General features: G+C 38.7%; 1 protein-coding gene, 1 non-coding gene and 1 pseudogene across 3 annotated transcripts; 1 reads left to right on the top strand and 2 right to left on the bottom strand.

The window, feature by feature from the left end:
- Nucleotides 1–19,213: 19,213 nt before the first annotated feature.
- On the bottom strand, nt 19,214–19,316 carry LOC136140488 (U6 spliceosomal RNA). Its single transcript, XR_010657622.1, has one exon. It is a non-coding gene; the product is annotated as a U6 spliceosomal RNA (small nuclear RNA).
- A 7,178-nt stretch (nt 19,317–26,494) lies between these two features.
- Nucleotides 26,495–27,367, top strand: LOC136133059 (polyadenylate-binding protein 2 pseudogene; annotated as a pseudogene).
- Nucleotides 27,368–31,008: 3,641 nt separating this feature from the next.
- Nucleotides 31,009–67,178, bottom strand: CD53 (CD53 molecule). 2 transcript variants are annotated; one of them, XM_065877151.1, is made up of 8 exons: nt 66,977–67,178; nt 49,190–49,269; nt 48,110–48,298; nt 45,959–46,033; nt 45,289–45,384; nt 33,848–33,928; nt 32,732–32,815; nt 31,009–31,874 (listed from the first exon to the last, which is right to left on the bottom strand). In XM_065877151.1, exons 2-8 carry the CDS (start codon nt 49,250–49,252, stop codon nt 31,803–31,805), a joined length of 660 nt encoding a protein of 219 aa, XP_065733223.1. In that variant the 5' UTR covers nt 49,253–49,269; nt 66,977–67,178; the 3' UTR covers nt 31,009–31,802. The 2 variants fall into 2 exon arrangements, with proteins under 2 accessions (XP_065733223.1, XP_065733231.1); XM_065877159.1 differs by lacking the exons at nt 33,848–33,928; nt 45,289–45,384; nt 66,977–67,178 and having other exon boundaries at nt 31,803–31,874; nt 49,190–49,252.
- Between the last annotated feature and the right edge of the window lie 4,911 nt (nt 67,179–72,089).

The raw sequence follows: 72,089 nt of genomic DNA, 5'->3' as shown, positions 1-72,089 counted from the left end.
GCAAGAGGGTTCCCTTTACTCCACACCCTCCCCAGCATTGATTGTAGATTTTTGATGATGACCATTCTGTCTGGTCTGGGTGATAGCTCATTGTAGTTTTGATTTGCATTTCTCTAATGATTAGTGGTGTTGAGCATTCTTTCATGTGTTTATTGGCTATCTGTATATCGTCTATGGAGAAATGTCTGTTTAGGTTTTCTGCCCATTTTTGGATTGGGTTGTTTGTTTGTTTGTTTTATGATATTGACCTGCATGTGCTACTTGTAAATTTTGGAGATTAATCCTTTGTCAGTTGCTTCATGAGCAAATATTTTCTCCCATTTTGAGGATTGTTTATTCATCTTGTTCATGGTTTCCTTTGCTGTGCAAAAGCTTTTAAGTTTCATTAGGTCCCATTTGTTTATTTTTGTTTTCATTTCCATTACTCTAGGAAGTGGGTCAAAAAAGATCTTTCTGTAATTTATGTCATAGAGTGTTCTGCCTATGTTTTCCTCTAAAAGTTTGATAGTGTCTGGCCTTACATTTACGTCTTTAATCCATTTTAAGTTTATTTTTGTGTATGGTGTTAGGGACTGTTCTATTTTATTCATGTAGCTGTCCAGTTTTCTCAGCACCACTTATCGAAGAGGCTGTCTTTTCTCCATTGTATATTCTAGTCTCCTTTATCAAAAATAAGGTGAGCATATGTGCATGGGTTTATCTCTGGGCTTTCTATCCTGTTCTATTGACCTATATTTCTGTTTTTGTGCCAGTACCATACTGTCATGATTACTGTAGCTTTGTAGTATAGTCTGAAGTCAGGAGCCTGATTCCTCCAGCTCCGTTTTTCTTTCTCAAGTTTCCTTTGGCTGTTCAGGATCTTTTGTGTTTCCATACATATTATGAAATTTTTTGTTCTAGTTCTGTGAAAAATTCCATTGGTAGTTTGATAGGGATTGCATTGAATCTGTAGACTGCTTTGGGTAGTATAGTCAATTTCACAATGTTGATTCTTCCAATCCAGGAACATGGTATATCTCTCCATCTCTTTGTATCATCTTTAATTTCTTTCATCAGTGTCTTATAGATTTCTGCATACAGATCTTTTGTCTCCTTAAGTAGGTTTATTCCTAGGTATTTTATTCTTTTTGTTGCAGTGGTAAATGGGAAGGTTTCCTTAATTTCTCTTTCAGATTTTTCATTATTAGTGTATAGGAGTACAAGTGATTTCTGTGCATTAATTTTGTATCCTGCTACTTTACCAAATTCATTGATTAGCTCTAATAGTTTTCTGGTAGCATCTTTAGAATTCTTTATGTAGAGTATCATGTCATTTGCAAACAGTGACAGCTTTACTTCATCTTTTCTGATTTTGATTCCTTTTATTTCTTTTTCTTCTCTGATTTCTGTGGCTAAAACTTCCAAAACACTGTTGAATAATAGTGGTGAGAGTGGACAACCTTGTCTTCATCCTGATCTTAGTGGAAATGGTTTCAGCTTTTCACCATTAGGAATGATGTTGGCTGTGGGTTTGTCATATATGGCCTTTATTATTTTAGGGTACATTCCATCTACTCCTACTTTCTGGAGGATTTTTATCATAAATCGGTGTTAAATTTTGTGAAAAGCTTTTTCTGCATCTATTGAGATTATCATACGGTTTTTATCCTTCAGTTTGTTAATATGGTGTATCACATTGATTGACTTGCATATAGTGAAGAATCCTTGCATTCCTGGGATAAAACGCACTTGATCATGGAGTATGATCCTTTTAATGTACTGTTGGATTCTGTTTGCTAGTATTTTCTTGAGGATTTTTGCATCTATGTTCATCAGTGTTATTGGCCTGTAGTTTTCTTTCTTTGTGACATCTTTGACTGGTTATGATATCAGGGTGATGGTGGCCTTGTAGAATGAGTTTGGGAGTGTTCCTCCCTCTGCTATATTTTGGAAGAGTTTGAGAAGAATAGGTGTTAGCTCTTCCCTAATTTTTTGATAGAATTTGGCTGTTGAAGCCATCTAGTCCTGGACTTTTTTTTGTTGGAAGATTTTTTTTTTCTTTTTTGCAGTACGCGGGCCTCTCACCATTGTGGCCTCTCCCTTTGTGGAGCACAGGCTCCGGACACACAGGCTCAGTGGCCATGGCTCACGGGCCCAGCTGCTCCACGGCATGTGGGATCTTCCTGGACCAGGGCACGAACCCGTGTCCCCTGCATCGGCAGGCGGACTCTCAACCACAGCGTCACCAGGGAAACCCTGTTGGAAGATTTTAAATCACAGTTTCAATTTCAGTGCTTGTGATTGGTCTGTTTACATTTTCTATTTCTTCCTGCTTCAGTCTCAGAAGGTTGTGCTTTTCTAAGAATTTGTCCATTTCCTCCAGGTTGTCCACTTTATTGGCACATACCTGCTTGTAGTAATCCCTCATGATCCTTTGTATTTCTGCAGTTTCAGTTGTTACTTCTCCCTTTTCATTTCTAAATCTACTGATTTGAGTCTTCTCCCTTTTTTTTTTTTTTTTTGATGAGTCTGGCTAATGGTTTATCAATTTTGTTTATCTTCTAAAAGAACCAGCTTTTAGTTTTATTGATCTTTACTATTGTTTCCTTCATTTCTTTTTCACTTATTTCTGATCTGATCTTTATGATTTCTTTCCTTCTGCTAACTTTGGGGGTTTTGTTGTTCTTCTTTTTCTATTTGCTTTAAGTGTAAGGTTAGGTTGTTTATTTGAGATATTTCTTCTTTCTTGAGGTAGGATTGTATTGCTATAAACTTCCCTCTAGAACTGCTTTTGCTGCCTCCCATAAGTTGGGTCATTGTGTTTTCATTGTCATTTGTTTCTAGGTATTTGTTTCTAGGATGTCCTCTTTGATTTCTTCAGTGATCTCTTGGTTATTAAGTAGTGTATTGTTTAGCCTCCATGTATTTGTAATTTTTACAGATTTTTCCCTCTAATTGATATCTAGTCTCATAGTGTTATGGTCAGGAGAGGTACTTGATACTATTTCAATTTTCTTAAATTTACCAAGGCTTGATTTGTGACCTAAGATATGTTCTATTCTGGAGAGTGTTCCATGAGCACTTGAGAAGAAAGTGTATTCTGTTGTTTTGGGATGGAATGGCCTATAAATATCAATTAAGTCTATTTTGTTTAATGTATCATTTAAAGCTAGTGTTTCCTTATTTATTTTCATTTTGGATGATCTGTCCATGGGTGTAATTGGGGTGTTAGGGTCCCCTACTATGATTGTGTTACTTTCAATTTCCCCTTTTATGGCTGTTAGTATTTGCTTTATGTATTGAGGTGCTCCTATGTTGGGTGCATAAATATTTACAATTGTTATATCTTCTTCTTGGATTGATCACTTGATCATTAGGTAGTATCCTTCTTTGTCTCTTATAATAGTCTTTATTTTAAAGTCTATTTTGTCTAATATGAGAATTATTACTCCAGCTTTCTTTTGATTTCCGTTTGCATGGAATATCTTTTTCCATCCGCTCACTTTCAGTTCTGTATGTGTCCCTAGGTCTAAAGTGGGTCTCTTGTAGACAGCATATATCTGGGTCTTATATTTGTATCCATTCAGCCAGTCTATGTCTTTTGGTTAGAGCATTTAATCCACTTACATTTAAGGTAGTTATTGATATGTATGTTCCTATTACCATTTCCTTAATTGTTTTGGGTTTGTTATTGTAGGTCTTTTCCTTCTTTTGTGTTTCTTGCCAGAGAAGTTCCTTTAGCATTTGTTGTAAAGCTGGTTTTCTGATGCTGAATTCTCTTCACTTTTGTTTCTCTATAAAGATTTTAATTTCTCCATCAAATCTGAATGAGGTCCTTACTGGGTAGAGTAATCTTAGTTGTAGGCTTTTCCCTTTCATCACTTTAGATATGTCCTGCCACTCCCTCCTGGTTTGCAGAGCTTCTGCTGAAGGATCAGTTTTTAGCCTTATGGGAATTCCCTTGTTCGTTATTTGTTGGTTTTCCCTTGCTACTTTTAATATTTTTTCTTTGTATTTAATTTTTGATAGTTTGATTAATATGTGTCTTCAGGTTTTGTCCTTGGATTTATCCTGTTTGGGACTCTCTGTGTTTCCTGGAATTTATTATCTATTTCCTTTCCCATATTAGGGAAGTTTTCAACTATAATCTCTTCAAATATTTTCTCAGTCCCTTTCTTTTCTCTTCTTCTTCTGGGACCCATATAATTCGGATCTTGATGCATTTAATCTTGTCCCAGAAGTCTCTGAGACTGTCCTCAAGTCTTTTTATTCTTTTTTCTTTATTTGCTCTGCAGTAGTTATTTCCACTATTTTATCTTCCAGGTCACTTATCCATTCTTCTGCCTCAGTTGTTCTGCTATTGATTCCTTCTAGAGAAGTTTTAATTAATTTCATTTATTGTGTTGTTCATCATTGTTTGTTTGCTCTTTAGTTCTTCTAAGTTCTTGTTAAATGTTTCTTGTATTTTCTCCATTCTATTTCCAATATTTTGGATCATCTTTACCATCAATACTCTGAATTCTTTTTCAGGTAGACTTCCTATTGTCTCTTCATTTGTTTCCTCTGGTGGGTTTTTACCTTGCTCCTTCATCTGCTGTGTATTTCTCTGTCTTCTCATTTTGCTTCACTTACTGTGGGTTCTCCTTTTTGCAGTCTGCAGGCTTGTAGTTCCTGTTGTTTTTGGTGTGTGCCCCCAGTGGCTAAGGTTGGTTCAGTGGCTTTTGTAGGCTTCCTGGTGGAGGAGACTAGTGCCTGTGCTCTGGAGGATGAGGCTGGATCTTGTCTTTCTTGTGGGCAGGACCACGTCTGGTGGTGTGTTTGGGGATGTCTGTGTACTTATTATGATTTTAGGCAGTCTCTCTGCTAATGGTTGGGGTTGTGTTCCTCTCTTGCTAGTTGTTTGGCATGGGGTGTCCAGCACTGTGGCTTACTGGTTGTTGAGTGGAGCTGGTCCTTAGTGTTGAGATGGAAATCTCTGGGATATCTTTTGCTCTTTTATTTGTTGTTGTTTGTTTTTGTTCTTGTTTTTTTGTGGTACACGGGCCTCTCACTGTTGTGGCCTCTCCCGTTGTGGAGCACAGGCTCCAGATGTGGAGGCTCAGCGGCCATGGGTCACAGGCCTAGCTGCTCTGCGGCATGTGGGATCCTCCCGGACTGGGGCATGAACCCGTGTCCCCTGCATTGGCAGGCGGACTCTCAACCACTGCGCCACCAGGGAAACCCAGCTTTTGCTGTTTGATATTACATGGAGCCGTGAGTTCTCTGGTGGACAATGTCCTGAACTCAGCTCTCCAACCTCAAAGGCACAGGCCTTACAGCCGGCTGGAGTACCAAGTCCCTGTTAGCCACAAGGCTCAGAAGAAAAGGGCGAAAAAAAGAAAGCAAGAACTAAATAAAATAAAATAATGTTATTAAAATAAAATTTTAAAATAATTATTAAAAATAAGAAAATTTAAAAGTAATAAAAAAGAGAAAAAAAAAAAGAAAGAAGAGAGCAATGAAACCAAAAAACAAATCCACCAATGACAACAAGCGCTAAAAATGATACTATAAAAACAAAAACAAACGGACAGACAGAACCCTAGGACAAATGGTAAAAGCAAAGCTTTACAGACAAAATCACACAAAGAAATATACACATACATACTCACAAAATGAGAAGAAGGAAAAAATATATATATTGTGGCTCCCAAAGTCCACCACCTCAATTTTTGGATGATTCATTATTTATTCAGGTATTTCAGTGAAGCAGGGTACATCAAGTTGATGGTGGAGACTTAATCTGGTGCTCCTCAGGCTGCTGGGAGAGATCTCCCTTTCTCTTCTTTGTTTGCTCAGTTCCTGGGGTTCAGCTTTGGATTTGGCCTGCCTCTGCATGTAGGTCACCTGAGGGTGTCTCTTCTTCGCTCAGAGAGAACAGGATTAAAGTACAAGCTGATTAGGGGGCTCTGGCTCACTCAGGCAGTGGAGGGGAAGGGATACGGAATGTGGGGCAAGCCTGCAGAGGCAGAGGCTGGTGTGATGTTGCAACAGCCTGAGGCACCATGTGTTCTCCCGGGGAAGTTGTCCCTACATCATGGGACCCTGGCAGTGGCGGGCTGCACGGGCTTCTGGGAGGGGAGGTGTGGATAGTGACCTGTACTTGCACACAGGCTTCTTGGTGGCTGCAGCAGCCGCCTTAGTGTTTCATACCCATCTCTGGTGTCCACACTGATAGCCGCAGCTCGTGCCTGTCTCTGGAGCTCATTTAGGCAGTGCTCTGAATCCCCTCTCCTCTTGCACCCCGAAACAATAGTCTCTTACCTCTTAGGCAGGTCCAGACATTTTCCTGGACTCCCTCCCGGCTAGCTGTGGTACACTTGCCCCCTTCAGGCTGTGTTCACGCAGCCAACCCCAGTCCTCTTCCTGGGACCCGACCTCAGAAACCCGAGCCTCAGCTCCCAGCCCCCACCTGCCCCAGCGGGTGAGCAGACAAGCCTCTCAGGATAGTGAGTGCTGGTCGGCACTGATCCTCTGTGCAAGAATCTCTCCACTTTGCCCCGTGTACCACTGTTGCTGCACTCTCTTCCGTGGCTCCGAAGTTTCCCCCTCACCACCACCGCCCCCCGACCCCCCCACCGCACCCTAGTCTCCACTAGTGAAGGGGCTTCCTCATGTGTGGAAACTTTTCCTCCTTCACAGCTCCCTCCCTGTGGGGCAGGTCCTGTCCCTATTCTTTTCTCTCTGTTTTTCCTTTTTTATTTTGCTCTACCCAGGTACGTGGGGGGTTTCTTGCCTTTTGGGAAGTCTGCGGTCTTCTGCCAGTGTTCAGTAGATGTTCTGTAGAAGTTGTTCCACATGTAGATGTATTTCTGAGGTATTGTGGGGAGGAAGTGATCTCCACGTCTCACTCCTCTGCCATCTTGAAGGTCTCTCTCGATCATTGTGGTTTTGATTAGAATTTCCCTGATGATCACTGATGTTAAACACTTTTTTCATGTACCTGTTGTATTTGTATTTCTTCTTGGGAAAAAAATGTCTGTTCAGGTCCTTTGCCCCCTCTTTATTTTTTTTTCTGAGTTTTATGAGTTCCTTGCATATTTTAGAGATGAGCTTATTTTCTGATATGTGGTTTACAAATATTTTCTCCCATTCCATAGGTTGCCTTTCTCTTTTTTGATGGTTTCCCTTGCTGAGAAGAAGCTTTTTAGTTTGATGTAGTACTACTTGTTTATTTTTGCTTTTGTTTGTTCTTTTTGTGTCAAATCCAAAAAGAATAATTATCAAAGCCAATGTCAAGGAGCTTACAGTCTCTTTTCATCTAAGAGTTTTACGGTTTCAGATCTTATGTTCAACTCTTTAATCCATTTTTAGTTCAATTTTTGTATGGGGTAAGCCAGGGGTCAAGTTCTTCTCTTTTTCATGTAGCTAACCAGTTTTCTCAACACAATTTATTGAAGAGACTGTTGTTTCTCCTTTGTATATTTTTGGCTCCATTGTTGTACGTTAATGGACCACATATCCATAGGTTTATTTCTGGGCTCTCTATTCTGGTCCATTGGTCTACATGTATTTTTTATGCCAAAATTATTCTGTTTTGATGACCGTACTTTGTAAAATAGGTTTTTAAAAAAATATTTATTTATTTTTATTTTGGCTGCACTTGGTTTTAGTTGTGACATGTGGGATATTTGTTGCGGCATGTGGACCCCTTAGTTGCAGCATGCAAACTCTTATCTGCATGTGGGTTCTAGTTCCCCAACCAGGGATTGAACCAGGGCCTGCTGCATTGGGAGTGTGGAGTCTTACCCACTGGAACACCAGGGAAGTCCCTGTAAAATAGTTTGAAATCAGGAAATGTGATGCCTCCAGCTTTGTTCTTCTTTCTCAAGATTGCTTTGGCTATTTGGGGTATTTTGTGGTTCCATATAAATTTTAGGGTTGTTTTTCCTATTTATGAGAAAAATGTCGTTAGAATTTATAGGAACTATGTTGAATCTGTAGATTTCTTTGGGCAATATGGACGTTTTCTTTCTTTTTTTTTTTGGCTACGTTGGGTCTTTGTTTCTGTGCGTGGGCTTTCTCTAGTTGTGGTGAGTGGGGGCTACTCTTCGTTGTGGTGTGTGGGCTTCTCGTTGTGGTGGCTTCTCTTGTTGTTAAGCACAGACTCTAAGGTGTGCAGGCTTCAGTAGTTGTGGCACATGGGCTCAGCAGTTGTGGCACACGGGCTCTACAGAGCAGACTCAGTAGTTGTTGTGCATGGACTTAGTTGTTCCACAGCATGTGAGATCTTCCAGACCAGGGCTCGAACCCCTGTCCCCTTCATTAGCAGGTGGATTCTTAACCACTGTACCACCAGGGAAGTCCCCAGTATGGACATTTAATGATATTCTTCCAATCCATGTACAAGAACATCTTTCCATTACTTTGGGTTTTCTTCAGTTTCTTTTAGTTTTCAGTATATAGAACTTAGAACTCCTTGGTTAAATATATTTCTAAGTATTTTATTCTTTCTGATGCTATGGTAAATAGGATTGTTCTCAGTTTCTCTTTCTGATAGTTCAATATTGGTGTATAGAAACAATTTACATTTTTATATTAATTTTTATCCCGCAACTTTACTGAACTCGTTTGTTAGTTCTAACAGTGTTTTTGGTGGGGTTTTCAGAGTTTTCTATACATAATATTATGTCATCCGCAGATAGAAATAATTTTATGTGTTCCTTTCTTATTTGGATGTTTTTTATTTCTTTTTATTGCCTGATTGCTCTGGCTAGGAATTTCACTACTATGTTGAGTAAAAGTAGCAAGAGTGGGCATCCTCATCTTGTTCCTGATCTTAGAGGAAATGAATTCAACATTTTACTGTTGAGTATGATGTTAGCTGTGGGCTTGTAATTTATGGACTTTATTACTTTGTGATACATTCCCCTATAGTCAATTCATTAAGAGTTTTATCATGAAATGTTGTTAAATTTTGTCAAATGATTTTTATGCATCTGTTAAGATGATCATATAATTTTTATTTCTCAGTTTGTTAATGTGGTATATCACATTGATTTATTTGCAGATGTTAAATCATCCTTGTTTCCCTGGAGTAAATCCCACTTGGTTATGGTGTATGGTCTTTTTAATGTAGTGTTGAATTTGATTCGCTAATATTTTGTTGAGGATATTTACATCGATGTTTGTCAGGGATTTTGGACTATAATTCTCTTTTCTTGTAGTGTCCTTGCCTAGCTTAGGTATCAGGGTAATGATGACCTCATAAAACGAGTTTGGAAGTGCCCCCCCTCTTTTATTTTTTGGAAAAGTTTGAGAAGGATGTATAGCAGTTCTTCAAATGTTTGGTAGAGTTTATCAGTGAAGTCTTCTGATTATAAACTTTTCTTTCTTGGGAGGTTTTTGATTACTGACTCAAGCTCTTTACTAGTAATTGGACTGCTCGTATTCTTCATGATTCAATCTTGGAAGGTTTTATGTTTCTAGGAATTTATTGCTTTCTTCTAGATTGTTCAATAAACAAGAATATACTTGTTTTTAAGATTCTTTGTATTTCTGTGGCATCAGTTGTAATGACTCTTCTTCCATTTCCAATTTTATTTATTTGAATCCTTTCTCTTTTTTTCTTGGTAAATATAACTAAATGTTTGTATATTTTCTTTTTCTTTTAAAAGAACAGCTCTTGGTTTCATTGATGTTTTTTTCTATTTTCTTTTTAGTCTCTATTTATTTCCACTCTGATCTTTATTATTTCCTTCCTTCTACTAACTTGGGGTTTAGTTTCTTCTTATTATTCTAGTTCCTTGAGGTTTACAGTTAGTTTATGTCAGATCATCCTTTTTTCTTAATGTAGGCATTTATTGCTCTAAACTTTCCCCTTAGAACTGCTTTTGCTCCATCCCATGGTTTTGGTATGTTGTGTTACCACTTTTATTTGTTTCAAGTTTTTTTTTTTTTAATTTCGATTTCTTCTTTGACCCTTGGTTGTTCAGGAACATGTTTATTCTCCACATGTTTGTGAATTTTCTAGTTTTCTTTTTGTATTTGATTTCTAATTTCATACCATTGTGGTAGGAACAGATGCTGGATATAATATCAATATTCTTAAATTTATTAATACTTTTGTGGCCTAAATTATGATCTGGCTTGGAGAATGCTTCATGTGAGCTTGAGAAAAATGTGTATTGTACTACTGTTGGATGGAATGTTAAGTGTCTGATATGACCATCTGATCTAATGTGTAGTTAAAATTGAATATTTCTATATGGATTTTCTTTCAGGATGATCTATCCATTATTGAATTGTGGCATTTAAGTTCTCTACTATTATTGTATTGCTGTCAATTTCTCTCTTCAGATCTGTTAATATTTTCTTTATATATTTATGTGCTTCTGGTTCAGAAATATTTACTACTTTTATATACACTTTGGTGAATTGATCCCTTTTTCATTATAGAAAAACCTTCTGTGTCTCTTGTAACAGTCATTAGCTTAAAGTGTATTTTGTCTGATATAAGTATAGCTACCCCTGATTTCTTTTGATTTCTATTTGCATTGAATATCTTTGTTCCATCCCTTCACTTTCAGTTATGTGTGTCCTTAAAGCTGAGGTACATCTCTGGTACACAGCATATAGTTGGGTCTTGGTTTTTGTTTTCTGAGTTTTTTGAATCCATGTAGTCACTCTGTGTGTTTTGATTGGAAAATTTAGTCCATTTACATTTAAAGTAATTATTGATAGACGTGGACTTACTATTGCCATTTTTTTGTAGTGGTATTGTTTGATTCCTTTCTCTTTATCTTCTGTGTATCTACTATAAATTTTAACTTTGTGGTTATTTTGAGACATATAAAATATATTTATAGCAGTCTCTTTTAAGCTGATCACTTGTCTTTGAATGCATACAAATGCTCTACATTTTTACACTTGCTCTCTCCACACTTGGTTTTGATATCACTAATTTATATCTTTTTACAATGTGTATCCATTAACAAATTGATGTAATTATAGCTGTTTTTTAATACTGTTGTTTTATACTTTCATATATTTTTCTGTTATTAATTAGAGCCCTTTTGTTTCAACTTGGAGATGTTCTTTAACATTTCTTGTTAGGTTATTCTATTGGTAATTAATTTCATAAGCTTTTGCTTGTCTGGAAAACTCTTTATCCTTCCTTCAGTTCTAAAGGCACACCTTGCCAGGTAGTGTATTCTTGGTTGGCAGATTTTTGTTCAACACTTTGAATACATCTTCCTGTCTGCAAAGTTTCTGCTTAAATATCTGCTGAAAGTTTATGGGAGTTCCCTTGTAAATTATAAGTTGCTTTCCTCTGGCTATTTAAGATTTTCTCCTTGTTTTTAACTTTTGGCAAGTTAATTATAATGTGTCTTGGTATGGTTCTTTGGGTTTATTTATTTGGGTCTCTCTCTCGGATTCCTGAACCTGGATATCTTTATCTTTCTCCAGATTAGGGCAGTTTTCAACCATTATTTTTTAAAAATAAGCTTTCTGCCCCCTTTCTCTCTTTTGTCTCCTTGTGGGACCTCTATAATGCATATATTGGTTGGCTTGATGATGTCTTCTATCATCATCAGGCTATATTCACTTTTTTCATTCTTTTTTATTTACTCATCTGATTGAATGAACTCCACTGCCTTGGAATTCTTTCTTCTACTTGGTCTAGTCTGCTATTGAATGCTTCTAGTGAAATTTTCAGTTTAGTTATATTTTTCATCTCTATGATTTCTTTTTGATACTGTTTAATATTTTCTATCTCTTCATTAAAATTCTCCCTTTGTTCTTGCATTACCCTTCTGATATCAGTGAGCATCTTTATGACTATTATTTTGAACTCTCTATCAGGTAATTCACTTATCTCTAATTCATTAAGATCTGTTTCTGGAGATTTATCTTGCTTTTTTGTTTGGTACTTACTCCTCTGTTTCTTCATCTTCTTTGACTGTGTTTGTTTCTGTGCATTAGATAAAATAGCCACCTCTCCCCATCTTGATAGAGTGGTCTTTTATAGGAGATTGAACCTCATTGATGGTTTGGCCTGAGCTCCTAGCTGTCTTTCAATCTTCTGTGACTGTCCAAGCCTCCTTCTTCATTTTCAGTGACTCCCAGTAGTTTAGGGTATGTCAAGACATCTCAGTGTCCCAAAAGGGAGGATTTCAATCAGCACCTAGATGCAGGTTGATTAGAACCTGGATCCTCAGGTAGCAGCTGGGAAAGTATGCATTTAACCTCCTCCAAGGGAGAAACTGGGAGATGGCCATTTTGCCTGTTCCATCTGTACTGATCCTTGATGTACAGCCACAGAGAAGGGGATGCCCCTACACCTGTTAAGATAGTGTTTCTATATTTGTTACAGTCCTGTGGGACTCATGAATGCAAGCAACACTGGCTATAGAGCCAAGTGATCCAGAGACCCATCCCTCATATGGGACCTGCAAATCCTGGGGCACTATATGTGTGTACAAGCTCCTTTCAGGAAGACACTGTCAACTTAATCTTGTTATTGGATCAGGGTGTACATAAGCTTTCTTGGCCTCTGGGGAAGATGGCAGCCAGTCCCTAGTGCCTGCTAAATTAGAAGTCTGACCTTCAGACAATAATTTTTAAAGTATGCAAATAAACCTCTTTCAGGGAAAGATTTGGAGATGTATGATTTTGCCTGCTCCCTTTGCACTAAGCCTTGGAGGATAGCCTGTTAAGAATTGTTTCTTTATATGCTGTATGAGTCCTGTGGGACTTTTGAAGGAAGTCTCTTTGGTTATCAGAGCCATGCAATCTGGGGACATTCCCCTTTTGTGGAAGCTCTAAAAACTGGGTTGCACACATGTGTACAATCTCCTTCCAGTCAGATACTAATAATTTGGAATGGGCTGAAGGGAGAAGGTGGAACGGGTGTCTGCCATCTTCCCTGGTCTTTGGGGAGAATTGAAGCCAGTCCCTAGTACCTGCAAAACTGGAAGGCTGGCCCTCAGATAGTAGAGTTCAAAGTATTCTGATAAGCTTCTTTCAAGGAAATACTAGGAGATGCGTGATTTTACCTGCTTCATCTGTGCTGAGCCCTGGAGGGAGAGGCATGGTGAGTTCTCACGTGCCCATTAGGAATTGCTTTTTTGTGTTTTCCATTGTATTGTGGGTCTCTTGACACAAGCCCCACTGGGTTTCAGAGCTAGGTGTTTTGGGAACCTGTCCCTCTGATGGGGTCTCAAAAGTTGGGGTCCAACCTTTTGTGGGGTCCAAACTCTTCACTCTTTGAGAAGAATCTGGGAGTTGGGTGTTCCCTCCCAACTGTATTGTACTGTGCTAAAGGTGGGATTTATGGTGTAAGAGAGTGTCTCAGTCTTTCCTACCCATCTCAGTGTCAGTATTTTCTCATTAGTCTGTTGTGTAGAAATCACTCAGCTAGTTTCTCGATCTCTTTCAGAGGGAATTTCTGTGTGTGTAACTGTACATTCATTTCATCCTTGGGAGGAGGGAAACTCAGGATCCTCCTATGTCACCATCTTGTTGACTCCCAATCTAGAATTTCTTTTAATGAGGTTTTTCTGGTGATAATTGTCTGTATTATTTTTGCCTCAAATTGTCTTTGCTTCACTTTCATTTTTTAGATTGCAAACTTTATTTTTTAGAGCAGTTTTAGATTCACAGAAAAATTTAGCAGAAAGTACAGAGTTTCCATATACCTCATGTCCCCATACATGCACATCCTCCCCCCACTGTTGGCATCCTTCTCCACAGTTGTACATTTGTTAAACTTTATGCACCTACATTGACAAATCATGATCATCCAAAGCCCATAATTTACATAAGTGTTCACTTTGGTGAACATTCTATTGGTTTTGGCAAATGTATAATGACATGTATCAACCATTATAGTATCATACATAATGGTTTCACTGCCCTAAAAATACTATTTGCTCTGCCTATTCATCTTCCTTCTCCCCAAGCCCTGCTGATCACTAATCATTTTTACTGTCTTCATAGATTTTCCTTCTCCAGAATGTCATATAGTTGGAATCATACAACATGTAACTTTCAGATTGGCTTCTTTCACTTTGTAATATGCATTTAAGATTCCTCCATGTCTTTTCATGACTTGATAGCTAATTTCTTTTTAGCACTGAATAATATTCTATTGCCTGGATTTACCACAATGTGTTTATCCATTCACCTACTGAAGGACATCTTGCTTGCTTCCAAACTTTTGCAATTATGAATAAAATTGCTATAAACCTGTGCACAGGTTTTTTTGTGGGCATAAATTTCAACTCCATTAGCTAGGGTGTCTGAGTGACTTCAGTGAGAAGTGGCCCTCTCCCAATAATAAATATGTAACACAAGCAAGAAATAAATCTGTGTTGTTTTCTGCTACTGTAGAATTATCTAGTTTATTCTAATAGGTGGTGCTCTTATTATCTGTTTAATGTCATTGCAGCATCTGTAATGATGTCCCCTTTTCCATTCCTGTTATTTGCCTTTTCTCTCTGGCTTTCTCTCTCTCTCTCCCCCTCTCTTTCTCCTTTCTCCCCACCCCACCCTAAGTCTCACCACCAGAAGTTTGTCTTTTCAAAGAGCATACTTTGGACTTTGTTTATGCTTGTTTTTTATTTTTTAACTTCTGTTCCTTTGTTTAATTTTCTTCCTTCTGCTTTAAAAAAATGTTTACGTTTAATTATTTTGCTTCTCTTTTTCTAACTTCTTGAGATGTTAGCTCATTAATTCTCATCTTTTGTTTTTTTCTAATATATGCATTTAAGGCTGTAAATTCTCTCCAAATTGCAGTGCCTTCCTATAGATCATGATATATAGTATTAGTGTTATCATTCAGTTCAAAATATATTCTAATTTATATTTTAAAATTTATATGTAATTTATGTTTCTTCTCTGTTCCATGGGTTTCTAGGAAGTGTACTTCTTTTTTTTTTTTTTTTTTTTATGCGTTACGTGGGCCTCTCACTGTTGTGGCCTCTCCCGTTGCGGAGGACAGGCTCCGGACGCACAGGCTCAGCGGCCATGGCTCACGGGCCCAGCCGCTCCGCGGCATGTGGGATCTTCCCAGACCGGGGCACGAACCCGTGTCCCCTGCATCGGCAGGCGGACTCTCAACCACTGCGCCACCAGGGAAGCCCTAGGAAGTGTACTTCTTAAATTCTAAACGAATGGAAGTGCTTTTTTGTCTTTCTTTAGTAGATTTCCAGTCTAAATGGATTATGAGCAAAGGACATATCCTATATATTTTCATTCCTCTGAAATTTTAGATATTTCTCTTGTAAACAATATATAGTTTAACGTTAAAAAAATTCAGTATGATAATTTGTCCTTTGACTAGTTAATATCATTCATTTACATTCAATTTAATTACTTATAAATTAGAGTTCCTTTCTACCCTCTTATTTTGTTCTTTACATTTATCATATATGTTCACTTTTTTTTCTTGACTTTGCTTTAATTGACTAAATATTATTTTATCAGTATTATATTCTCTTGGAAGTTTTAAAATGTTATTTCTCCTCTTATGGTGCCTACCCTAGAAATTATAACATGTACACTTTACTTTTCAAAGTCTGAATTTAAAAAATATTTATCTACCTCCTAGATATACAATGAACATTTTAACTCCATTTATCCTCTTCTTGACTTCTTGTTGTCTAGAGTTTTAAATCTACCTCTTTTTCCACTGCAACAATACATTATTATAATTATTTTATATAGAATCAATAGTCATTTACATTTACCCACATATTTACTACTATTTTTTTTCTCCTTGATTCTATTTGTATTTCAGACCTTCCATCTAGGATCACTTTCTTTATGCCTGAAATTTATCCTGTATAATTTTCTTTAATGAACATCTGCTGATGACAAATTCTCTTGACTTATTTCTCTAAGAACATTCTTATTTCAAACTCAGCACTTTGAAGTCCACTGTCCTTGGAGAGACTTACTACTGATCAATGATCAATCTGTCATTTCTTCAGAAATAATCTTTCTTTGGCTTCTGTCAAGATTTTTCTGTCTTTGGTTTTCTTCAGTTTTCATATGATAGTCATGACTGTGGATTTATTTTTACTTATCCTTGAAATTAAATGGACCTTTTCAATCTATACATTGGAGCCTTTCATCTATTCTTAGATATATTCTCTTCAAATATTTCCTTTGGCTCATTTCTCTCTATTCCTTCCAGGACTAAAATCAGATGAACTCAAACTGTATTTTATGTATCTCTTGTCCTCTGTACATTTTCTATATTTATATATATCTATGCTGCATTCTCAATATATTTTTCTCTTCTATCTTCCTGGTCACATATTTTGTCTTTTGTTTGTAGTCAATCTGTTACCACATACATCTGTTGAGGTTTTTAATTTCAGTTATTGCTTTTTTCATTTCTAGATGTTATTTGGTTCTTTTTAAAGTCTGTGTTTTTTTTATAGTTTCCTATTTCTGGTAGAAATTTTAACATTTGTGACTTACTTTTATAACATGGTCAACACAATTGATTTAAAACATGTGTCTGAAAAGTTCAACATCTGAACTCTGTCTCTGCTGACTCTGGTTTATGTTGGTTCTTGCTCATGTTATATTGTTGCTTTCTTTTTTGGCTCAGAAACTTTGATTACTTGCTAGCCATTGCCCTTGAAAAATTATTTTGGGACACTTCCTGAGGCATAAGATGGATTTTCCCTCCTCAATATAGGTTTTTGATTTACCTCTCTTATTTCTCTGAGCATGTTTATTTGGGACAACTTCAAACCAAATTTAAGTTCTGTGAGTCATTAGTCCACCTAGACCTTGCTTACCTAGTGTGCAACAACATGGGAGACTTGGTCTGCTGTTATAACCACACAAGTATGTTTCTTTTTGCTTTTCCTGTTCTTTTTCCTTTCCTACTTGGTTCAAAACCACAGCAGTCCATTCCACAATTAATCAGAGTTTGAAGGAAATATAGTGGGTCAACCTCTCTTTTGTTATGACTGAGGATGTGGTTCAATATAAAGGTCTCCCATAAGACTTTTTCCCCACCCCCAAAATATCAAAATGCAAGTACTTGTAGCATTAGTTCATACCTTTGGGCATAGGCAACTTTGGTGTTCTAATATTATACTTCTGTTTGCCCATTACTAGAACCACAACTTCTATGGTTGTTTTAAAATTCTTTTCTTTATTTTTACTGGGCGTCATCATGCTATGTCTAGGCGTGAGTTTCTATTTTCCCTCATGAAAATAATTCATTGGACTTCTTATTTATTAATTATATTTTCATCATTTCTGGAATACTCTCAGCTGTTATCACTTCAAGTATTGTGTCTACCATGCTTTGTATCTCCTCTCTCTGGAACTCCAGTTACATTTACGTTAGACTCTCTAATTCAGTCCTCATCATTTCTTAACTTCACTTTAATATTTTTCACTCTTTCTGTGTGATACTGTGTTCATTTGCTAGAGCTGCTGGAACAAATTACCGTAAATTTGGTGCCTTCAAACCACAGAAATTTATTCCCTCATGGTTCTGAAGGCTAGAAGTCCAAAATCAAGGTGTCTTCAGGGTTTGCTCCTTCTGGATGCTCTGGGGAAGAATCTGTTCCATGTCACTCTCTTACTTCTTGTGGTTGTTGGCAATTCTTGGTGTTCCTTGGCTTGTAGACCCATCACTCCATTCCCTGCCTCTGACTTTACATGGTCTTTCCTTATGGGTCTTCTCATCTGTATCTGTGTTTCAAATCTTCCTCTCTTTTCTCTTATAGAGACAACAGACATTAGATTTGGAGCCCACCCTAAATTTAGGATGAACTCATCTCAAGATTATTAACTTAATCACATCTGCAAAAACCCTATTTCTCAATAAGTTCATATTCATAGGTGCCAAAGATTTTTTTAAAGATTTATTTATTATTTATTTATTCATTAATTTATTTATTTTTGGTTGCGTTGGGTCTTAGTTGCAGTGCACGGGATCTTCACTGAGGCATGCAGGATCTTTCATTGCAGCACATTGTCTTCTCTCTAGTTGTGGTGTGTGGGTTTTCTCTTCTCTAGTTGTGGTGCGCAGGCTCCAGGGTGCGTGGGCTCTGTAGTGGTGCACGGGTTCCAGAGCATGTGGGCTCTGTAGTTTGTGGCACATAGGCTCTCTAGTTGAGGTGTGCAAGCTCAGAGGTCGTGGCACGTGGGCTTAGTTGCCTCGTGGAATGTGTGATCTTAGTTCCCTGACCAGGGATTGAATCCATGTCCCCTGCATTTTAAGGCATATTCTTTACCACTGAGCCACCAGGGAAGTCCCAGTGCCAAGGATTTGAACATATCTTTTTTGGGGACACAATTTAACACACTGCAGCTACATTCTGATTAATCTACTCGTATAAATCTTCCTGTTTATTAATCTATCTTTAGCTGAATCAAATCTGCTGTTAAATGTATTCATTTATGTTTTAAATTTTCAATTATTAAATTTTCATTATTCAAAATGCTTAGTCTTTTAGATTCTTCTCTGCACATTTTGAAAACCAGTCCTTAATTTTTGTAAATATATAAAAACATGACTATATATTTTGTGTCAAGTTACTGCAATATCTGGACTTTCATGCATCCTTTCCTATTTTGTTGTTTCTCTTGGTTAAGAGTGACTTGTTTTCTCATGTGTTTAGTGAATTTTGTCTGAGTAGGTCAATTTCATTGAAAATTTGCTTTTAAAAGTTCATGGAGACCTGGTATTATGTGGGTTCCTTCAGAAAGTGTGTGCATTTTGTTTCTGCCAGAGCTAAGGATAACATCTTATTTGGAACTACATTAAAATTTTAGTTTGAGAGTTTAAGAATGATTCAGACACTATAAATTTGCACCTTAAGTGCAAATTTAATCTCACACCTTAAGCCAGATTATGAATTCAGTTTTTTAGGGCTGTTGCTTTCCTCTGCTAAACTGCCAAGTTTCAGACAGATTTTCATGTAATCTTTGGTGAAAGTGAGCAGTATTTCTAGTTCTCTCTTACACTAAGGTGAAACACTTTGGGGTCTTTGACTTAAAGGGGGAAAGATCTCTTCTTATACTCCCCATTTTGAATAGATCACAAAATTTTCCTCCTGTACTCCATGTGCCATGAGACTACGAAAACTGATACCCAAGTTCACCTAGTTTAGCAAAGGCCATCAAATTCCTTTTACCTATCTGGTTCACACCATCACTATATCCCTGGATTGAGAATTTCTTACTTTCTTTGCTGCTCAAAAGTGCTTTTTTTTTTTTTAATATGGAATGCTTCACAAATTTGTGTATTATCCTTGTGCAGGGGCCAGACTAATCTTCTCTGTATCATTCCAATTTTAGCATGTGTGCTGCCAAAGCAAGCATTCAACAGTGCTCTTAATAAAACATTTTAAAGTTTTTATCTAGCATCTTAGTTATTTAAAATAAGAAGTTTAGTCTAGTAATATTGTCTGTTGTCTTATCAGAAACAGAAATCCTCTTTTTCTTTTTTAATCAATTTGGATGATTTCTATTATTTTAGAAAATTATCTCTACCACCTACATTTAAAACATTGATTGACCTAATTTTTTTTTACCATATTCTCTCAAGGGCTGTAAAATTTTAACTATATCTGTGGTTATGGACCAATTTTTATTTATAGTTAATTTTTACATTTCCCCTCTCTTTTTCTAATGTGATCAGGCCAATATAATTAATATAGATAAATCGTTGATAAAAAAATGTGATAAGAACTATGGAATTTCTATGAGTGTGTTATGGAGGTAAACACAAGAGACATTTTGTCAAGATTTAAATAGGAATATGTATATAAAGTTCTTAGCACACTGTCTCATACTTGATAAAACCTCAATAGATATTGATGCTGAAAGCTCAGCCTCTGTGCACCAGTGCCAAATCGAATCTTGGAGACAGAGTTTTGGTTGAAGTAGAAAAGAATAGCTTTATTGCTTTGCCAGGCAAATGTGGACACAGTGAGCTCCTGCCCCAACAAATATGTGTCCCAACAGGGGAGGATTTGATGAGGAGTTTTATAGCAATGGTTCAAGGGTGAGGTTGCTGATAAGATTAGTGTGTATGCAGGGCCTCTACTCCTCTAATCTGATCTCAGGTAATCTTCTTGATGAGTTTCTCTGGTTCCTTTAATGTAGCCTCAGGAGGTCTTTCTCTGGTATGAAGAATAATGGCATGCTAAAGAGCTTAAAGACATTGTTATGTGCATCCCTTGAGGTGGAACCAGGACCATGCCTTAAGGCTGCACTATTGTTTCCTGGCTGCCCCTCCCTTGTCTTTGCATCCCTTCCTTTCCCAGGTTAGCAACTGTTGGAATCTGCCCTTTGGAACTCAGGGAAGGTCATGGAGGCAGAGTCAAGAAACAGGAGACAGAAAGACTTTTGTGCCCAGGAGCCCCTCAGGGTTCTGCTCAATTTCAATATTAAACTTTACAGTATTAAGGAAAGCTTTCTTAGAGAAAGCAGAGGGTAAGAATTGTCCAGACAAAGGGTATCAGTGGATGAGTGGGAAAAGTTTAGTACTGATAAAGCTTAGAGCAACTAAATAAATTTTAACACAACTAAAGCATAAAATAAAAGAATGGTAATGGCAGAGGTTGAGGTTGAAGACCTAAGAGTAAAGCATATCATGTAGAGCCTTGGTAGGCATAATAAGGAATCTGGACTTTATTCTAAGAGAAACATAGTCATTGAAGGGTTTCAAGCAGGAAAGTCTCCTGATTTTTTTAAAGTATTTTTTTAATTGTGGTAAAAGTCACATAATATAAAACACATGATTTTAACCATATTTAACTGTACTGTTCAGTGACACTAAGTACATTCACATTGTTGTGCAAATCTCACCATCATTCATCTCCAGAATTTTTCAACATCCTAAACTGAAACTTTGTCCTCATTAAACACTAAATCCCCATTCCCCCTCCCCAACCCACCCCTCACCCCTTGGCCCCTGACATCTTTCAATGTACTTTCTGACTCTATGAATTTGACTAGTAGAGGTACCTCGTATAAGTGGAATCAAACAGTATTTGTCTACACCTAGTGTATATTAGAATGCATTTTTAAGGTTACCTTAAAATATGTCTAACAAACAGATTGTATCTTCTTTTTCTTTTCCCCTGTGCTATATGGGAGGTTCTCATTAGTTATCTATTTTATACATAGTAATGTATATTTATCAATCCCAATCTCCAAATTTATCACACCCCCCCACCCTTTCCTCCCTTGGTGTCCATAGGTTTGTTCTTTATGTCTCTGTCTCTATTTCTGCTTTGCAAATAGGTTCATCTTTAGTATTTTTCTAAATTCCACATATATGTGTTAATACGATATTTGTTTTTCTCTTGCTGACTTACTTCACCCTATATGACAGTATCGAGGTCCATCCATGTCTCTGCATATGGCACAATTTTATTCCTTTTTATGGCTGAATAATATTCCATGGTATATATGTACCACAACTTCTTTATCCATTCCACTGTTGATGGATATTTAGGTTGCTTCTATATCCTGGCAATTGTAAATAGAGCTGCAATGAATATTGGGGTGCATGCATCTTTTGGAATTATGGTTTTCTCTGGGTATACACCCAGGAGTGGGATTGCTGGGTCATATGGCAGTTCTATTTTTAGATTTTTAAGGAACCTCCATAGTGGCTGTATCAGTTTGCATTCCCACCAACAGTGTAAGAGGCTTCCCTTTCTCCACATCCTCTCCAGCACTTATTGTTTGTAGAATGTTTGATGATGGCCATTTTGACCGGTGTGAGGTGATACTTCATGGTAGTTGTGATTTGCATTTCTCTAATAATTAGTGATGTTGAGAATCTTTTCATGTGCCTCTTGGCCATCTGTATGTCTTCTTTGGAAAAATGTCTATTTAGCACTTCCACACATTTTTTGATTGGGCTGTTTGTTTATTTGATATTGAGCTGCATGTGTTATTTGTATATTTTGGACATTAATCCCTTCACAGCTGCTTCGTTTGCATACACTTTCTCCCATTCTGAGGGTTGTTTTTTCATCTCATTTATGGTTTCCTTTGCTGTGCAAAAGATTTTAAGTTTCATTAGGTCCCATTTGTTTATTACTGTTTTTATTTTCATTATTCTAGGAGGTGGTCAAAAAGATCTTGTAATTTATGTCAAAGAATGTTCTGCCTATGTTTTCCTCTAAGAGTTCTGTAGTGTCTGGTCTTACCTTTATGTCTTTAATCCATTTTGGGTTTATTTTTGTGTATGGTGTTAGAGAGTGTCCTAATTTCATTCTTTTACATGTAGCTGTCCAGTTTTCCCAGCATCACTTATTGTAGAGGCTGTCTTTTCTCCACTGTATATTCCTGCCTCCTTTATCAAAGATAAGGTAACCATATGTGCGTTGGTTTCTCTCTGGGCTTTCTATCCTGTTCCATTGATCTATATTTCTGTTTTTGTGCCAGTACCATACTGTCTTGATTACTGTAGCTTTGTATTATTGTCTTAAGTCGAGGAGTCTGATTCCTTCACCGCCATGTTTGTTTGTTTGTTTTGTCCTGTTTTGTGTTTTTCTCAAGATTGCTTTGGCTATTTGGGGTCTTTTGTGTTTCCATACAAATTGTAAAATTTTTTGTTCTGGTTCTGTGAAAAATACCATTGGTAATTTGATAGGGATTGCATTGAATCTGTAGACTGCTTTGGGTAATATAATCATTTTGACAAACTTGTTTCTTCCAATCTAAGAACATCGTATATCTCTCCATCTGTTTGTGTCATTTTTGATTTCTTTCAGCAGTATCTTATAGTTTTCTGCATACAGGTCTTTTGCCTCCTTAGGTAATTTTATTCCTAGCTATTTTACTCTTTTTGTTGCAATGGTAAATGAGATTGTTTCCTTGATTTATATTTCTGCTAATTCATTGCTAGTGTATAAGAATGCAAGAGATTTTTGTGCATTAATTTTGTATCCTGCAACTTAACCAAATTCATTGACTAGCATCAGTAGTTTTCAGTGGCATCATTAGGATTTTCTATGTATAGTATCATGTCATCTGCAAACAGTGACATTTTACTTCTTTTCCAATTTGTATTCCTTTAATTTCTTTTTCTTCTCTGTTTGCCATGGCTAGGATTTCCAAAACTATGTTGAATAACAGTGTCGAGTGGACATCCTTGTCTTGTTCCTGATCTTAGAGGAAATGCTTTCAATTTTTCACCATTGAGAATGATGTTTGCTGTGGGTTTGTTGTATATGGCCTTTATTATGTTGAGGTAGGTTCCCACTATGCCCACTTTCTGGTGAGTTTTTATCATAAATGGGTGTTGAATTTTGTCAAAAGTTTTTCTGCATCTATTGAGATTATCATATGGTTTTTATCCTTCAATTTGTTAATATGGTGTATACGTTGTTTGATTTGCATATAGTGAAGAATCCTTGCATTCCTGGGATAAACCCTACTTGATCATGGTGTATGATCCTTTTAATGTGCTGTTGGATTCTGTTTGCTAGTATTTTGTTGAGGATTTTTGCATCTATATTCATCAGTGATATTGGTCTGTAATTTTCTTTTTTTGTAGTATCTTTGTCTGGTTTTGGTATCAGGGTGACAGTGGCCTCGTAGTTTGAGTTTGGGAGTGTTCCTCCCTCTGCTATATTTTGGAAGAGTTTGAGAAGGATAGGTGCTAGGTCTTCTCTAAATGTTTGATAGAATTCTCCTGTGAAGCCATCTGTTCCTGGGCTTTTGTTTGCTGGAAGATTTTTAATCACAGTCTCAATTTCAGTGCTTGTGATTGGTCTGTTTATATTTTCTATTTCTTCCTGGTTCAGTCTTGGAAGTTTGTGTTTTTCTGTGAATTTGTCTATTTCTTCCAGGTTGTCCATTTTATTGGCATATAGTTGCTTGTAGTAATCTCTCATGATCCTTTGTATTTCTGCAGTGTCAATTGTTACTTCTTTTTCATTTCTAATTCTATTTTTCTGAGTCTTCTCCCTTTTTTTTCTTGATGAGTCTTGTTAAAGGTTTATAAATTTTGTTTATCTTCTCAAAGAACCAGCTTTTAGTTTCATTGATCTTTGCTACTGCTTCCTTTGTTTCTATGTCATTTATTTCTCCCCTAATCTTTATGATTTCTTTCCTTCTACTAACTTTGGGTTTTGTTTTTTCTTCTTTCTCTAGTCCCTTTAGGTGTAAGGTTAGATTGCTTATTTGAGATTTTTCTCATATCTTGAGGTAGCATTGTATTGCTATAGAGTTCCCTTTTAGGACTGCTTTTGCTGCATCCCAGAGGTTTTGGATGGTTGTGGTTTTTTTGTCATTTGTCTCTAGGTATTTTTTGATTCCTCTTTGATTTCTTCAGTGATCTCTTGGTTAGTTAGTAACGTATTGTTTAGCCTCCAAGTGTTTGTGGTTTTTAAGCGTTTTATCCTCCCTGTAATTGATTTCTAATCTCATAGCATTGTGGTCAGTAAAGATGCTTGATAAGATTTCAATTTTCTTAAATTTACCAAGACTGGATTTGTGACCCAAGGTGTGATCTATCCTGGAGAATGGTCTGTGTGCACTTGAGAAGAAAGTGTAATCTGCTGTTTTTGGATGGAATGGCCCATAAATATCAATTAAATCTATCTGGTCTATTGTGTCATTTAAAGCTTGTGTTTCCTTATTCATATTCTGTTCAGATGATCTATACATTGGTGTAAGTGAGGTGTTAAAGTCCCTCACTATTATTGTGTTACTGTCAATCTCCTCTTTTATAGCTGTTAGCAGTTGCCTTATGTATTGAGGTGCTCCTATGTTGGGAGCATATATATTTAAAATTGCTATATTTTCTTCTTGGATTGATCCCTTGATCATTATATAGTGTCCTTCTTTGTCTCTTGTAATAGTCTTTGTTTTAAAGTCTCTTTTGCCTGATATAAGTATTGTTACTCCAGCTTTCTTTTGATTTCTATTTGCATGGAATATCTTTTTCCATCCCTTCACTTTCAGTCGGTATGTGTCCTTAGGTCTGAAGTGGGACTCTTGTACACAGCATATATACAGGTCCTGTGTTTGTATCCATTCAGGGAGTCTGTGTCTTTTGGTTGGAGCATTTAATCCATTCACATTTAAGGTAATTATCAATATGTATATTCCTAGTACAATTTTCCTAATTGTTTTGGGTTTGTTTTTGTAAGTCCTTTTCTTCTCTTGTGTTTCCCACTTAGAGAAGATCCTTTAGCATTTGTTGTATAGCTAGTTTTGTGGTGCTGAATTCTCTTAGCTTTTGCTTGTCTATAAAGCTTTTTATTTCTCTGTCGAATCTGAATGAGATCCTTGCTGGGTAGAGTAATCTTGGTTGTAGGTTCTTCCCTTTCATCACTTTAAATACCTCCTGCCTCTCTATTCTGGACTGAAGAATTTCTGCTGAAAAATCAGTTGATAACCTTATGGGGTTTCCCTTGTCTATTATTTGTTGCTTTTCCCTTGCTGCTTTTAATATTTCTTTGAATTTAATTTTTGTTAGTTTGATTAATAAGTGCCTCGACATGTTTCTCCCTGGATTTATCCTGTGTGGGATTCTCTACCCTTCCTGGACTTGGGTGGCTATTTCCTTTCCTATGTTAAGGAAGTTTTCGACTCTAATCTCTTCAAGTATTTTCTCAGGTCTTTTCTCTCTTTCTTCTTCTGGAACCCCTATAATTCGAATGTTGGTGCATTTAATGTTGTTGCAGAAGCCTCTGTGACTGTCCTCATTTCTTTTCATTCTTTTTTCTTTTTTCTGCTCCTAGACAGTTATTTCCACCATTCTGTCTTCCAGCTCACTCATTCATTCTTCTCCCTTAATTATTCTTCTATTCATTCCCTCTAGTGTATTTTTCATTTCAATTATTGTGTTGTTCATCACTGATTGTTTGTTCTTTAGTTCTTCTAGGTCCCTGTTAAACATTTCTTGTATTTTCTAGACCCATGCCTCCGTTCTATATCTGAGATTTTGGATCATGTTTACTATCATTACTCTGAATTCTTTTTCAAGTAGATTGCCTATTTCCTCTTCATTTATTTGGTCTTGCAGGCTTTTGCCTTGCTCCTCTATCTGTAACATATTTCTCTGTCATCTCATTTTTATTGTTAGGTGAGGTTATGTTCCTGTCTTGCTACTTGTTTGGCTTGTGGCATCCAACACTGGAGTTTGCAGGCAGCTGGGTGGAGCTGGGTCTTGGTGCCAAGTTGAGGATCTCTGTGAGACCTCACAGAGATTAATGTTCCCTGGTGTCTGAAGTTCTCTGTTAGTTCAATGCTGCCACCACAGGGGCTCAGGCTCAACCTCCAGCCTGGAAACTAAGATCCCACAAACCATGAGGTGCAGCAAAAAGAAACAAAAAAGACAACAAGCAAAATAGAGCAGAAAAATAACAAAGAATAAAAAATAAAATAAAATTAGAAAAATAAAAAATATATTAGGAAAAATAAAAATAAAAATGAAACAACAAAACACAGCAGCCAAAAAAATTCTTTTAACTTTAGGGTGATGGTGGTGGTGGTGGTGGTGGCAGCAGCAGTGGAGGCTGCGGGTGGTTGGGGCTCTGGGCTGGAGCGGTGGCACCATCTTGTGCCTGGGGCTGGTGGGGAGGCCAGGGAGGGGGTCCCGGGGGGCACAGGGTACTACAGGAATGGCTTGAAGTCTGAGGAACTGGAGCCTGAGGATCTGCTGCTGGAGCCTGAGCCAGAGCCCGAGCCCAAAGAGGAGCCGTCCTGGCCCCGTGCCCCACTGGGAGCTCCGGGCCCTGGGCCTGGCTCGCGAGCCCCCAGCAGCCAGGAGGAGGAGAAGCTGGGACTGGTCGAGGGTGACTTGAGGGATGGCACCATTGAGGACCCAGAGCTGGAAGTGATCAAGGCTCGAGTCAGGGAGATGGAGGAAGAAACTGAGAAGCTAAAGGAGCTACAGAACGAGGTAGAGAAGCAGGTGAATATGAGTCTACCTGCAGACAATGCTGGCCCAGTGATCATGTCCACTGAGAAGATGGAGGCTGATTCCTGTTCCATCTATGTGGGCAATGTGGACTATGGTGCAACAGCAGAAGAGCTGGAAGCACACTTTCATGGCTGTGGTTCAGTCAACTCTGTTACTATATTATGTGACAAATTTAGTGGCCATCCCAAAGGGTTTGCATATATAGAGTTCTCAGACAAAGAGTCAGTGAGGACTTCCTTGGCCTTAGATGAGTCCCTATTTAGAGGAAGACAAATCAAGGTGATCCCAAAACAAACCAACAGACCAGGCATCAGCACAACAGACCAGGGTTTCCCACGAGCCTGATACCGTGCCCGGACCACCAACTACAGCAGTTCCCGCTCTTGATTCTGCAGTGGTTTTAACAGCAGGCCCTGGGGTCATGTCTACAGGGGCCGGGCTAGAGTGACATCATGATATTCCCCTTACTAAAAAAAAGTGTGTATTAGGAGGAGAGAGAGGAAAAAAAGAGAAAAGAAGGGAAAAAATAGAATTAAGAATAAAAAGAAAAGCAGAAGATGACCTTGATAGAAAAAAAATATTAAAAAAAAAAAAGATGGGGCTTCCTTGGTGGCACAGTGGTTGAGAGTCTGCCTGCTGATGCAGGGGACACAGGTTCGTGCCCTGGTCCGGGAGGATCCCACATGCCGTGGAGCGGCTGGTCCCGTGAGCCATGGCCGCTGAGCCTGCGCATCCGGAGCCTGTGCTCCACAATAGGAGAGACCACAACAGTGAGAGGCCCGCGTACCGCAAAAAAAAAAAAAAAAAAAGATATACTGTGGAAGGGGGGAGAATCCCATAACTCTAACTGCTGAGGAGGGACCTGTTTTGGGGAGTAAGGGAAGGCCCAGGGAGTGGGGTAGGGGGCTGCTCATTCACTCTGGGGATTCGCCATGGACACGTCTCAACCACACAAGCTGCTCCCCCTGTTTCCCTGTCCCCCTTTGCCCCCTTGTGGGCTGCTCAAGAGTAGGTGGGCATGGGTGGTAGGAGGTTTTTTTTTTACCCAGGGCTCTGGAAGGACACCAAACTCTTCTGCTTGTTACCTTCCCTCCATCTTCCCCCTAGCTTTCATAGTCTCCTCCTGCCTGTTCCTGTCCTGCCAGGTCTACCACCCACCCCACCCCTCTTTTCTGGCTCCCTGCCCCTCCAGATTGCCTGGTGATCTATTTTGTTTCCTTTTGTGTTTCTTTTTCTGTTTTGAGTGTCTGTCTTTCTTTGCAGGATTCTGTAGCCAGAGGATCTCCTATCCGCTCCCAGCAGCTCCAGTGTAATTTCCCCTTTCCCCTGGGGAAATGCACTACCTTGTTTTGGGGGGTTTTGGGGTTTTTTTTGTTTTGCTTTGTTTTCCTTTGCCTGTTTTTCCCTTTTGTTTGGAGGGAATGGGAGGAAGTGGGGACATGGAGGTGGGAGGTGGATTTTGTTTTTTTTTTAGCTCATTTCCAGGGGGTGGGAGTTTTTTTTAATATGTGTCATGAATAAAGTTGGTTTTGAAAAAAAAGTTTTTTTAATTAAAAAATTAAAATTCCCTGGTGCGTCTGCTATCAGTTTCATTGCCCCCACAGTGAGCTACATCCAACCCCTGCCTCCCCAGGAGGGCCTCCAACACCTTTAGGTAGTTATCTGTACCCTTTGTGTCAGCCCCACCTCTGTATGTGTTTCTTTCACCAGTGTCTGCTCCTGAAGCTGACCCAGAGCACATGTGCTCATGCAAGCCAGCTTGGGGGCAGGTTTCCATGGGTGTGTCCACAGGGGCCATCATGGCTTGAGGAGGCTTTGGAGAATGGTGGTGCTCGACCTGCCTGGACCCTCACAGCCCTAGGAGGGGCTTTGTCAGGGGCAGCACATGGGCCACCAGGACCTGCACAGCCTTTGTAGGCTTTGTAGGGGACAGTCCTCAGGTCCACCAGGACCCAAGCGGCCCCCAGAAGCCCTGGGGGGTGTTGTACTTGGGTCCATTGGGACCTGAGAAGCCAGAGGAGGCCTCAGCAGGGGCAAGGCTCAGGCATGGGACCTATATGGCCTGAAGAGATCTCCATGAGGTTAGGGCTCAGGCCCAGCACCCTAGCAGGCTTGCTGGGGCCTCAGTGGTGGGGGAAACCCTGGTTTTAGGGGTGGTTGAGCCTGCTTAGGTGTGTGCCCCTGCCACTGCCCAAGGAGGCCAGCCTGGTGGGCAGAGGAGTGTGTTGCAATGGTGGCCTTGCTCTCTGTGCATCATTCAACAATTGCGCCCCACTTTCCTGGTGGCCTGGGCCTCCTCCACCAACCTTCCTGGCTGTGGAATACTTCCCCCCTGCCACCCCAGGTCATCTCCCCACCTCCCACAGTGGTCCCCTCCCTGGGTCCACCCTCCAAACACCACTGTCCAGCACCCAACCCTGCTCCCCACCAGGGGACACACAACCCAGGCTGGGGTGTGTAAGGGCCTGGCACAGACCACACACACAGGCACCACCCCGTCCCTACCCCCACAGACCTTTGCAGGGCAGCCCTCTGACCCCCCGCCCCTTGAAGGTCCCCCCTGTCCCTGCTGATCCCCCTGCCACTAGTGTGTCCCCCTGAGTGTTGAAACCTCTCTTCTCCCCCAGCCCCTCCCCTTAGGGGTGCCAGCCCTCTCCCGTCTCCATCACTCTTCCCTCCCTCCTTCCCTCTCTCCTTCCCTCCCACGTTCCACCCAGCTGCACAGGGACCCCCCCACCCCCATCCCCCAGGTGTCTAAGGTTCCCCATCAATGCCTAGAAGGTGCTCGGAGAGAACTGTTCTGATGCATCCCTGCTGTACCTGTGAGGAGATGCAAACTCCACTTTTTCCTACTCTGCCATCTTGACCCAGGGTTCAAAAGTCTCCTGATTCTATTTATGTTTTAGAAATATTATTTTGGCTACTGTATGGAGAATAGCTTAGATGGGGTCAATAGTAGGTACTAAGAGAACAGATAGTAGACAACTGAAGGAATATAGGTAAGAAATGAAATGGGGAGAGTGGATGAATTAGGTATTTTGTAGCTGAATCCTTAGACCTTTATGACTGACTGGATGTTGGGAGTGAAGGGCAGGCTAGAGTTAGGACAAAGCCCAGGTTTCTGGCTATGGCAACCAGAAGGTGATCTTATCACTCACTGATATGGGGGAACAAAGAAGAGAAACAGGCTTGGAAGATATAATAAGTTTTATTTTGTGCATGTTGAATGTGAGACATGTTTGATACTTGTGATAATCATGAGAATGTCTCCTCTGCTCCTTTGCCTCAGGAAAGTGCAAAAGCTATACATTTCCCTATAAACTACTATGAATTTGACCAGTTTTCCTAAAAGAAAGTTGGAGATCCTACACAAATCTTTGAGAATAGAAACCAATTCTGTCACCCTTTTCTTTAACTTCTCTACATTTGACTCTGTATTAGATGTGCTCTGATCTTTTGCTTTCAAAGTATGGTTATCATATAGACAATTAAATTTAGCTTCTCCTGACCCAACAAACATTGTGTAGTTGACCACCTCTAAGATGGCCCCCAGTGATCTCCACCCCATAGTATCTACACACTTGTGTAATTTCCTCCCCTTGAGTGTGATCTTTTCAACTTACTTCTAAGGAATAGTTTACAGCAGGACTGATGTGATGGCACTTCTGAGTTAGGTTATAAAAGGAGTGTATGGCTTGTTTTGGGTGCTGTATTTCATGCTGTCTCTTGAATACCTTGCTATGGGGAGAATCAGCTTCCATGTCATAAGGCAGTGCTATGGAAAGGTGCATGTGGCAAAGAATTGATGCCTATCAGGAGCCATATGAGAACTTGGAAGTGTATCCTCTTCTATTTGAGACTTGAGATGACTGCAGCTGACGTCTTGATTGTAGTCATGTGAGCGATCACGAGCCATAATCACCCAATAAAGCTGCTCCCAGATTCATGATCAACAAAAACTGTCAGATAATAAATGTTCATTGTTCTCAGCAACAAGTTTTGGAGTAATTCATTATGCAGCAATAGATAACTAATATCCCTAACTTGCTGGCAGGGCAATTAGGTTGAGTCATGGAAATTATATTTGAGACAAAGGAATGAGAATGTAGTGATTGACAGAGCATAAGCTATTTTATTTATTGAAGAATTAAAATAGTACATTAACAAAACCTTATCTGAAAGAGAAATAACACCAGAACTCTTTTGAATGTAATTATTACCTAAACAACCAGAAATACCTATCCTGCTGAATTCCTTCATAGTTATGTAAATCAAAGGCTAAGAGATTGGCGGAAATCAGGGTGTGAGTCATTGGATAGTTTATTTTGGAAAGACTTAGATGAATCAATAAGACCCTTTAATAAAGAAATTGAAATGAAACCTAACCTTTGGAGAAAGGGTACTCTGTCATTCCTGTAGCCAAGGTCCCCAGTCAAAAGGAAACAGAGGATTGTGACAATGATCCAGTGGACCTGACCCCAGAGCTCCCTTAAGCTTATCTCTTGGTTGACTTTGGAGAGTGGACTGGGCATGATTTAGAGACCAGAGACTTGTTTGACAATGGGAAGATGCAAAAACTCAAGCTGCAGACCCATCCTTTGATCTTGAGCCATTAGTACCACAGGTTCTCTTGGACTTTCATGTCTGACAAATGCTCAGTTATTAATAAGTGACAAGGCTGCTGCCATGAATGATAAAGGATTGCCTTGCTATCTGAGATGGGAAGTGCCTGACCAACACCCTCTTCTCTGGTTGTATGAGACAGGGACTCAACAGGGAAGAGGTGGGAGGGGGACACAGACACCAGTTCAGGAGGTGGTCATTTAGAGCTTCATGGCTTCATGTTACAAGTGATTTTGGATTTCCAGTGATGAAACAAGTCTTTCCCGCACAAGGCAGCCACAGGTCATAATCCTAGGACCTGGCTGGTTTTGTCAATCTGGCAGTTCAACGTCAGTGCAAAGGACATCCCCAATACCTGAGGAAACAGTTGGGAAAGTGTGAGGTCTTTACAGGTGGAAACATCTCACCCACAGTCCCTGGGATCAGTCTCAGAGAAAAAGAAATTGTCCATCACACTGAGAATACCCTTCCTACTCTCACTTTTAATTCTTTCTCAGGAGTTTTCTCCTTTAGCTTTAGAATGGCAGTGGGGAGACAAGTGGGGGTAATGATGGCAAGACAGTAGAGTATAAAGTGTTGGGACAACTTTTGTTTCCTTAATAAATCACAGAAGTCCTGCTGCTGGTATAATCAAGCTCTGCACAGGTCAATACTTTGTGCAGTGAGTGATCTCTACCCTTGCCTTAGGCCTCCTTGGTTTTCAAGTAGAGAAAAATCATTTCTCTCTGAGATTCTTGATTAGGTCTTAGCTAATCTGTGATATACTCAAGAAACTTGGGTATAAAAATGGTAGAAATATCACATAATAAAAAAAAAAACAAAAAACTATCACCCATTCACCCCTGATGTCAAACTAAGCAGAGAAGCATGAGGAAATTGATTACAGTTTTCATCACCAACTCCTGCTTAGCACACAAGGCCAAATTTTCAAGCAGAACGCTTTATTCATCACAGGCTTTTCCAGACCAGCTCTGTGAGGGACCAAAGTAAGGTTCTGCTTGGTGGCTTTTAATTTGACAATGAAACACTCATTTCTCTTAGGGATAAATTGACCAGATAGATCTTACAGCATATTTTCTGTATGCCTTAAACTGGTAATAACATCATTTTCTACTTTACTGGGGAAGCTCATATTTTTGTACCTCATACCATTCTAAAAATTACATGACATCTCACTTAATCCTCAAAGTAATCCTCTGGTTAAGCTCTTACCTGGATCACACATACACAGATAGTGATGATTCCGATATACAGGAAATTGGAGTGAAACCACAGTTTTGCTTTTACATAGCAACCCTAGAAAAAATTACAAGTACAAATGACACTACTATATTACTCAACTTTATCATGAGGCTTATTTGGGAAGATAGTTTGTATTTTGCCTTATGCCAAGAGACTTAGGCAAGGCATTATATTTTTATTATTTTTATATGGATGAAGAAATGGGCATAAAATAGAAAATATTAAACTAGAGACTTTCCTGGTATTATTATCATTGCAGTGTCATCTAAAGTAGAAGTCTTAGATCTTTACACACTGAGTTAAACTAGATCCTAAGAGGCAGGTCAACAACATATGTCTTTGTGTTTTTTGAATATTCATTAGTGTCTTGGGATTGACAAATGGGAATATAGGCTATGCAATCCTAAGACTGGTTGCATTTCAGCTTCTGCTTCAAAAGCCAGTAAACATAATAGGCCTGCCAAGCTGCAGGGCAGTTGCTGGTTGGTAGGTGTCCCAGTCTTTCTTCACAGACCCTCCCAAATTCCAGAGATTTCCAAACAACCTCGAGTAACAGGACCTTAGGGACTTAGTCTATTTGAAAGTTGATTTGGGCTTCTTCTCTGGGTCTAGTCAGAAGTTCTGTCAACTCTCTCTTCCCCAACTCCTCACTCCTTCACTTATGATGCATTCTGCTAAAGGGTTGGATGCTGCCATCTCCAAGGAAGGAGAGCAGGGAAACAGGTAGAGAGAAGCTTTTCTGCTTCAACCTTACAATTTCACTTTCAACCATAAGAAGACCTAATTCTTGCTCAAGAAAAATCTAGACATAGTCTTCTGTCACTATCACATAAATTTTCCCCTCTAATGTAATAGTTTAGAGTAGCAAGATTCTTCATGGCGTCTCTAATCTAGATGAACTTATTCTTTTTCTTGTTTGTTTTTCTTATTTGTCTAGTTATATGAGTTGTTTCCCTGGTCTCTCTTTTGTTTAAGGTTTCCTGTTTCTGGCTGGGAGGACTAGGTCCTGTACGACTGGAGTTTCTAAGGTAATTAAAAGTTTAACCACAGTGGCCAATAGCAGAAAAGTTTCTAAAAATAAATTACCTTAACTTGTGAGTCTGAGGGGCAAGATGTTGGTGGGCTGCCCATCCAATCACTCGTGCCATTTACACCACAACATTGCAGCTGAAAGCCAAACCCCAAACAAGTGATGGTTAGTAAGATAACAGAAAGAAAACCATGGGCCTTGGAGAAACGGTAGGCCCTTCAGATCTGACTCTATAGCAGAAAATCCAGAATTGTCCTGACTACTATGGCTTCTTAGAACTAAGTACTTTCAAACCTGTGATACCATTTCCTTCACACAAAACTTCTTGAAGTAGAGAGGGCATATTTAATTTATTCACATTTTACGAATAAAAAATTAGGCACACAGGAGACTTTATAATGGAGGGATCAGGCTGACCACACCTAGACCCACTGTATGGCTGTTAGCATAGCTGATGCTATTTTGGGCCCTTACAGTTTCTCCTGTCATACCGCTGACCCTACCCAGGGTACAGTAAATCACTTCTATGTCATAAAGAGCTTTGTAATTAATAAATATTGTGGCCTCTATGCTCTGTTAGTCCCAAACAATGATGATAACATTTGCTGATGTACTCCCAGTGCCCACAAGACTAGTTACCATTCATTATGACTTAGGAATGTATGTCCTGTTTCCAAGCATCTACCTCCATACCCTAAGTTAACTATAAAATTGTCCCAATGGCTCCTTGGCAGTGTGGAGTGTAGCTGCGAATGCTTCCTGATCGTTGTCCTCCAGATCCTAATACTACCCTGTGAGTAAGTTACCCTATAATAAACTGACTCAGTGATTATATGGAGCTGCCTGCCTTGTTTTTTGGTCTCAAGATGCCTACTCAGTTCACTGGGCACTTTTCGTTCCCTCCATCCTTGGACAATTGGCAAGCCAGGCAGGAGACTGAAAATAATACAGGAATGGGTGAAGGGGCCAAACAGGGAAAACTTGTTGTCTGTGGGGGAAATCCCAGGTTGGCCAGCCATTTCCATGTGGGGTGATCTGGCTATATTTATGGAACATTTCAGGTTGGTGCAAGAGTAGAGGGATACCCTGAAAACACCAAAGGGCATACTAGATGTATTAACCGAAGAGGTAGCAAAGTGAAAGTGGGGTGAAAAAAAAAGTGAGCAAGCTATTGCAGCTGTTGCATGGCCTTTTTTATGTACTCTAAATATTAGCACAGAAAAGGAATTACAGTTCACCTGGGAACTAGAGAAGACTAAAGAGGCGCTGGCACTAGAGAGGACTGTCTGGATGGCATCTTCTGCAACTTAGGACGTTATGTCAAAGAAAATACAACAAGAGGAAGAACATATTGAAGTGATGGAATGTAAGATGGTTAATCTTGACTTAGGGATGCACGTCCTGTTTCCAAGTATCTACCCCCATACCCTAGGTTACCTATAAGACCATCCCAATGGCCCCTTGGCAGTGTGGAATGCATCTGCAAATGCCTCCAAATCATCTGCCCACTCCCAATCTCACTCTGTAAGTTACCCTGTAATAAGCTGATCCATTGATTATATGGAGCTGCATGCCTCGCTTTTTGGTCTCAAGATGCCTTCTCAGTTTGTTGGGCAGTTTTTGTTCCCTCTGTCCTCCGACACTCACCAACAAGTCTTAAGATCACAGAAAGTAGGACAATCAGATATTCTGTGCCTGCTTATGTGATGCTGTAGGAAATATCTATGTTAGTCTCACCACAAATGGGACCTTTATCAAGCCTCCAGATTCACAAGTATGGGAGACAGAGACTCCCTGATGCTAAAATTCTTTGAGAAGCAAATAGCCAAATCCAGAAATTGGGGAATTCTATAGGAAAAACAACCTAATGTCTTTCCACAAGTAAATAGCATGAACACAGAGAGATACTATCATAAATTAAAAGAGATTTAGAGACATATTATCCAAATATAATATGTAGACCTTGTTTGGATCTTGGTTGGAAGAAACCAATTAAAAATAATATTTTTAGATAAATGATTCTAGACATTTATTAATGATATTAAAGAATTATTGTAGGGGCTTCCCTGGTGGCACAGTGGTTGAGAGTCCGCCTGCCGATGCAGGGGACACGGGTTTGTGCCCTGGTCCGGGAAGATCCCACATGCCGCGGAGCGGCTGGGCCCGTGAGCCATGGCCGCTGAGCCTGCGCGTCCGGAGCCTGTGCACCGCAATGGGAGAGGCCACAACAGTGAGAGGCCCGCGTACCGGAAAAAAACAAAAACAAAAACAAAAACAAAAACAAAAACAAAAAAAAAAAAAAAAAAAAAAGAATTATTGTAAAATTTTAGGTATATTAAATAGACCTTATTTTACAAGAAGATTAAGCAACACACTTCTAAATAACACACGATCAGAGAAGAAATCTCAAGAGAAATTTAAAAATATTGGAAAATCTATACAAAAATGAAAACACACGTGAAAACACAACTTATAAAAATATATAGGATGCAGCAAAAGCAGTGCTTAGAGGGAAATTGATACATTGAATAAAAATATTAGAAAAGAAGAAAGATCAAAAAATCGATAATCTCAGTGTATATCTTAGAAAACTAGAAAAAGAAAAGCAAATTAAGTTCAAAGTAAGAAGAAAAATAAATGAGAATTAAAGCAGAAATCAATGAAATTGAAAATAGGAAATCAATAGAGAAAATCATCAAAATTAAAAGGTGGCCTGGAGAGATTGGTCAAGATGGTGGAGTATGAGGACGTGAAGCTCACCTCCCCCTATGAACACATCAAAAATACATCTACATGTGGAAAAATTCTCACTGAGGGCTTCCCTGGTGGCGCAGTGGTTGAGAGTTCACCTGCTGATGCAGGGGACATGGGTTCATGCCCCGGTCCGGGAAGATCCCACATGCCACAGAGCGGCTGGCCCGTGAGCCATGGCTGCTGAGCCTGCGTGTCCAGAGCCTGTGCTCCACAACGGGAGAGGCCACAACAGTGAGAGGCATGCGTACCGCAAAAAAAAAAAAAAAAAAAAAAAAAAAAAAAAACTCACTGAAAACTAACTAAAAACTGGCTGAAGAAATCCTGTACAACCAAGGCTGTAAAAAAAATACACATATAATTGGGTAGGAAGGGGAAAAAAGTGATTAGGTCAGGACCTGTGCCCCTGGGAGGGAACTCAGAGTAAAAGGGAGAACGCATGGGTGGGATACCGATGCTGGGGAGTGAGTGGTGAGAACCCCAAATTTGGAGCCCCAGTCATGGGTTCCTATGCTTGGGTGAAAAGGTACCTTGTCTGACTGGAGTACTGGTTGGATCAACAGGAGGGCTGTGGAAGCCTGGACTCCACTCGTGAGGAGCGCATGCATGCTGGCTTGCCTCCAAGACAGGGTGGAGAGATGTTTGCTTTAACAGCTGCCAGATTTCTTGCAACAACCTACTCACATGCCCTAACCCAAGCCAAGCAAATGCTCTGGCCCCATTCATTCCATGTCACAGTGCAGCACTTGATCTGGGGTGACCATGACCAAGGAGAAGATGGAAACCATGGAACACAGAGGTGACCCAGTATCGGGGCGGAGCCTGGGTGGAGCAGCAGCTGCCATTGGTGTTTACTCAAGCAGTGCATCAGAAACATCCTAGATCTCTGATGGAGGCTGTTCCACCACCTTCCCCCCGCCCGCCATACACTGAGAGTTCATGCGGACCCCACCTGCCCTGAGGTGTGGCTCCACAACAGGGCAGGGGAAGCAGAGGCTGGGGGCAGTGATTGGCTGTGAGGGACAAGGGGATTTGCACCCAAGGCGGCTTCTGAGCAGAATGAGGGAAACAATTACAGGTGTCTGTGAAGCAGCACATCAAAGACAGCTCAGATGTCTGTCTTCAGCTGACATGAGCCAAGAGCTCACAGGGGTCCCACTTGCTTCAGCACTTCCTCTTTCTGGGTCAAGGGCCCCAGTGCAGGCAGAGGGGAAAACACACACTTAAAGGGAACAGAGCCAGTTCAGATCTGACTCTCAGGGCTTTGGCTCCAGCAACTTGGATTAGACCCTGCCACTGATAGGGCAGTGATGATCACTGAGCAGAGGGGAAGTTCCACCTTACATCTGGGTCTAGATCTAGTCCTTCCATCTCTAGCCCCACTCACCACCAAGGTGATAGCTGTCAGCACACACTAAGGAAAGATGTGACTTGCATCCACATCAAATCCAGCTCTCCCACCAAAGGCTTTGGACATGCATAGTCTATACAGGGACACTCCCACATAACAACACCCCTTCAAGACTGCAATAGGTAACTCTTTCACCTAGATTAATAGAGGCAGAGACAGTTAAGCAAAATGAAAAGGCAGAGGACCTGCTCTCAATTGAAAGAGCAAAAGAAAACCTCTGAATAAATAAATAATGCAATAGAAATAATTTACAGATAAAGAATTCAAAATATTGGTAATAAAAATGTTAACTGAATTAGGGAAAATAAGAGATGTACACAGTGAAAGCTTTAGAGGGGAACACAAAAATATAAAAAAGAAAGAAAGAAAGAGTATACAGAGTGGGAAGGAAGACATAAAACTGTTTTTGTTCACAGGTGATATGATCATCTATGAAGAGAATCAGAAAGAATTGACAAAAAAAAATCCTGGGACTAACAAGCAATTATAACAAGGTTGCAAAATATAAAGTTAATATACAAAAGTCAATTGCTTTCCTATATTACAACAATGAATAAGTGGAATTTGAAATTAAAAACACAATACCATTTACACTAGCATCCCCCAAAATGAAATACTTAAGTATTCAATATAAATCTAACAAAATATGTACAAGATCTTTATGACACTACTTAATAATGAAGTGATCACTGAAGAAATCAAAGAGGAAATAAAAAAATACCTAGAAACAAATGACAATGGAGACACAACGACCCAAAACCTATGGGATGCAGCAAAAGCAGTTCTAAGGGGGAAGATTATAGCAATACAAGCCCATCTTAAGAAGCAGGAAACATCTCGAATAAACAACCTAACCTTGCACCTCAAGCAATTAGAGAAAGAAGAACAAAAAAACCCCAAAGCTAGCAGAAGGAAAGAAATCATAAAAATCAGATCAGAAATAAATGAAAAAGAAATGAAGGAAACGATAGCAAAGATCAATAAAACTAAAAGCTTGTTCTTTGAGAAAATAAACAAAATAGATAAACCACTAGCCAGACTCATCAAGAAAAAAAGGGAGAAGACTCAAGTCAATAGAATTAGAAATGAGAAAGGAGAAGTAACAACTGACACTGCAGAAATAAAAAAAATCATGAGCGATTACTACAAGCAACTCTATGCCAATAAAATGGACAATCTGGAAGAAATGGACAAATTCTTAGAAATGCACAACCTGCCAAGACTGAATCAGGAAGAAATAGAAAATATGAACAGACCAATCACAAGCACTGAAATTGAAACTGTGATTAAAAATCTTCCAACAAACAAAAGCCCAGGACCAGATGGCTTCACTGGTGAATTCTATCAAACGTTTAGAGAAGAGCTAACACTTATCCTTCTTGAACTCTTCCAAAATATAGCAGAGGAAGGAACACTCCCAAATTCCTTCTACGAGGTCACCATCACCTTGATACCAAAACCAGAAAAGGATGTCACAAACAAAGAAAACTATAGGCCAATATCACTGATGAACATAGATGCAAAAATCCTCAACAAAATACCAGCAAACAGAATCCAACAGCACATTAAAAGGATCATACACCATGATCAAGTGGAGTTTATTCCAGGAATGCAAGGATTCTTCAATATATGCAAATCTATCAACGTGATAAACCATATTAACAAATTGAAGGAGAAAAACCATATGGTCATCTCAATAGATGCAGAGAAAGCTTTCGACAAAATTCAACACCCATTTATGATAAAAACCCTGCAGAAAGTAGGCATAGAGGGAACTTTCCTCAACATAATAAAGGCCATATATGACAAGCCCACAGCAAACATCATCCTCAATGGTGAAAAACTGAAAGCATTTCCACTAAGATCAGGAACAAGACAAGGTTGCCCACTCTCACCACTCTTATTCAACATAGTTTTGGAAGTTTTAGCCACAGCAATCAGAGAAGAAAAGGAAATAAAAGGAATCCAAATCGGAAAAGAAGAAGTAAAGCTGTCACTGTTTGCAGATGACATGATACTACACATAGAGAATCCTAAAGATGCTACCAGAAAACTACTAGAGCTAACCAATGAATTTGGTAAAATAGCAGGATACAAAATTAATGCACAGAAATCTCTGGCATTCCTATATACTAATGATGAAAAATCTGAAAGTGAAATCAAGAAAACACTCCCATTTACCATTGCAACAAAAAGAATAAAATATCTAGGAATAAACCTACTTATGGAGACGAAAGACCTGTATGCAGAAAATTATAAGACACTGATGAAAGAAATTAAAGATGATACAAATAGATGGGGAGATATACCATGTTCTTAGATGGGAAGAATCAACATTGTGAAAATGACTCTACTACCCAAAGCAATCTACAGATTCAATGCAATCAATCCCTATCAAACTACCACTGGCATTTTTCACAGAACTAGAACAAAAAATTTCACAATTTGTATGGAAACACAAAAGACCCCGAATAGCCAAAGCAATCTTGAGAACGAAAAAAGGAGCTGGAGGAATCAGGATCCCTGACTTCAGACTATACTACAAAGCTACTGAAATCGAGACAGTATGGTACTGGCACAAAAACAGAAAGATAGATCAATGGGAACAGGATAGAAAGCCCAGAGATAAACCCACACACATATGGACACCTTATCTTTGATAAAGGTGGCAGGAATGTACAGTGGAGAAAGGACAGACTCTTCAATAAATGGTGCTGGGAAAACTGGACAGGTACATGTAAAAGTATGAGATTAGATCACTCCCTAACACCATACACAAAAATAAGCTCAAAATGGATTAAAGACCTAAATATAAGGCCAGAAACTATCAAACTCTTAGAGGAAAACATAGGCAGAACACTCTATGACATAAATCACAGCAAGATCCTTTCTGACCCACCTCCTAGAGTAATGGAAATAAAAACAAAAATAAACAAATGGGGCCTAATGAAACTTCAAAGCTTTTGCACAGCAAAGGAAACCATAATCAAGACCAAAAGGCAACCCTCAGAATGGGAGAAAATATTTGCAGATGAAGCAACTGACAAAGGATTAATCTCCAAAATTTACAAGCAGCTCATGCAGCTCAATAACAAAAAAACAAACAACCCAATCCAAAAATGGGTGGAAGACCTAAATAGACATTTCTCCAAAGAAGATATACAGAATGCCAACAAACACATGAAAGAATGCTCAACATCATTAATCATTAGAGAAATGCAAATCAAAACTACAATGAGATATCATCTCACACCAGTCAGAATGGCCATCATCAAAAAATCTAGAAACAATAAATGCTGGAGAGGGTGTGGAGAATAGGGAACACTCTTGCACTGCTGGTGGGAATGTGAATTGGTTCAGCCACTATAGAGAACAGTATGGAGGTTCCTTAAAAAACTGCAAATAGAATTACCATATGACCCAGCAATCCCACTACTGGGCATATACCCTGAGAAAACCAAAATTCAAAAAGAGTCATGTACCAAAATGTTCATTGCAGCTCTATTTACAATAGCCTGGAGATGGAAGCAACCTAAGCGCCCATCATCGGATGAATGGATAAAGAAGATGTGGCACATATATACAATGGAATATTACTCAGCCTTAAAAAGAAATGAAATTGAGCCATTTGTAATGAGATGGATAGACCTAGAGTCTGTCATTCAGAGTGAAGTAAGTCAGAAAGAAAAAGACAAATACCGTATGCTAACACATATATATGGAATTTAAGGAAAAATGTCATGAAGAACCTAGGGGTAAGACAGCAATAAAGACGCAGACCTACTGGAGAACAGACTTGAGGATATGGGGAGGGGGAAGGGTGAGCTTTGACAGGGTGAGAGAGAGTCATGGACATATACACACTAACAAACGTAGTAAAGTAGATAGCTAGAGGGAAGCAGCCGCAAGGCACAGGATATTAGCTCTGTGCTTTGTGACGGCCTGGAGGGGTGGGATGGGGGAGTGGGGGGGAGGGAGACGCAGGAGGGAAGACATGTGGGAGCATGTGTATCTGTATAACTGATTCACTTTGTTATGGAGCGGAAACTAACACACCATTGTGGAGCAATTATACCCCAATAAAGATGTTTAAAAAAAAAAAAAAGATCTGTATGAGAAAAAAACTCTGATGAACAAAATCGAAGAAGAACCAAGTAAATGGGGAGATATGCCATGTTCGTGGATAGGAAGACTCAATGTTAAGGTATCAGTTCTTCCCAACTTGATCTATAGATTCAGTGTTACCCCAATCAAAATCCCAGCCAGTTATTTTATGAATATGAACCAACTGATTCTAAAGTTTATATAGAGAGGCAAAAGACTGAGAATAGTCAATACAATATTGAAGAAAAAGAACAAAGTTGGAGGACTGATGTTACCCAGCTTCAAGGCTTACTAAAGCTACAGTAATCAAGACAGTACGGTATTGGTGAAAGAATAGACAAATAGATTTAGAGAGCCCAGAAACAGGCCTGCAAAAATATAGTCAAATGATCTTTGACAAAAGAGCAAAGGCAATACAATGGAAAAAAGATAGTCTGTTTAACAAATGGTGCTGGAACAACTGGATATTCACATGCAAAAAAAAAAAAAAAAAAAAGAGAGAGAGAGAAAGAAAGAAAATATCTAGACTGAGACCTTACACCCTTCACAAAAATTAACTCCAAATAGATCATAGACCTAAAAGTAAAACACAAAACTATAAAAATCCTAGAAGATAATACAGGAGAAAACCTACATGACCTTGATTATGAAGATATATTTTTAGAAGAAACACCAAAGGTATGACCCATGAAAGAAATAATTGATAAGCTGGACTCAGTTAAAATTAAAAACTTATATTCTGCAAAAGACAATATCAGGAGAATTAGAAGACAAGCCACAGACTGGGAGAAAATATTTGCAAAAGGCACATCTGATAAAGGATTTTTGCCTAAATATTTAAAAAAAAAACCTCTTAAAACTCAACAATAAGAAAACAACCAACCTGATTAAAAAATGAACCAATGACCTTAACAGACACCTCACCACAGAAGATATACAGATGGCAAATAAACATATGAAAATCCGCATTATATGTCATCAAGGAAATGAAAATTAAAACAATGAGCTACCAGTACACACCTATGAAGGTGGTCAAAATCTGGAACACTGACACTAAATACTCATGAGATGTGGAGCAACAGGAACACCCATACATTGCTGGTGGGAATGAGAAATGGTACAGATGCTTTGGAAGACCATTTGGAGGCTTTTTACAAATTATACATACTTTCACCAAATGAACCAGCAATCATGTTCCTCAGTATTTATCCAAAGGAGTTGAAAAGTTATGTCCACAGAAAAAAAACTGCTCATGGATTACTATAGCAGCTTTATTCATAATTGCCAAAACTTGGAAGCAACCAAGATGTCCTTCAATAGGTGAATAAATAAGTAAACTGTGGTATATCCAGAAAATGGAATATTAACATTAAAAGTAAATGAGCTATCAAGCCATGAAAAGACATGGAGGGATCTTAAAAGTATATTAGTAAGTGGAAGAAGCCAGCTTGAAATGATTATATACAGTATGACTTCAACTATATGACATTCTGGAAAAGGCAAAACTATGGAGACAATAAAAAGATCAGTGGTTGCCAAGGATGAGGGTAGGAGGAGGTATAAATAGGCAGAGCACAGAGGATTTTTAGGGCAGGGAAACTACTCTGTATGATATTATAATGATGCACATATGTCATTATAAGTTTGTTCAAATGCATAGAATGTGCAACACCAAGAGTGAACCCTAATGTTAACTATGGACTTTGGATGATAATCATGTGTCAATGTAGGCTCATCCTTCATCTAAAAAAATGTACTATTCTGGTGATGTTGATAATGGGGGAGGCTATGCATTTGTGGGAGTATATGAGAAATCTCTGTACCTCCCTCTCAGTTCTGTTGTAAACCCAAGACTGCTCTAAAAATATAAAGTGTTTGGAGCTCCCCTGGTGGATCGGTGGTTGAGAGTCCGCCTGCCGATGCAGGGGACGCGGGTTCGTGTTCCAGTCCAGGAATATCCCACATGCCGCGGAGCGGCTGGGCCCGTGAGCCATGGCCGCTGAGTCTGCGCCTCCGGAGCCTGTGCTCTGCAGCGGGAGAGGCCGCAGCGGTGAGAGGCCCACGTACCACACACAAAAATAATAATAAATAAATAAATAAATAAAGTGTTTGTTAAAAAGGAAGTTATTATCTTTATATTTAATTTTAAATGATATAATATCTATTATTTGCTTTAATAAATACTAGCAAAAAAAGTATAGAGGGTTAGCTAAAACAACATTGGCAAAATGTTGACTATTGAAGCTGGGTGATATGTACCCAGAGATACATTTTTCTATTATTCTCTTTTCTTTTGTATAAGTCTAGAAATTCTATAATAAGAAGGCTTCTAAACAGGATTTTTAAAAAAAAAGAAAGAAAGAAAAAGAAAGAATTGGGGATCCAGAAAGGTTAAGTGACTTTTCCAAGACTACCCAATCCTGGTCTCTGGGCTTTAATTCCTGTGCTATTTCTTTTTTTTTTTTTTTTGCGGTACGCGGGCCTCTCACTGTTGTGGCCTCTCCCGTTGCGGAGCACAGGTTCCGGACGCGCAGGCTCAGCGGCCATGGCTCATGGGCCCAGCCGCTCTGCAGCATGTGGGATCTTTCCGGACCGGGGCACGAACCCGTGTCCCCTGCATCGGCAGGTGGACTCTCAACCACTGCGCCACCAGGGAAGCCCTGTGCTATTTCTTTTACTCCACACTAAGCAAGCATAGCAGGGCCACAGGTGGCTCCATGTGGTCATAATTGTATTGTCTGAGACACAAGCTGTGCCAGTGTCATGCTGGCCCCCGACCCCAACACACCAAGGCAGGAGTTAATATGTATGTTTGTTGGTGGGTTAGGGTATGACGAATGGGGTGCTGGTGAGCTAGATAACAAGAATGATTTGGGCTACTCAGGACTTCAAAAGAGATTTCTTGCATTAAACAATTTCTGTTTTCAGAAAAATTTTGGAAAATACATAAACGAATCCAGTATAACATGTTTGGGTCTTTCTTACATCTTAGTAAGGCTTAAAAAATGAGCCTGAGTGGATGAAGGGTAAAAGAGAATGTAGACAACTTTGTACCAATCAAGCTGATTCCTGTGCTCTGCTGTTTGTGATAGCCAAACATTATTCTTAACCTAGGAGCTGTGGACCTTAGATTCTGAAACTTTCATGAAAGGAAGACCCGTCTAGTCCCCAGGGACTGAGGTTGGAAAATTATGTCTGGGCTGAGCTGAGGAGAATTCCACTTGTACTCACAAATGACTGGATGGAGTCCCATGCCGCCTTGGTGCTGTTGTCTGAGTAATATTGCTGGATGCTGTCAGTCAGACCCTCAGCCACATAGTCATTCAGCTGGGTGGGGCACATTCCAGCAGAGAAGACATTGTAAAAAGCAAGTGAGTTCAAGGAACAACGAATTTCTAATGTAGGCTAATAAAATGGTTCCATCTGCTCCTCCCTTCCAAATGGTCTCCTCAGAACTAGGAAGTGAGGGGAGGGAGCTTATATATAGGAAGAAATGCTGAGGATGAGATGGCATTGAAGGAAGAAGTACACAGTGGTCTCTTGTCCTTCCAGAACTCTGGTTTTACAAAGGAGGAAAACGGACAATCAAAGCATGAGTTCTCTTAGGCACTGAGACAGATATTCTGTACTGCCAAACACATGGAGAAAAGTAAATAGGTAAATAGGAGGAAGATAAACTTGCTTTTTTACCGTTCTTCCTATTCATCCTTCAAAACAGCACTCAAATGCAATCTCCTTCATGATTTTTTTTCTCTCCCCAATTGCAATTAATCCCTCTTTCCTTCATCCTTCTACTTTGATTCTAACTCTATTATAGGACTTATTTTGTGCCAATTTCTTCTCCACTGCACACTACCCACTCTTAGCAATACAACAATGAGTCTGATTCTCTATAACTTACCTTCTGTTCATACACGAAGAGCAGGATGGCCAAGGTCACCTCAGAAAGGAGGATAATCAGCAGCAGGACAAAGAACTGGGGCAAAGAAGAGAGATGCTCACAGCACTGATCCTCATGCCTCCCCCACTTCTACTCCACCCTGGGAGCATCCAGGCATGTCTCTGCACATGTGCAGGAGGTTCTGTTCCTGCCTGTTTGAGCCTTCATAAGCTTTCTCTTGTTTTGTGAGGAATATTTGTTCTTTTCCTACAACTATACTCTAAGACTCTAGAGGGCAGATCAGCTGTCTTCAAACTTTGTTCTCTTCTTCCCATTGTGCTTCTACCCATTGTGCCCACTGAGCTCCATGTGCATAATGAATAGGCAACACTATTTGTTGAATCAATGAAGAAGTTTTAGCATCAGCCTATTGAAACAACTGAGCAAAAACCAGTAAACTGAACCATGTGTCTTTAGAATTTGGGGCCTGGTCCTTTCTGCAAGCAAAGGGCTTTTTTAGGGTGGAGGAAGGTAATGCTAGAGGTTGAGAGGAGCCCTGTACAGATGGGGAGAAAATGTGCTCTAATCATGATCTTAACTCATATTTATCTCCAACTCTAGGTGCTTATGCCAATCACAATTAACAGAAAACACATTTTCACTTATTCACTTTCCTTCATTTTTTACCCCAACACAAATTTTGACTACTTAAAACCTTTTTCCCAAGTCTATAATCTTCCATCTTTTGCCACTAGTCTGGGAACTATCTGAGAACAAGGACTTTCTTATTCTATCCCCCTTTTGTTTTCTTTTTTAATTAATTAATTTATTTTTGGCTGTGTTGGGTCTTCGTTGCTGTGTGCCGGCTTCTCATTGCAGTGGCTTCTCTTGTTGCAGAGCATGTGCTCTAGGCACATGGGCTTCAGTAGTCGTGGTTCGCAGGGCTCTACAGTGCAGGCTCAGTAGTTGTGGCACATGGGCTTAGTTGCTCTGCGACATGTGGGACCTCCCTGGAGCAGGGCTCGAAGCCATGTCGCCTGCATTGGCAGGTGGATTCTTAACCACTGTGTCACCAGGGAAGCCCTCTTATTCTATCTTTTGACTCCAGTTTAACAGTTCACCCATAATGGAAAGAAGATTAACCACATGACTTGAGGAAAAAGAAAGGTGATTGGGAACCCATATTTATGGATAGAGTGGCACTGTTATACCGAGCTCTGTTCTGAGCACACCAGAGGAATGAAGAGCTCTTCCTCCATAGATCTTACAGGAAAAACCTAAGTCTAAAGGTGTTCCTTAGGATAGGTAACTGACAGGGAGCAAGTGAAAAGCTCTAGCATCTCTCATGTTAGACCTCAATATCTGCAGCCTAGGCCTTCACCCATTTGGGTCACTCAAACTATGGTGTAACTAGTGCAGATATCAGATAGGTAAGCATCCTCTGCCATTTTAGGAGGGTTACAGCACTCAGAAGAATCTAGAGACTATATTTTCCATCAGTTAGTGACTCTGAGTCAGATCCTGGAAATATATACTAATGTGAGGAGGATTTAGGCAGATGGATGACAGTTGATTTCAACCAGATATAAATAAGAAATGGGGGGAGATAAATTGGGAAATTGGGATTGACATAGAAACACTACTATATATAAAGTAGATAACTAATAAGAACCTGCTGTATAGCACAGGGAACTCTACTCAATACTCTGTAATGGCCTACATGGGAAAAGAATCTAAAAACAAAAAAAGAGTGGATATATGTTTATGTATAATAGATTCACTTTGTTGTACACTGGAAACCAACACAACATTGTTAATCAACTATACTCTAATAAAAATTTTAAAAATAAAATAAATGATGAAATCTATAGGAAAAAGAAAGAAGAAATAAAAGTTATGAAGGCAAATTATAATGATAAGGTCGTCATTAACAGTGTAAAATGGATGTCAAGGAGGATAACAATGCCCTCTCTTATCTATCCCTAGGACCACAGTCAAGAACAAAATACTACTGGTCTAGACAGAGTGGACTGACCTGAGGTGCCAATTTTATGTTCCTATGATTTCCCTGCACTAATAGGTGAGTTGCTAGAAAATATCTTGCTTGTGGCTTAAGCCAAGGCATCATGTCGCCCCACTTAGGGCACCACATCAACTGTGAGAGTAACTCACCGACATAAGCAGGCACTTATTCTCCTTGATGGATCCCATGCAGCCCAGGAAGGCAACCACCATGATAATGGAACCCACGATGACAAGCACATTGCCCAGCGTGAGAGAGGGGAGTTTATGGAAGAGCACTCCAAAGTTGTTATGGATCAGGAGGTAGATCCCAAAGCCCAAAATGCAACAGCCACAGAGCTGAAAGGAGAATCACATAACATTCTGAAATAAAATGTGGTCCTTGAATATCTCCTCATACTCACTTACATGAGATTATAATCACCTTTTTCTATTGGTTCTACACAACAAACTCTTTACCCAGATTTCCCCATGCCCTTAGAAAAAAAGTTATCATCTCCTGTGATGTCCCACTCATGCCTCATCCTACCCATATCAGATACCAGGGAAAGCTCATTCCTATGGGTAACACAGTATCTTCAGGCTTCAGATTCCCACTCTTGCTTCCAGATCTTCATGATTCAGATCCCTACTCCTTGTTCCCTCAAGTACTTATATATGGTCTTCCCTTTGGAAACCACAACCATGTAAAGGGAATACCCTGGTTGAGAAGTTCATCTTTCTTGGCAGAAAACTAGAGAAGCCAAACTTTTAAGAATTTTCTCATAGAAACATGAGTACCAACCTATCCTATGTCTGAAATTCAATTGCTTAATCTGGTATAGTGACACCTCCCCAGAAAAGGTGACTTCCTTTTCAATCATCTATTCTTTCCAAGGGGTTAGGTTTGGGCATCGGGGGAGCAAGAAGAAAAGAGCCATTAAATACAGGGAATGTAGAGTCTTAGGTTTCTGACCCATAGATGTCAGCAGTGAGCAGTAATAGCCTAAAGCTCCCAGAGAAACAGTATCCTCTACTGCACTGGTATCTTTCAATTTTGCAGGCTTATATTATGGCAGGATGGAAAGAGGGGAGAAAATTATCATCCCCTTCTTCTTAGGCTGTGTATACTGCACCTGACCTGGGCATGTGTGGGTTCCACTCCACACCAGGCTCTTCAGGAGAGGAGAGAGAAGTAAAGTGTAGCTAGGAAGAGGTGAGTTCAACCATGCTCAGAAGAGACAGACTTACCCAGAAGATCAAATTGAAGAAAAACAGGACATACTTCAGCAATTTCAAGCTACTCATGCCCATGCTGAGATATTCTTGCCCTAAAATGTAGAAGGAAGAAAAGAGGACATAAGTGACCTGGCTCTGCAAAGTGGCACCAGAGATCAGAGGACACATATGTCCAGGGTTCAAGGATCTCCAGCATCACCTTGAGTTTGAGCTGTGAATCTTTTCTGGAAAGTTTCCCCAAACTTCTTGCTCTTTTAGTCTCTGAACTGAGGAACCAATTGGTTCATCTTGGACACCACGTTTGTTTCAATTCAGCAAGCTAAAGATGCTTAACATTAAATTAAGCACTCTAGAAGTAAGCAATAGACCCATTCTTAGAGGAGGCTGAGTCAGTGACACATACCATGTCAGTGCTCAGGGACTGAAGGAAGCCCTGGGATCAGGGATAGGCTGGTCATTCAGCTGTGGAGGTCAGTGACTTGATCCACCAGTTTCTTATATACCCTGAGATGCATATACACTCTACATTTGGTCTATGAACTTCTCCACATGAAAATGTGGGGAACATATCTATGCCTCATTCATCCTTCTACTGAAGAAACATATATGGTGTTTTCTGTTCTAAGTGCTGTGGAAGATATAAACATGACTAAGCAATAGCAATCCTCCAGAAAATGTCAACCTTACAGCAGAGATAACATTGAGCAACAAATATCCAGTGAAGAAACAAAAAGAGATTACAATGAGAGCTTGAAATTTTTAAAAATATAATTTCATTTTTCAGTGAGGACATCAGTATCCACAGTCTGGTCCTCAATTATAGAGATCCAGATACACGGTTTTGAATTTTCTCTCAGAAGTAATGAGTTTCTGTATAGTGACTCATATTTTAAAACTGCACATAAGACTGATATACAAAGCAATAAAGTCAATTTTTTTTTCTCCCATTAGAACTATGCTTTTTCTAGTGCATAGATTGCTTTTATAATCCATCATACCTTCATTGCAGTGTCAAGATACCCAGAAATCAGATAGTCTTAAGTGATAGTTCATTCAGGCTATAAATAAGCCTGATGAGGTACTTATGTTACATAATAGAGTAATCTTCTCTGTTAAAAAGGTCAAATACTTATATCTATCTCACACCATTTTCCTATTTCTTTATTTTGTCCTTCTCTTTTCCCTTCCTTCTTATCTTGACCCTCAGAATTATTCTTAATTGTTAATAATTACTTTAACCAAGTTAAAATAAAGGTAGATTTTAATTTTATTTGGAAATGCTTAAGAGGTAAAAAAATAAAAGTATAATGATTTATTACATAGGCTTTGAAGTCAAAGTTGAAGTCAACTTTCACCTATGTCACTGAACAGGTGTGTGAGATTTGTGAACCTACTTAACATTTCCAGTTACAATTTATCCCTGTGTAAAATGAGGTAATACTTATACATTATAGGGTAGAAGTAAAGGTTAAATCATCTTACCAAAGAGACTGATGTATGACTCAATAAATGGAACCCATGTTTATTTAGATGGATTTGAGTATTTTCCAGACCTCATAGTTAAGAGTTAACTGCTCAAAAAGACTACACTCATTTGAATGTGTTTATTTGAATGTCACCTCCTTCATCAATCCGGCTGAAAATCTTTGTATTTCCATGGCAGTTAGTACTGTTCTTTGGGACTTGACATAGTCAAGTCTATTTCATTACCTGATATTGCCTGTGCAAAGGGCTATTGTAAGGAATCTCAAAAATTTGGAGATAAGGACTGGTAAATTTTACATCTTAAGAGTTAAATTAATTAAAATTCTAGTTAAACAAATAATTTATCCATAGATATATCTTAGTCTGGGAGATACTTGGTCAATGTACAGAGAAAAAAGAACAAAGCTGGGATTATAACCCTCCCAGACTTCACACGTACTATTGCGTTGGCCAAAAAGTTCTTGTGGGCTTTTCTATAAGATTTTATCCATAAGATCAATACAAAGTTACAGTAATCAAAACAACATGGTATCAGCCCAAAACAGATACATAGGTCAATGGAACTGAATAGAGAGCCCAGAAATAAATCTATGCACCTATGATCAATTAATCTATGACAAAAGAGGCAAGAATACACAATGGAGAAAAGACAGTCTCTTCAAAAAGTTGTGCTGGGAAAACTGGACAGCCACATGTAAAACAGAGAGGTTAGAACATTCTCTCACACCATATACAAAAATAAATGCAAAATGGTTTAAATACCTAAATGTAAGACCAGAAACTATAAAACTCCTAGAGGAGAACATAGGCTGAACACTCTCAACATAAATCATAGCAATATTTTCTTGCATCAGTCTCCTAAGGCAAAAGAAATAAAAGCAAAGCTAAACAAATGAGACCTAATTAAAGTTAAAAGTTTTTGCACAGCAAAGGAAACCATCAACAAAATAAAAAAACAACCTATGGGATGGGAGAAAATATTTGCAAATTATGCAACCAACAAGGGGTTAGTATCCAAAATATATAAACAGCTCATACAACTCAATATCAAAAAACCAGATAATCCAATCAAAAACGGGCAGAAGACTTGAACAGACATTTTTCCAAAGAAGACATACAGATAGATGGCTAACAGGCACATGAAAAGATACTCAGCATCATTAATTATTAGAGAAATGCAAATCAAAACCACAGTGAGGTATCACCTCACATCTGTCAGAATGGCTGTCATCAAAAAGTCTACAAATAACAAATGTTGGTGAGGATGTGGAGAAAAGGGAATCCTTGTACACTGTTGGTGGAAATGTAAATTGGTGCCACCACTAAGGAACTATGGAGGTTCCTCAAAAAACTAAAAATAGAACTACCATATTGTCTAGCAGTTCTACTCATGGTTATATACTGAGAAAAACCAAAAACTCTAATCCAAAAAGATAATTGCACCCTAAAGTTCATAGCCTATTGGCTCTTGAAAATAGCCAAGACATGGAAGCAACCCAAGTGCCTATCAACAGACAATTGAATAAAGAACATATTGAATTGAATAAAGAAATATATATATATAATATATATATTAGCCATAAAAAAGAATGAAATACTGCCATTTGCAACAATGTGGATGGACCTAGAGAATATTGTGCATAGTTAAATAAGTCAGAGAAAGTCAAATACTATATGATATCGCTTACATGTGGAATCTAAAATATAATAAAAATAAATGAATATGCAGAACAGAAACAGATTCATAGATATAGAAAATAAACTTGTGTTTACCAAATGGGAGAGGGAAGATGGAGGAACAAATTAAAGGTATGGGATAACAGATACAAATTACTATATATAAAAAATACATAAGCAGCAAGGATATACTGCATAGAACAGGGAATTATATGCATCATCTTGTAATAGCCTATAATGAGTATAATCTGCAAAAATACTGAATCACTATGCTGTACACCTGAAATAACACAATATTATAAATCAACTATACTTAAATAAAGAAAGAAAATCCATAGTTCTTCTGCATATTAACAACAAATATTCAGAACTCAATTTTTAAAAAATACATTTACAATAGCATCAAACTATGAAATATTTAAGAATTAATCTTACAAAAGATGTGAAACATCTACACACTGAAAACTAAAAACCAAACATAAATAAACAAAAAAACATTGCTGAGAGAAATTGAAAAAGATATAAATAAATGGAGAGATATACCATGTACATGGGCTAAGAGACAGTGCTGTTAAAATGTCAATTCTTCCCAAATTTATCGATAGATTCATTGTAATTGCAATCAATGTCACAGCAGATATCTTTGTAGACATTTGAATATTGATTCTAAAATTCACTTGGGAATGCAAAGGTCTTAGAATAGCAAAAACAAATTTGATAAAGAACAAAGGTGGAGGACAAGCACTACCTGATTTTGCTACTTTCTATGAAGTTACAACAATAAAGAAGGCAGAGTATTGGCATGAAAATAAACAAATAGATTAATGGAACAGAATAGAGAACTAGACATATGTGAACAATTGATTTGCAACAAAGATAAAAAGTTAATACAACAGAGAAAGGATATTTTTTTGAACATGATACTGGAACAATTGGATATTGCAAATATGCAAAAAAATGAATTTGGATACATATATCTCAAAAATTAAGTAAAAAATAGGTCATAGACCTAAATATAAAACCTACAACTACAATACTCCAGAAGAAAATATAGGAGAAAATATTTGCAACCTCGATAGGCAAAGAATTCTCCGATAAGGCACCAAAAGCACAATCCATAAAAGAACTGATAAATTAGACTTCTATAAATTTTTTTTAAAAATTCTGCTCTTCAAAAGATACTGTTAAGAGAAAGAAAAGACAAGCCACAGATGAGGAGAAAATATTTCCAAATCACATATGAGATAAAGGGTTTCTATCCAGATTCCAAAAAGAAGTTATGGGAACCTCTGACTTATAGGAAGTAGGTCAGAAGCACAGGTTACAACCTGGGCTTGGGACTGGTATCTTAAATGGAAGGAAGTCTTGTGGGACTGAGCTCTTTACTCATGGAATATGATTCTATCTCTGGGTAGACAGTGTCAGAATTGAGTTGAATTCTTGGACACTCTGCTTGTCTCCAAGAATTGCTTGTTAGTGTGGGGAAGCCGCCTCACACACATATATTGGAATTAGGTCCAGGAAGCTAATTTACAACCTAGAGCTCTAACAACAGGTGAATGGATAAATAAACAGTGGTATAACTATATAATGGTATACTACTCAGGAATAAAAAGGAATGAACTGTTGGTACACTCTAGAGCATAGACGAATCTCCAAATGATTAAGGTGAGTGAAAGAAGCGAGACAAAACAGGAGTACCTAATGTGTGATTACAGTTATATAACATTTTAGAAAATGAAAACTATGGCAAAAGAAAGCAGATGGATGATTGCCTGGGGACTAGGGTAGACGAGTATGGCATGGGGTAAATAGAGGGGGAGCAGGGAAGGACAAGAAGAAGAGATCACAAAAGACCATGAACAATATTTTGTGAGTGATGAATATGTTTATTACTTTGAATGTAGTGACGGTTATTTTATTTTATTTTTTTAGGTAGCTACTGCGTGCGGTTGGTATTCTTTTCCTATTGCTGTCACAGCTTAACATCTTTCTTTTAATTTTTGAATTTTATTTTATCTTTTTATACAGCAGGTTCTTATTAGTGATCAATTTTATACACATCAGTGTATACATGTCAATCCCAATCGCCCAATTCATCACACCATCACACCCACCCACCCGTGGCTTTCCCCCTTGGTGTCCATCTGTTTGTTCTCTATATCTGTGTCTCAATTTCTGCCCTGAAAACTGGTTCATCTGTACCATTTTTTCTAGGTTCCACATATATGCATTAATATACAATATTTGTTTTTCTCTTTCTGACTTACTTCACTCTATATGACAGTCTCTAGATCCATCCATGTCTCAACAAATGACCCAATTTTGTTCACTTTTACGGCTGAGTAATATTCCATTGTATATATGTACCACATTTCTTTACCCATTCGTCTGTCGATGGGCATTTAGGTTGCTTCCATGACCTGGCTATTGTAACTAGTGCTGCAGTGAACATTGGGGTGCATGTGTCTTTTTGAATTGTGGTTTTCCCTGGGTATATGCCCAGTAGTGGGATTGCTGGATCATATGGTAATTCTATTTTTAGTTGTTTAAGGAACCTCCATACTGTTCTCCATAGTGGCTGTATCAATTCACATTCCCACCAACAGTGCAAGAGGGTTCCCTTTTCTCCACACCCTCTCCAGCATTTGTTGGTTGTAGATTTTCTCATGAAGCCAATTCTAACTGGTGTGAGGTGATACCTCATTGTAGTTTTGATTTGCATTTCTCTAATAATTAGTGATGTTGAGCAGATTTTCATGTGCTTCTTGGCCATCTGTATGTTTTTTTTGGAGAAATGTCTATTTAGTTCTTCTGCCCATTTTTGGATTGGGTTGTTTGTTTTTTTTAATATTGAGCTGCATGAGCTGGTTATATATTTTGGAAATTAAGCCTTTGTCCATTGATTCATTTGCAAATATTTTCTCCCATTCTGACGGTTGTCTTCTCATCTTGTTTGTGGTTTCCTTTGCTGTGTGAAAGCTTTTAAGTTTCATTAGGTCCCATTTGTTTAGTTTTGTTTTTATTTCCATTACTGTAAGAGGTGGATCAAAAAAGATCTTGCTGTGATTTATGTCAGAGTGTTCTTCCTATGTTTTCCTCTAAGCGTTTTATAGTGTCTGGTCTTACATTTAGGTTTCTAATCCATTTTGAGTTTATTTTTGTGTATGGTGTTAGGGAGTGTTCTAACTTCATTCTTTTAATGTAGCTGTCCAGTTTTCCCAGCACCTCTTGTTGAAGAGACTGGTTTTTCTCCATTGTCTATCCTTGCCTCCTTTGTCATAGATTAGTTGACCATAGGTGCGTGGGTTTAAATCTAGGCTTTCTATCTTGTTCCATTGATCTATATTTCTGTTTTTGTGCCAGTACCCTATTGTATTGATTACTGTAGCTTTGTAGTATAGTCTGAAGTCAGGGAGTCCGATTCCTCCAGCTCCGTTTTTTCCCCTCAAGACTGCTTTGGCTATTCAGAGTCTTTTGTGTCTCCATACACATTTTAAGATTTTTTGTTCTAGTTCCTAAAAAATGCCATTGGTAATTCAATAGGGATTGCACTGAATCTGTAGATTGCTTTGGGTAGTACAGTCATTTTCACAATATTGATTCTTCCAATCCAAGAACATGGTATATCTCTCCATCTGTTGGTATCATCTTTAATTTCTTTCATCAGTGTCATAGTTTTCTGCATACAGGTCTTTTTTCTCCCTAGGAAGGTTTATTCCTAGATATTTTATTCTTTTTGTCACAATGGTAAATGGAAGTGTTTCCTTAGTTTCCTTTTTAGATTTGTCAGCATTAGTGTATAGGAATGCGAGAGACTTCTGTGCATTAATTTTGTATCCTGCAAATTTACCAAATTCATTGATTACCTCTAGTAGTTTTCTGGTGGCATCTTTAGGATTCTATATGTATAGTATCATGTCATCTGCAAACAGTGACAGTTTTACTTCTTCTTTTCCAATTTTTATTCCTTTTATTTCTTTTTCTTCTCTGATTGCCATGGCTAGGACTTCCAAAACTATGTTGAATAATAGTGGTGAGAGTGGACATCCTTGTCTATTTCCTGATCTTAGAAGAAATGCTTTCAGTTTTTCACCATTCAGAATGATGTTTGCTGTGGGTTTGTCATATATGGCCTTTATTATGTTAAGGTAGGTTCCCTCTATGCCCACTTTCTGGAGAGTTTTTATCATAAATGGGTGTTGAATTTTGTCAAAAGCTTTTTCTGCATCTATTGAGATGATCATATGATTTTTATTCTTCAATTTGGTAATATGGTGTATCACATTGATTGATTTGTGTATATTGAAGAATCCTTGCATCCCTGGGATAAATCCCACTTGATCATGGTGTATCATCCTTTTAATGTGTTGTTGGATTCTGCTTGCTATAATTTTGTTGAGGATTTTTACATCTATATTCATCACTGATATTGGTCTGTAATTTTCTTTTTTGTAGTATCTTTGTCTGGTTTTGGTATCAGGGTGATGGTGGCCTCATAGAATGAATTTGGGAGTGTGCCTTCCTCTGCAATTTTTTGGAAGAGTTTGAGAAGGATGGGTGTTAGCTCTTCTCTATATGTTTGATAGAATTCACCTGTGAAGCCATCTTGTCCTGGACTTTTGTTTGTTGGAAGATTTTTAATCACAGTTTCAATTTCATTACTTGTGATTGGTCTGTTCATATTTTCTCTTTCTTCCTGGTTCAGTCTTGGAAGGTTATAACTTTCTAAGAATTTGTCCATTTCTTCCAGGTTGTCCATTTTATTGGCATAGATTTGCTTGTAGTAGTCTCTTAGGATGCTTTGTATTTCTCCAGTGTTTGTTGTAACTTCTTTTTCATTTCTGATTTTATTGATTTGAGTCCTCTCCCTCTTTTTCTTGATGAGTCTTGCTAATGGTTTATCAATTTTGTTTATCTTTTCAAAGAACCACCTTTTAGTTTTATTGATCTTTGCTATTGTTTTCTTTGTTTCTATTTCATTTATTTCTGCTTTGATCTTTATGATTTCTTTCCTTCTGCTAACTTTGGGTTTTGTTTTTTCTTCTTTCTTTAGTTCCTTTAGGTGTAAGGTTGGACTGTTTGTTTGAGATTTTTCTTTTTCCTTGAGCTGGTTTGTATAGCTATAAACTTCCCTCTTAGAACTGCTTTTGCTGCATCCCATAGATTTTGGATTGTCATGTTTTCATTGTCATTTGTCTCTAGGTATTTTTTGATTTCCTCTTTGATTTCTTCAGTGATATCCTGGTTATTTAGTAGCAGAGTTTTTAGCATCCAACTGTTTGTGTTTTTTATGTTTTTTCCCCTGTAATTCATTTCCAATTTCATACCATTGTGGTCAGAAAAGATGCTTGATATTTCTATTTTCTTAAATTTACTGAGGCTGGATTTGTGACCCAAGATGTGATCTATCCTGGAGAATATTCTGTGCACACTTGAGAAGAAAGTGTAATCTGCTGTTTTTGGATGGAATGTCCTATAAATATCAATTAAATCTATCTGGTCTATTGTGTCATTTAAAGCTTCTGTTTCCTTATTTATTTCCATTTTGGATGATCTGTCCATTGGTGTAAGTGAGGTGTTAAAGTGCCCCACTATTATTGTGTTACTGTTGATTTCCTCTAACAGTTGTTAGCAGTTGTCTTATGTATTGCGGTGCTCCTATGTTGGGTGCATATATATTTATAATTGCTATATCTTCTTCTTGGATTGATCCCTTGATCAATATGTAGTGTCCTTCTTTGTCTCTTGTAACATTCATTATTTTAAAGTCTATTTTATCTGATATGAGTATTGCTACTCCAGCTCTCTTTTGATTTCCGTTTGCATGGAATATCTTTTTCCATCCCCTCATTTTCAGTCTGTATGTGTCCCTAGGTCTGAAGTGGGTCTCTTGTAGACAGCATATATATGGGTCTTGTTTTTGTATCCATTCAGCAAACCTGTGTCTTTTGGTTGGAGCATTTAATCCATTCACGTTTAAGGTAATTATCGATATGTATGTTCCTATGACCATTTGCTTAATTGTTTTGGGTTTGTTTTTGTAGGTCCTTTTCTTCTCTTGTGTTTCCCACTTACAGAAGTTCCTTTAGCATTTGTTGTAGAGCTGGTTTGGTGGTGCTGACTTCTCTTAGCTGTTGCTTGTCTGTAAAGCTTTTGATTTCTCCATCGAATCTGAATGAGATCCTTGCCAGGTAGAGTAATCTTGGTTGTAGGTTTTTCCCTTTCATCACTTTAAGTATATCATGTCACTCCCTTCTGGCTTGTAGAGTTTCTGCTGAGAAATAAGCTGTTAACCTTATGGGAGTTCCCTTGTATGTTATTTGTCATTTATCTCTTGTTGCTTTCAATCATTTTTCTTTGTTTTTAATTTTTGCCAAGTTGATTACTATGTGTGTCAGCGTGTTTTTCCTTGGGTTTATCCTGTATTGGACTTGCTGCGCCTCCTGGACTTGGGTGGCTATTTCCTTTCCTATGTTAGGGAAGTTTACGACTATAATCTCTGCAAATGTTTTCTCTGATCCTTTCTCTCTCTCTTCTCCTTCTGGGGCCCCTATAATGCAAATGTTGTTGCATTTAATGCTGTCCCAGAGGTCTCTTATGCTGTCTTCATTTCTTTTCATTCTTTTTTCTTTATTCTGTTTCTCAGCAGTGAATTCTACCATTCTATCTTCCAGGTCACTTATCCATTCTTCTGCCTCAGTTATTCTGCTATTGATTCCTTCTAGTGTAGTTTTCATTTCAGTTATTTTATTATTCATCTCTGTTTGTTTGTTCTTTAATTCTTCTATGTCTTTGTTAAACCTTTCTTGCATCTTCTCGATCTTTGCCTCCATTCTTTTTCCGAGGTCCTGGATCATCTTAACTATCATTATTCTGAATTCTTTTTCTGGAAGGTTGCCTATCTCTGCTTCGTTTGGTTGTTTTTCTGGGGTTTTATCTTGTTCCTTCATCTGGTACATAGGCCTGTGCCTTTTCATCTTGTCTATCTTTCTCTGAATGTGGTTTTTGTTTCAGAGGCTGCAAGATTGCAGTTATTCTTCCTTCTGCTGTCTTCCCTCTGGTAGATGAGTCTATCTAAGAGACTTGTGTAGGTTTCCTGATGGGAGGTACTGGTAGTAGGTAGAGCTGACTGTTCCTCTTCAGTTTTTTTTTTAGAGGAAAATATACAATAGAAATATAAAATAGAAAATATATATATATAAAATATAAAAAATATAAAAAATATAAAAAAATATATAAAATATAAAAAAATTAAAAAAAAATATAAAATATAAAAAATAGAAAATAGAAAAATAAATACAACTTTATTTATTTATTTGTTTATTTTTTGTATTAAAGTGTTGTTAATTTACAGTGTAGTTATGGTTTTATGCATGTATACATATGTTAAAAGGTCCTTCCTAATATGTTCCTGTCCATCTCTCCAAATTTATAACAACATTCTTGGTCTTATACTTTAAAATCTAGCAAGTAACTAATGAATACTTTTCTCCATTCTTCCTTCCTTACCTTTGCTCAGCAGTCCTTTGCTGGAATTTGCCCCTTTTTTTCCCTGTGACCCCTTAATTAGGTTAGCTACTAATCATCCTGAGTCTCAGCTCACTAGACTGTCAGCTCCTTGAGGGATTCATCTTTGAATCCTCGAGGCCTAACACAGTACCTAATTACACTAAAAAAGTAAGATGGTTGAATGAACAAATGACTGGAAATTTGCTCATTAACTCTAAATTATCCTGTGTAGTGGAATGAACATGACACTGCAGAGTGAGGAGCTTTGGGCTTGAGATTTATTGTGCCATTAATCTAATCTTTTAGACATTGAAAATAACCGACCCAGAAGAAGACTGGGCCAGATGCCTCCTAGAGTCATCTCATGTCCAATATCTTCAGATCCTGTGACAGCTGCTTCAGGACCCTGTAATCTAATTGTCCACAGAGCACCAACTAATGAGGTGCCCACAAACCTGCGGATATCCCCACTGATTCTTTCCTTCACAGACAGGAAAAAGAACCTCTTTCTCCTTCCTGATTTTCCACTTAGACTTGCACCAAACGGAAGGAGAAAAGCCGCCCATTTTGTGAAGATCATTACTACTTTTACCATATGCAACAACGAACCCAGTTTTTACATAAATCAAGAGAGAATTCCCCTTTCCTTTCTTCACTGTAGCTGGTCAGTTATTGAGTTTCCACCCCTTCCAACCCCACTGGAAAAACTGACACCCCTCTGCAGTCAAAATCTGTGACTAATGTGGCCCTGTGAAGAAAGCCCCTGACGTCAGTTTCCAGGAAACCTCCGTGACTGAACTGCAGTTAATTGCAGCACCTCCCACACCCAACGTGGAGGCCAGGGAGGAAGTTCACCCTTTACTAATTTTCCTCCAAGCAAAGAGCTCAGGCTGATAAGCTGTCTCATGGATTTCTAGTTCAATCTCTTTCTTTTCTTTAACCCATACTTGCAGGTCATCTAATACAGTCTTGAAGGTAATCAAGCTTAGAAGTGGCTAAAGTTGGACAGAACTTTCAAGAAACTATCAATTCTTGCTCTCCAGCCTTATCTGATCCAATTTTAGATTTGGAGTCACAGCAAGACAGCTTTGGTGTTACACGGACTATTAGATTTATGAGATGTTAATAAATATTCCTCAAACAAACAAAAACAAACAAAACCATAGGGAATGAGAGGAATCCATGGTCAATAATTTTGGAAGTGAGATTAAATAAAACATAAAATAATGAAGAGTTTTTTAATGAGTGACTTCTGTGAAAACTGATATGTACTAATGTACATTGTGGGTGTTTAAGAGAAAAGTCTACTTATATAACTACAAACCTATTCATATATTACAGGTTACTTATTAACAGCTCAGAGAACATAGTGTTCCATGGAACACAGTTTGACAAACACTAGTAATGGATGCGGGCAAGTTTAGTTTTGAATTCTACCAGTGGTACATACCAGAAGTATGGCCCTAGGCAACTTCCTTAATCTCTCTAACTTTTCCAATTTCCTCATCTTTAAAATGGTGATACATTAATACATACCTCATAGGTTGTTCTGAGAGTTAAATGAGATAATATTTCCTGGATGGTTCAGTATCAGAGTGCCTGGTTCAGTGAAAACTGAGGAAAAGATCAGGTTCAGAGCTTCCCTAACAGTCAATTCTTAAGGGTGACTCTGAAATTTCTGCTAGATTTTCAGGAATAAAATACATTAGGTGCCAGAACACCTTTTTAGTAATCCTTTGCTTGTTTCATTTTTTGTAAATATCTTTTTAAAAAAGTTTTGTGTGTTCTTGTGAAAAAATTTAAACCATAAAGAGAGTACAAAGAAAAAAACATAAAATCTTCTGAAACTCCACATCCCAGAGATAACCACCATTAACATTTTTGGTGAACATCTTTCCAGACATTTCTTGATATACAGATCTATTTGCTAATTTACATAGAAGAACATGTAATGTTCTTACATCCAGCAAGGTAAGTATTGGCTTCCCATTTATTCCTACACAGAGTCTGTGGAGGTCTTTAATTCATCACTGAACAATATTGGGGCCATTATTAACATAAGTTTTTTTTTCTAAATAGGAAAGGAAATCTGTTCTCCATAAGGGCTCCCAAATTATGGCCGTCTTGACAAAATAAATTTAGATAAATGATATAGTTCACTGAACTCTGCAAAATGCCAAGCTTTTCATAAATAAATTTTATTTATAATCCTCATATCAACCTCGTAACTTAGGTGTCAATAGCCCCACTTTTCAAACAGGAAGTCCAAGACAGACAGCCTATGTAACTGGCACAAGATCACCCAGCTAATAATCAACAACGACAGGGCACAGGCCAAGGTCTTTCAGTCTCCCAAGCCTACGTTCCTTTCATTGTCCCAGGTTCTGAGTTCTTACCTCTCACTTCCCAACTCAACTCCCCCCGCTGCAATGTGATGAGCCTCCAGGAGGACTCCTTCCATCTTTCTGTCTGAACCCCTGTGAGCAGTGGCTGAGGTAGGATATGGGTTTTGCGTTTCTGTCTATTCATGGAGTAACAAGTAGTTACAGGGGAAAGGGTGATACTAAAATTAAACCAAATCAAACTATCAACTTTCATGTATTAGTTTCCTCTCACCTCTCCATCACTTTGTCAAAGGAATGTGTCTGTCATCTTATTCTTCCCTGAAATTGTGTTCAGATGAAATTTTCCTTTCAAGGCTGTCCTCAAGGGAGAGGAATTGGTAATTTATAAAAGAGAGAAAGAAGGAAGAAGCAAAGAGAAGAGAAGAAACGAGGAAAAACAAATCCAGATGATCTTGGGGGTCTCATTTTCCTCCATTTGGGAGCTTAGGAAGATCATCACTCAACAGAAAAATCATAGATGCTCCTAGCAGCTGAGCTGAGACAGGGACTTATATAACAAGGGCTCTCTGTAAATCAGGAACAGTTACATAAAACAGTTACCATTGTTCCAGAGTCAGTGGACTAGTGGTTCTCTTTCCTTAGCATAAAATATGTAGAATTTTGCTGTGGAGGTTCCCTGTCCTAGAGACCTGTCCATGGTGTGTTCAGGCAAGCTATGCCCACGGTGGACAAGGCTCTCTGTCGGATAATGAAAGCCATTTCTGTGATATTCCTCACAAAAGTTGGAATAGCCTAAATCTAGTCACAAGGAAACATCAGAAATACCAAAATGGAGAGACAGTCTAGAAAATACTTGCCTGTACTCTTCAAGAATATCAGCATCATGAAACACAAAGAAAGACTCAGGAACCGTTCCAGATAGGAGACTAGAGAGACGATGGTGTAAAACAATGTATGATCAGAGATTTCCCTTGGCTGTAAAATATATTAGTAGGCAATTGGTGGAATCTGAATAAAATCTATAGAGTGGTAATAGTATTGTATCAGTGTTAAAACTTGATTTTGATCATTGTAAAGTGGATATATAAAATGATGTTTTCGTTTGTAGAAAATACACACTAAAACACTTAAGGGGAAAAGATATCACGTCAGCAATTACTCTCAAATGAGAAAGCTGGAGAAGGATAAAGAAAATGTGATAAAATGTTAATATTTGAGAAATCTGAATGAAGGGGATTCAGAAATTCTTTGTATTGTTTTTGTAACTTTTCTGTAAGTACAAATTTTTGTCAAAGTAAAAAAAAAAAAGTTGAACATAAGTAAATGATCTGAAGGATACCTATCTTGAAATCATTACGATTTAAGTCCCTCATGGTATAAATACTGTGATTCTACAATAACTATGTTTAGAAGAATAAACCATGGGATAATTCTTTAAGGCCTCTATTTGTTCCTAATATAGAGTAAATATTAAGCCATGAGTTCAAATTTACTTGAACAAATTTTAAAAGATGTGAGTTATCAAAATCATTTCTCACCTTTATTCTTTAGTTCTCCTGAAATATAAAATGTCAAACAAAATTTGACAAATTAAATAAATATTAAATACTTGATTTGTTAGCATATTGATTTCAGATCATCTGGATTTATAGTTAAGTTGTATTTTCATGTCTACCTATGTTAAAAAGCACTAGAAACTTCTTTATGTGAACAAATAACACAGTTTAATGATGCCTATTTAAAAAGAAGTCTATAAGAAAAGGTGTATAGTGTAGTGTGGAGAAAAGAACATTTCACAGAGACTCAGGAAACATTCTAGATAGCTAGTTAAGTAATTTTATGACTTTGGACAAGTCACCTGACCTGAAAAATATACAGATTGGAATGTTATAATAGCAGAACAGGGCTCCCATTATGAGTTGGACAATTTATTTAAGCTTAAATAATCTCTAAGTTCCCTTTAAGTGTCAACATTCTAACACTTGGAATATAGTGCATTTATTTTAAATGTTTGTGGAAATGTATCCTTGTGGCTGAACAACTTTTGGCCATAGCTAGGATGTATTGTTGCTACTGCTTGGGTAGGAACTCTACTGTGTAATGGGAAATGAATAGAGGAATTGCCTCTATATCCCAGCACAGAGATGGATGGCCTGAGGGCTCACCCACTGGCTTTGGAAAAATGTTATCTTCCTCTTTCAGAAGGCCTACTTCCAGACGGCCTTCCCAAACTGACCACCCAAGCACCAGTTGCAATCCTCTGTCCCAGCAGCCACCCTGGAGACCCACTCTGCAGAGCTGTCTAATGTCTCTGCATTAGACATTCAGTGCTCTGCACCTGCAGTGGCAGCTGGGTCCTGGAGGTTCCTGAAGGCAAGTGTCCAGTCTCTAGGCCCATGGTGATCTGCACACATTGGATGCTCACTCGGTACAGGAAGTACTGTAGGCTGACTATTTCAGGAACATAAACCAAACCACTATGACTAAATCAACACAGCATTTCCAGAAACAGAAGCTGAGAGAAAGAGAATGTCTGTAATCTTGCAAAAAGCTCCACCTTTCACTTAAATCTAGGGGGAAAACCTAGGTTGAAGAAGAAGAAATCTGACTCTCACCCTCATTTCAAGCCACATTCCATCAAGCCTGTCAAGTGGAGTTTTCAGGCATAGCTCCATCCAGGGCTGGGCTTGGGACCCTCCTGGTTAGAGATCTTGCCTTCCACTTTCAGGTGTTGGGGTTCCAGAACCAAGTAGGAGAAATTTCCTACTTCCTGTGGTCCTGCAACCATGGTTTGTTATAGTCCAATCTCATTTTCTTATTCTCATTTCTAGCATGCCTGGGTGTTCACATTTCTTTGAGTTTGCATATACTGTGTCTTGTCTGAAATGCCATTACCCCCAGTCTCCATAGCAAACTCATCCTTCCCTGAAAATGAACCCAAGCAGTCACCTCTCCCAGGGAGTCTTTGGCACACTCCTGAACTCCTACATTTTGTGCACACACTTGCTCCATTATAGAAAAGTTCACATTGTGTCATACTTTTGTATTGCTGTGTCTGTCCTTCATGTTACTCTACAAATGCTTTGAAATTGATAACCACATCAGTTATCCTTGGGTCTCCAGTGTTTAGCATATGCCTAGCTGCTGGCATGTTGCAAAGTAGGAGTGAGGAAGTTTAAACAGACCTCAGGTCCTAGTCTGAAGCCCTCTGCACGGTCAGAAGTCAACCTGAGGACATAAGAAACTAAAGACCAACAGAGTTTGAGGTTTCCAGCGTGTGTCTCTTGTCAATTACCAAATGCAAGGTCACTTAGATAGTAGTAGATGTAAAAGGCTGGGCTTTGAATCATTCCTTGCTGGTATAAAGGTGTCCAATCCTTTCATTTAAAGGTTAAATACTCTAACTGGCCTACACAGGAAACATCACAGGAAATCATGTTTCAGTTCAGCCTCTGCTCTAATTTAACCACAATTTCAAAATAGTGCAGATTCTGGCAGAGATTGAGAAAGCAAAACTTCTTTGTTTAGCCAGCAGCTAAGATTCTGCTTTTGTTCAGTTCTCTTCCAAAGCCCTTGCATACATATCTGATATTTCTTATCTCCCAAGGGAGTTCTTTAAGGGCAAGATTGTTTTTTGGGCAAATATCTTCCTTCTACTTTGCCCCTTCCTCCCAGGCACAGTGCCTGGCCCTAGGAGGTACTTAACATCTGATTATTTTTTAAATTCAAAGTGCAATAGTCCCTGAGGTGCTTTGGGAATCTAGAGCCCTTTTCCCCATTCCCATGCCTCATTGTTAGGTGGGTGAGTGTGGTTCTAGGGGACTTTACTCTCTATTCCCAGTAAGATCCTTGCAAATATTGGAAGGAGAAAGCTTTCATCTAGAGCTCCCTGTGGTAACCTTACCCCCAGTGACTATAGTGGTTACAGAAAGCCAGGACCAAAGCTTAGCTATCACTTTCTGAGTCCATAAGACCTCAATTATTAGTTATGGGACCTGAATTAGAAATCATTGCAATATCAAGTTTGTTTTGCAAGTCATGCAAAGTTGGTGCACGTCATATTATATTTATCAATATTCTTGTTTTGAATACTAAGGATAATTTTATTTGGGGGAAACCTGAGGATCACAGTGGTCTTCCTGCCCTTTAAAAACAACAAATCTAAGCATCTCTTAGTGGTGTCTAGCTTTTACTTCTCGAAATACAGGTTCTGAGCATGTCCTGTGTCCTTGACTCTGAGTTGGGTATTGTGATTTATATCAGTCCTTCTGTTTAGAGTCTCTGAGGAATCACAGTGGGAGTCACTAACTTTACTTTTGAAAATTTCTCAGATGAAGAAGATCTGCATCTCCCAGCTACCTTTTAAAATAACTATGACTGTTGGTTCTCTGCTCACTTTAAAATCACAAGACAAATCTTCTGAAGACCAGCACATGTAGGAAATCTCCCCAGCTTCATCTTGTACAGATGGCTCTGGTCAACAGAAATGACCAAACCCAAATTCAAGTTCTGAAGCAATTTAAGCACATAAATGCCCTGACCCAAAGAGATATCAGATAATGGGAATCCAGTTAATTGAAACTCCTTCCAGCCTGATTGCCTTTTGAGGGTCACTAGAATCTTGTTCATAATTTTACTACCTGCAGTAAATATTTGCAAAAGTTTCAGGAAATTGTAGTTACTAGAGAGGTATACAGAGACTCCTAAGAAGATACCCTAGCCCACATAATATGGTTCAGGTCCCTGCTCTCAAACAAGATTAAAATATCACCAATCTTACCTTTTGCAGGCTCTTCTCCTCAGTCCTTTAGGCAGAATTGGTGATTATCAATGAGGCACCAAGACAAGGCTGGTAACACGGATGTTGGGGCTATTTGTGTAAAAGGAGAAGTGAAGGGGGAATAAATGTGATCACACTGTGATGACAGGAAGCCCAGATGAGGAGACAGAGGAAGTGGGGCTGGGCCTGCCCTCTTTAGCCTCAAAGATACAATCCTTCCCCCGAGGCTTTTTAGAAGCTTACTCCACAACCCACCCAAATGTCTAAACCAGTTTCTCTGCAACTCAGGAAAATCTCAACGACCAAGTTGGTTCAGGCAGGAATCTGTGAGAACTGGTGAGTTCTGGGGAGATTTTGATATTGTTTTTTGTCTAGAAAAGGGCAGTGCTTCTCAATCAAGGTGACATCTCAGAATTACCTGTGGATCTGTTCAAGGATAAGTAGGCCTGACCCCACCATACTTCTCCAGTCCCATTCAGGTAGACAGACTGGAGTGGAACCCAAGAATCAATATTTTAAGAAGTTTTCTAGGACTGAGACTTAGGAATGTCTCTTAAGCCACTCTACCTTCTCTCCACCATCCCTCAAACTACCTTCCAGAAGATCTGTAGTCTCCAGTTTGATTGGGTCACTATTTTCAGATTTCCATGTCTCAAAAGCTGGACTGTCCTTATGTAAGGGTACTGTCAGGAGCAAACTCCAAGGCACAATTGAGTGGGCACTAGTAGAAATGATTTGGTTAGTAGAGGGAGCTCCAGGTTTAGAGTCCCAACATCTGGGTTTCCGTCTCAGCTTTATTTCTGTTAGCTGTGAGATACTGAGAAACTCTCAACCTCTCAGCTTCAGTTTATTAATAGTAACATCCAATAATAATTCTACTATCTTCCTTTGCCCTGAGACATTAAGATTCTGGAATAACTTCTGGCCAGGGTTGGCTCATGGGGAAAGCTGAGTTAAGCAAAGAAGAAAATGTTCTTTACTGCAGACTGTGCTGTGTCAGTCCTTAATATTCTCTTAACATTCCCTAAATATGTAGCATTTCCCAAACTTGTTAGATTATAGAACAATGTGTGTGTGTGTGTATGTGTGTGTGTGTGTGTGTGTGTGTGTGTGTGTGTGAGGTATTTCTCAGGGAACAATTTTTCAGTGTAACTATACTTCAGGAAAGGCTGTTATAAACTCTCCTCTCTTCAGCTAGCATCACATCTGAGAAATCATTGCCCCTCACCCGAGGCTGCTGTCACACTGACAGGCTGTTGAAGTGGAGTAATTGAGGAAAGACTTCTTGATGAGTTTGATTACTATCTCTCTGTGTCAAAGATTCACATCTCTATGTGCAACCTGATCTCTCACTTGAGCGCCACACAGGCACCTCAACTACAGTATCCAAAATTCAGCTTAGTAAACTCAGCTTCCTCCCACTCAGCCTGATTTCCACCCCCTCACCCCCATTACCATCTCAGGGAAAGATTGACTAAACTCTCAGTTGCCCAAGTCAGATTCAAAGCATCCTTTTAAGCTACTCTTTCTCCCACACTACCACATATTATTGCTAAAAAATGATTAAAGAAGACAATTTTGGTGACAGGAGCAAATTTTATTTAACACTTCTTGAAGTAGACAGTCTCCATTCAAAGAACTGCAAAGTGGGGCAGAAAGCAGGAAGCTTTTATAGAATAGAAAATAAAGAGCAAAGAAGAGAAAAAGAGAAAAATATCTGGTTGACTGGGGCCACATAGTCAAACTTGCTTGGGGTGAGAAGGAACAAGGAAATAAGTATAGAGCCTAGAGTTGATGTGTTGACCAGTCAAGCAAAGCATTTACAAGGACACAAAAGTTATAAAAAATTTCAGTTTGCTGACATGGCACCTGGGGCAGGAGCAGCTCCATCCTGGGCCTAAAGAGTTATGTCAATGTTATCAACCAAAAAGTGTTTTAAATTATACCTTTGCCTAAATGCTTTTCAAATCAGGCTACTTCTTATCACTCCATGGCCATTACACTAATCCTTATCTCTCTCCTGGGTCACTGGATACCAGCCTCCTTCAAGATCAGCTTGGATGTTTTCTGCCTCAGTCCTGAAGAGCACTTTTAAAAATGCATATTTAATCATGTCACTCCCCACTTTAAAACTCTTCAATGGGACAGCCTCTGGGAGGGCTCACACCAAGGAGTACATCCCAGAACTTCTGCTGCCAGTGTCCTTGTCCCCACAGTGAAACAGAGCCACTCCTGGCCTCTGCAGGAGACCCTCCAACACTAGCAACCATTTCAGGGGAAATGTAAGCAATCTGTCCTGTTCCTCTGATCTTAGCCTGGAGTTCTGATGTCTGCAAGCACTTCTCATCTCTCAGAAAGCTGCCCCTCCAAGAGCAGAGGCAGCGAGAGGGCATGTGTGCACTGGTCCACATGGGGAAGCAGTAGGGACAGAGCCTGGAACCACCTCCTGGTTCTCCCTCCAGAGAAACAAGGAAAAGAAGAACTAGCAAGAGCTTGACAAACGCCTGGCTTTGAATTGGAGACCATTCACTTGTCTAATGCTTCATTCCTGGAAATTTCACTGCAACTAAGTAAGGAAAAAAAAATACCTGAAAGAAAGAAAGCAAAGAAAAATATACCCAAGAAATCCTAAAGAACACCGTGTGGATAAAAGGCTCTTGGTGCTCCAGCCAGAAGTCAGTGCTGTGCCTCTGAGGTGGGAGAGCCAACTTCAGGACATTGGTCCACAAGAAACCTCCCAGCTCCACATAATATCAAATAGCTAAAATCTCCCAGATATCTCCATTTCAACGCCAAGACCCAGCTTCACTCAATGACCAGCAAGCTACAGTGCTGGACACCCTATGCCAAACAACTAGCAAGACAGGAACACAGCCCCATCCATTAGCAGAGAGGCTGCCTAAAATCATAATAAGGCTACAGACACCCCAAAACACACCACCAGACGTGGACCAGCCCACCAGAAAGACAATATTCAGCCTCATCCATGAGAACACAGGCACTAGTCCCCTCCACCAGGAAACCTACACAACCAACTGAACCAACCTTAGCCACTTGGGACAGACACCAAAAACAAAGGGAATTAAGAAACTGCAACCTGAAACAAGGAGACCCCAAACACAGTAAGTTAAGCAAAATGAAAAGACAGAAAAACACACAGCTGATAAAGGAGTAAGTTAAAAACCCACCAGACCTAACAAATGAAGAGAAAATAGGCAGTCTACCTGAAAAATAATGCAGAATAATGATAGTGAAGATGACCCAAAAAATTGGAAATAGAATAGAGAAAATGCAAGAAACATTTAACAAGGGCCTAGAAGAAATAAAGATGAAACAAGCAATGATGAACAACACAATAAATGAAATTAAAAATACTCTAAAAGGGATCAATAACAGAATAACTGAGGCAGAAGAACGGATAAGTGACCTGGAAGATAAAGACTTCTGGGACAACATTAAACACACCAACATTCGAATTATAGGGGTCCCAGAAAAGAAGAGAAAAAGAAAGGGCCTGAGAAAATATTTGAAGAGATTATAGTTGAAAATTCCCTAATATAGGAAAGGAAATAGTTAATCAAGTCCAGGAAGCACAGAGAGTCCCATACAGTATAAATCCGAGGAGAAACATGCCAAGACACATATTAATCAAACTATCAAAAATTAAATACAAAGAAAGCACATTAAAAGCAGCAAGGGAAAAGCAACAAATAACACACAAGGGAATCCCCATAAGGTTAACAGCTGATCTCTCAGCAGAAACTCTGCAAGCCAGAAGGGATTGGCAGGACATATTTAAAGTGATGAAGCAGAAAAACATACAACCAAGATTATTCTACCCAGCAAGGATCTCATTCAGATCTGATGGAGAAATTAAAACCTTTATAGTCAAGCAAAAGCTGAGAGAGTTCAGCACCACCAAACCAGCTTTAAAACAAATGCTAAAGGAACTTCACTAGGCAAGAAACACAAGAGAAGGAAAAGACCTTCAATAACAAACCCAAAACAATTAAGTAAATGGGAATAGGAACATACATATCAATAATTACCTTAAATGTAAACGGATTAAATGCTCCCACCAAAAAACACAGACTGGCTGAATGGATACAAAAACAAGACCCACATATATGCTGTCTACAAGAGACCCACTTCAGACCTAGGGACACATACAGACTGAAAGTGAGGGGATGGAAAAAGATATTCCATGTAAATGGAAACCAAAAGAAAGCTGGAGTAGCAATTCTCATATCAGACAAAATAGACTTTAAAATAAAGACTATTACAAGAGACAAAAAAGACACTACATAATTATCAAGGGATCGATCCAAGAAGAAGGTATAACAATTGTAAATATTTATGCATCTAACATAGGACCACCTCAATACATAAGGCAAATACTAACAGCCATAAAAGGGGAAATCGACAGTAACACATTCATAGTAGGGGACTTAAACACCCCACTTTCACCAATGGACAGATCATCCAAAATGAAAATAAATAAGGAAACACAAGCTTTAAATGATACATTAAACAAGATGGACTTAATTGATATTTATAGGACATTCCATCCAAAAACAAAAGAATACACATTTTTCTCAAGTGCTCATGGAACATTCTCCAGGATAGATCATATCTTGGGTCACAAATCAAGCCTTGGTAAATTTAAGAAAATTGAAATGGTATCAAGTGTCTTTTCCGACCACAACGCTATGAGAGTAGATATCAATTACAGGAAAAGATCTGTAAAAAATACAAACACATGGAGGCTAAACAATACACTACTTAATAACGAAGTGACCACTGAAGAAATCAAAGGGGAAATAAAAAAATACCTAGAAACAAATGACAATGGAGACACGACGACCCAAAATGTATAGGATGAAGTAAAAGCAGTTCTAAGAGGGAAGTTTAGAGCAATACAAGCCCACCTTAAGAAACAGGAAACATGAATAAACAACCTAACCTTGCACCTAAAGAAATTAGAGAAAGAAGCACAGAAAACCCACAAAGTTAGCAGAAGGAAAGAAATCATAAAAATCAGATCAGAAATAAATGAAAAAGAAATGAAGGAAACGATAGCAAAGATCAATGAAACTGAAAGCTGGTTCTTTGG

The sequence above is a fragment of the Phocoena phocoena genome, chromosome 1, assembly GCF_963924675.1.
Source record: "Phocoena phocoena chromosome 1, mPhoPho1.1, whole genome shotgun sequence".
NCBI lineage: Eukaryota > Metazoa > Chordata > Mammalia > Artiodactyla > Phocoenidae > Phocoena > Phocoena phocoena.
Note: the sequence above shows the minus strand (reverse complement) of the source record. Positions and strands in the feature narration are given on the sequence as shown.

Excerpts from the sequence above, each read along its gene's own strand:
- CD53 (XM_065877151.1), bottom strand. The coding sequence starts at position 49,252 with ATGGGCATGAGTAGCTTGAAATTGCTGAAGTATGTCCTGTTTTTCTTC. Across the intron at positions 48,299-49,189 it reads TCTTCAATTTGATCTTCTGG|CTCTGTGGCTGTTGCATTTT; the intron begins GTAAGTCTGTCT and ends TTCTCCTTTCAG. Across the intron at positions 31,875-32,731 it reads TCTGTGTATGTGTGATCCAG|GTATTGGGGATGTCCTTTGC; the intron begins GTAAGAGCTTAA and ends CTGTTTCCTCAG.